At 39.3% G+C, this 72,089-nt stretch overlaps 2 protein-coding genes across 4 annotated transcripts; one reads left to right on the forward strand and one right to left on the reverse strand.

Moving 5' to 3' along the window:
• Window positions 1-8,009: 8,009 nt before the first annotated feature.
• On the reverse strand, window positions 8,010-52,669 carry col5a3a (collagen, type V, alpha 3a). Of its 3 annotated transcripts, XM_005939872.3 has the most exons (67): window positions 52,389-52,668; window positions 42,402-42,566; window positions 41,934-42,147; window positions 41,568-41,730; window positions 37,172-37,294; window positions 35,345-35,758; window positions 34,771-34,890; window positions 34,559-34,675; window positions 34,407-34,460; window positions 34,279-34,320; window positions 34,017-34,079; window positions 32,544-32,618; window positions 32,293-32,376; window positions 32,094-32,150; window positions 31,656-31,709; window positions 31,455-31,508; window positions 31,277-31,330; window positions 30,649-30,702; window positions 30,349-30,402; window positions 29,776-29,820; window positions 28,492-28,545; window positions 28,255-28,299; window positions 28,009-28,062; window positions 27,476-27,520; window positions 27,055-27,108; window positions 26,218-26,262; window positions 25,805-25,858; window positions 25,282-25,326; window positions 25,090-25,143; window positions 24,873-24,980; window positions 24,379-24,432; window positions 23,984-24,037; window positions 23,808-23,852; window positions 23,540-23,593; window positions 23,196-23,240; window positions 23,041-23,094; window positions 22,879-22,932; window positions 22,694-22,747; window positions 22,470-22,577; window positions 22,122-22,211; window positions 21,773-21,826; window positions 21,469-21,576; window positions 21,049-21,156; window positions 20,910-20,963; window positions 20,698-20,751; window positions 20,488-20,595; window positions 20,331-20,384; window positions 16,961-17,014; window positions 15,329-15,382; window positions 15,148-15,201; window positions 14,931-15,038; window positions 14,770-14,823; window positions 14,605-14,658; window positions 14,398-14,451; window positions 14,227-14,280; window positions 14,024-14,131; window positions 13,855-13,908; window positions 13,679-13,732; window positions 13,483-13,590; window positions 13,344-13,397; window positions 12,872-12,907; window positions 12,352-12,405; window positions 11,959-12,259; window positions 11,628-11,740; window positions 11,433-11,501; window positions 10,381-10,614; window positions 8,010-10,148 (listed from the first exon to the last, which is right to left on the reverse strand). In XM_005939872.3, exons 1-67 carry the CDS (start codon window positions 52,471-52,473, stop codon window positions 10,002-10,004), a joined length of 5,619 nt encoding a protein of 1,872 aa, XP_005939934.1. In that variant the 5' UTR covers window positions 52,474-52,668; the 3' UTR covers window positions 8,010-10,001. The 3 variants fall into 3 exon arrangements, with proteins under 3 accessions (XP_005939934.1, XP_005939935.1, XP_042074594.1); XM_005939873.3 differs by lacking the exon at window positions 35,345-35,758; XM_042218660.1 differs by lacking the exons at window positions 8,010-10,148; window positions 10,381-10,614 and adding an exon at window positions 10,621-11,334 and having other exon boundaries at window positions 11,410-11,501; window positions 52,389-52,669.
• A 9,682-nt stretch (window positions 52,670-62,351) lies between these two features.
• rdh8a (retinol dehydrogenase 8a) lies at window positions 62,352-69,766 on the forward strand. The gene is made up of 6 exons (XM_005939871.2): window positions 62,352-62,758; window positions 64,984-65,145; window positions 66,432-66,611; window positions 67,397-67,490; window positions 67,590-67,773; window positions 67,880-69,766. Exons 1-6 carry the CDS (start codon window positions 62,653-62,655, stop codon window positions 68,105-68,107), a joined length of 954 nt encoding a protein of 317 aa, XP_005939933.1. The 5' UTR covers window positions 62,352-62,652; the 3' UTR covers window positions 68,108-69,766.
• The last annotated feature ends 2,323 nt before the right edge of the window (window positions 69,767-72,089 follow it).

The following is a 72,089-nucleotide window of genomic DNA, read 5'->3' on the forward strand; positions in this document are numbered from 1 at the left end:
GTAGAAAAATACAAAAATGTCCCTGAAGAAAACTTGCTCCAGAGTGTACATAACCTGAAAACACAGCTACAACATACAGATAAAGTAATACTTTAGTGACTTTAGGGACACATCTCTAACTTTTGGTAATTAACCAAGCCACAGTTCACATTAAAACCCCATTGAACATCTGTGGACAGTTTATAGATGGTTCTATTCTTGTCTGAAAAGCTCGGCATGATCCGTTAAAGATGAATGTGATTAATACGCATTTGTAAAACCAGCTGAGTCTCTGGGAAGCTTTAAGTGCTGCAAAATGAATTTCCACTAAATTAAAGATCTGAATACTTAAAGCTGAGATTCTAGCTTTTGAAATTTAATTTTAGGGTAGAACAGTTGCGCAGTTGTTAGCACTGTAGCTTCACCACAAGACAGTCCTGGACTTGAATCTACTGGTCAACTGGGGTCATGCTTTGTGGAGTTTGCGTGTTCTCCCTGCATGGATTCTCCCTACATTTGCTGGCTATCACCCATGATCTAACCATGTGTATGCTAGGTTAATGGGTTATTGTAAATTGGCTATAGGTGTGAACAGTTATCTGTCTCTTTGTTAGTGCTGTGATAGACTGGAGACCTTTCCAGAGGGTAACTCAACTTTACACACCATGACAGCTAGGCTGCAGCCCACCCCGTTACCCTCAAGTGGATCAGCATAAAAATGTCATTATTTTGTGGTTCTAGGTTATTGAGTGTAGACTAATTGTAATATTCAAAACTTTTCAAATATTATATTATTATAGTATATCTAGTTATATTGCAACAGTGTATGAAATGTGGATGAATCTAAACAATTATGAAACATAATGCCCAATCCAGATGTTTTTCATTGCCAGATAATCTCTGTTATTTCTGTGCAGTTCTGCCAAAATGTCTGTAGCCTACATTAGTTTGCCTGTTACATTATGATTGTCTTAGCTCTTGTGATTTTGTCCTTTATCCGCCTGTCTGTTCTTTGAAAAAACCTGTTTTTGAACATGGTTCTAAGTAGACTGTAACTGCCAAGTCCTTTGAAAGCATTTGAGTCCAGCGTGTGTCCTGTTGCCAGTTACTGTGAGCATAGCTATCCAAATGAAAGAGAGAGCAACATGTACACCATTGAAGTTCTCTCTCTCGGCACATCTGAGATTTAATGCTAGTGGCATTTGATGCCTGAAAAATATGTATTGACTTCTTTTATTTTCTTTTATAATCATTCACTTAATGAGCACTGTGTTTGAAGTTTTCACTAAACTGTTTTTTGTGATGTGTTTGTCTGAAGTTTCAGCAGGAATTAGCACCCCTTACATATTACTGACATCTTTTCATTTGATCATACAATCTAATCAATAATGCTTTAACTGAATCTCACAACTATTATGCATAGTCTGTTTTGTTTTTGTTCTTTTTAGAGCTCTAATACTGATTAGATAATACATTTCCAGTACTCCATGGCCCATATTTTTCTAAATGACAGATTATTTGTAGTTGTAATTTCTTTTCACCTTTCTACCAGGACAGGTAGCATTTCATGCTTGTTGAGTTTAATTGTCTTAGCTGACAGTGCCAATAAAATAAGTTCAAAACAGGGATCAGTGCACTGAAATCAACACATTTCACACCATATTTGTTTTTCACACATCAAGCATCAGCTCAGTCAAGCTTCAAACATACGCCATGTATTACACAAAGTTATGCAATGGCTGAGTAAACAACTGACTTCCACACAAACAATAATTCCATGATTTCCACTATAAACCCCTCAGAGCTCACAGAGTGTGAAAGCAAGCCATGCATATCTAAGATCAAAGACTACACTATTATACATGCACAAATTAGTTTATAAGAATGGTTGAGATACAAAAGCTTGAATTAGGGCCAGGAATGAAATGGTGACAGGGGCTTAAGTGACTGGGTGAATAGAGACGGGTGAATAATGGGCTTGGAAGTACTCTGGAAGTGAGACTGTGTGGGTGGGGTGGTGCTCATTGAGTAATGATGTCATCATTCAGCTATAGCTCCTGTACAATAAGAGGAGGAACTAGCATTTTGGGTGAATGGATGGTTTCTGGGAACTAATATAATTACAAAAGCTGCAGCACACGGACACCTCCACACATATATAGATAGGGGTGGAATTAGGGCAGTGGATGTTAATATTTCTATTATATTTCTAATAATTTTATCATGCTTAATAAATATCTTCAGCATTCACTTCGGTGTCACTGAGGTCTCAGGGCCTTTTGCTATCTTTGATTGTATTAATGAATGTTAAGCGAACATCCAGAGACAGGAACTCTGATTTAAGACTGTGTCTTATTTAGCTGTTTTGCTATTTACTTTTTGATAGATAGAAAGTTAGTAGTAAGGCTTTTGACAGATTTTTGCCTTCTGGCTTTGTCCGAACAGAGAAACAATATCAGCAGCTGCCCTCTGCGTTTCTTTTTCCCACCAAGTAAGCTAAAGAAACTGTGAGGAAAGAAGAAAAAGAGACTTTCTTTTAAAAGTGTTCATTTTTTATGTCTTGACAGCTTTCAGAAATGGGATATGTTGTTTTAAAAGAAGAAAATGAAAAAGCTTACTTAACTTTTGACATGCCATGTCATAGATCACATAATGCTTTCAGTATCCTCCTGGGTTTGCCTTCTGATTTCAAGGAGCTCCAGTTTCAGATTATTACATGTTTAAGACTGAATTATTTGGAAGAACAGCATGTCACCATTAGAAATGTAATGAAAAATGAATGTATGTCCAATATCTAGGTCACCTTTCTTTGGAATTTTTACTTTAAGTTGTTAAAATGAAAGAGACAGACTCTGGAGGTAGCACACAATTCCTCATAACAACAGCATAAAAAGTACTGAATGTCACTTGTTCTGCCTTAGCTGTAATCTTTTGTGCCTTTTGCACTCTGGACCTCATTCAGAATTTACATCTAGAAGGTTTTTCCATATTCAGCAAGGGTCTTGCCCCAGTGGGAGTGGTAGGTGCATACAGGTAATAGCACACGGTGCTCATGCTGTCAGAGGGAAAGGCATGATTGGCCTCCACTCGACAGCAGGCACAAGAGATCCAGATGAAGGGGATATGAACTGTGTGGATGTCTGTGTGGTGCTCATGTTGTTCACCAAATCCCCATAGGATTGCACATATGTGTGTGTATTTTCATATTGGTGTGTTTATGTGCAAACGTGTGTGTAAACATAGAGGAAGGGCTGCTTCTCCAGTCTGCTGGCTGACAGACAGTCTCTTGGTTAATGAGCAGCTGTCGGCCATCACTATTCATGAGCCCTGTCACTCACCTCCTCTCTCAGCGCACCAGCACCTGAAACCCTGAAACCCCTAGTCTCTCATTAGTACTGCAGCAGCAAAGAAACACATCAAAAGTCTCTATATCACAAGGATACATTCAGTCTACATCATGACTGTAATACTTGTACTTGCACATAAAAAAGAAGATATACCGTACGCAGAGCATAAATGAAGCCTGGATCTTCATTAGAATTCAAATTGAAGCATTGTGCATTAGAAGAGTAGGTTTATTCAGGAGACAACGAATTCAATCAAAACATCATTGCATTTTCATCAGATGCTGAAACAAGCAGACATTTGAGACTTACTGTAACTAGAAACCTCTGTTTGGTGTGCCCTGGAGGAAATGAATAGAGAGCTGGGGGTTTAACTAAAGACCTCTGTCTGTGCTCCATTCATACGAGAAAAAGTGAAAGAAAGCGAAACACCAGCATGAGTTTTTTATTTGAACATTGGCCTGTTTGCTATGTCTTTGTCAGCTATATCCCAGAGAAACAGGTCAGGACTTATCAGTAACAAAGACAGGAACCTTTATCTATGTGTAATGAAATAAAAAATAACCTAATGTTTGAGGGGTTGAATTTACAGAAGACTTTGTCGAAAAGCTGGAATTCTTCATGGATTTCTTTAGATTGCAAAGTGTAATTTATAACAGACACTGATTCTGTCACCAAAAAAAGAAATGCTATTCATTATCAACTTTTCCTGGATGCTTTTGCACCAAAGAATTCCCACTGTAGCAACCAAAGCCAACAACACACTCCATTCGTATGCACAGTAAAGACAGCATGGGGCTTTTAAGCGTTAGTGTTCGATTATGTAGCGAAAAGAGGGAATCAGAGTAAGTGAGTAAGACAGACGGGTAAAAAAACAGTGCCTGGAAGAAGACTAATTCCCAATTGTAGTCTGAGAATATTGCTTCATGTCTCCAGTTAGTTCTAAATTATTAAAGAGCGACAAAGTCAGGCCCAATTGTACTCATTACTGTTAAACACATGAAAGCATAATTCAAATGCTGTCAGTTGCACTGTCAAGCCAGGAGCAAATGATGCAGTTTATCTTTCTAGAAAGAGTATTGATTACTTGGACTTATCCATTTAGGTAGTATAAATATAAGCTGGTATAAATATATAGATTACATTCCACTGGCAGGTTTATACAACCAACAGGGAAAATGTTATTTCCTACCATTGAATGGCGTTTAGCACCCGCACACTTCAAGCAGAGTATTTTGTCTTTGCAGTTCACTTCTGCTTTGCAAGATTTATGAAAAGTGTCCAGGTGCCCATGAAATGCTGCCACTTCTGATTCTCTCTGATAGAATAACAACCTTGTTAGTGCCACTACTGATGCATTGATCACTCAGTGAGTGAAGTGAAGACAGAGGGAAAGGAGGGGGAAAGATGGAAGGGGTGTGACTGAGTAAGAGGTGGAGGATTTCTTTGCATTCAGGTCCACAGACAGGAGACAGGACTCACTGAGGTGAATGGAAACAATTTGTTTCCCTCGCTTTTCAACTGAAGTCTGAGCCAATGTGTTCTCAGAGCTGAATCATTCGGTCTCTGTCTTTCCTTTTCGCTCTTTTGCTCACAGCCTTGTCTGAGTTATGGCAAAAAATCATTTTGTATTGAGCGATGGGGTAATGCTGCTACCACTCTCTCACTTACTCTTGCTCACTAACAAGTCAGAAGCACACATGCATGTGAAACATAGCTGAATACAAGCCCCCTCTGATTATTCCTCATGTCTTTCTGATCAGGGCTAAGTTTGTTCATTAACACTGTCTGCCTTGAATTTGTGAACATCTGTTCATGTTCAAATTGCTCTGAGTAATTCATACAACTCTTGCCTGTCTAGTGAATGACTACCACTCTCTTTTTCTCCCATCTTTCTGATTTTCTGCATTGCTCTACTTCTCATTCTGTCTTTCACCTAATCTTGTAAGTAAGACACACTGATTACTTTGGCTGTCAGGAAAGACCAGCAAAAAACGTTGTCTTCCTTTTACTTAGGACTAAGTTAACTTAAGTGAGGCTGGCATGGCGGTAGCAGTGCTTGCGGATTCAGCCGTGGTGGTGCTGAGAGTTGCAGCAGACGGAAAATTACGAATAGGATGTGTGTGCTGGAGGTGGCGGGGGTGTTCTCAAGCTGTGTGTTTAAATCTGGGCTCTCTGTCTGCCAGATAATCATCTGACACTCTCAGACACACAGGGCCTTGGGCTTCCGAATCATCACTGAGCTGTTTGTCCACTCGCCCAGGGATTTCTGTTTCCCTCCCTCGCCTTCAAGTCATTTTTTCAAACTGCTTTACTAATGTTAGCTTTGTTGATAAGCGCTTGACGGAAAAGGCATCGGTGGAAATGATTCCCCCAACCCTTCATGAGATAAAGGAGCTGTGGATGGGACCTGGCAGGCGAGGTGCCTGCATGCACGCTAATAAGAGAACCCCTGCTCAGCGGCAAATGCTCATGATTTTTACATGCCCACACAGACACACACTTCCAAGCCTATGCATGAAGGACCATGCTCGTGCTTGAAATGATCCAAGTTATTCCCCACCAAATGTACAGTACAAGATGCTAAACTGAGAGCAGCATGCACACGTGCACACACATCAGTGGGTTGGAAAATAATGTCTGCTGTTATCTACTGTGACACAACATCCGCATTTGGCTGGACACATTGAGACCAAGGATATGTCCCCGTTCTCCCAGAAATGTAGATGTTTCCACTGACTCTCTCTAATTAATCGTAACATCTGTTTAATTTGTTCATTTCTCACTGTGACTTTGTGACACGTTCAGCTTAGTTAGAATCAATGTCACAGGAGAGGAGCTGAGGGAAGGGAAAACTAGAGGGAGAAAGCGGGACGACCAGACAGTCCGACAACAAACAATAGAAAAATATCTAACATTTTCAGCTCCAGAATAATGAGACACCGCGCAAGAGAGTAGCAGCCACAGGGAGAGAGATAAGAGAGAACAGAGACAAAAAGGATAGTTCAGGAGATGCCATCATGTTCTTTTTCCCAGTATGTAGTATGTAAGAATTTTGCAGCTGCGTTACAAATGTAAACCTGGGTCAACTCATTTGTACCAGCTCCAACCATTCATAGGTCTTATCAGATTGTTCATGGAGTAGATGCAATGCAAAGCTAGCCAAGACCAAAGCTTACAAGGTGATATTTTGTGCATCACACGGATAAGGGTTTTGATTAGAGTGCAAACTTAATTAAAAAACAAAACACCACTGTACCATCTTGTGGAAATTGCGCCTTTAGCAGTATAACATTTACATGATGTAATGGTCAGCAATATGAAATAAAAAAAAAAAAGATAAATTCGTTTTTGTTTTAGTTTTTTTTGTTTGCTAATCTTATGCAGAATTATAATTGTAGAAAACAATTGCTTACATACAGTTTTAGCTTTCTTTTCAACATTATATCTTGCATTGTATTTTTTTTAAATTTGATATTGGTAATATGAAACACGTCTGAAAAGAAATAGTAAATCCGTATTTCATGGTACGTTGTTTTCCCATACACAGTTTTAAGCACCACTCTTTGTATTGGGTATGTTCATATCTGCATGCTTAAAATGCCATTTTCCTGACACGAAAGAGCAATTCCATGGTATTCTCACAGGCTTTCACAGAGCTGAGCTCCCAGATCAGTCGGATGAAGAGCTCTTCTCAATGCTCTGTGCATCTGTGTGTGATGGTAAAAAACACACCACAGTGGTTTCCAAATGATTGTCATATTTGACATCGCAATTATGAGGATTTATTTGGCTATATCAGCATGTCAGAAACATTATCATCTATCAGCAGAGATGGTATTTGTGCACAGCACTAACAAAGGCTTAGCACACAGCAGAAACAAAATTTTGGAAACAATGTCACAGGAGTGGTGGGCCCTAAGATGGAATGTGGACAAAAGAAAAGGGCACAGTACTGTGGAAATACCATATTGACAGTCACATTGCTCTTCTGCTTGATCATTATTCTGAGATAGTGGCGACAGATGACCTTTCGTGGTCAAGAGCTTAGTGTGGTTAAAATTCAATTGAGTGGAAGAGAGCAGAAAGGAGAAAAACATGGTAACCTTTATTCTGCCATTGATGCTAACCTTGAACAATGGTCCCAAAGGGGATGAGAAACTTGTACTCTAATGTGAGCAACAGAATGGGCTTTAGAGTGTGTGTATATGTGAGTGCTGTGTATTGGAATGATTCTGTGAGAATTTACTAATCATTTGAGTCTATTTCACATAAATAGTCATTTTCACAGCTCTCCCTTTTCTAACAGAAATGATTACATTTCTACAGCTTATCGTCTATTTCTTTACTGACCCCGTCTCTTATTCCTGCTATCCACTGTTTCATCATTCCCTTTCTGTCTGATCTCCACCTTCCCTCTTGAGAACCAAAAGAGCGCTAATTGAAATAAATGAACTGGAGAACACATCAGAGTAGATTGCATCTTCTCTGTGAGGATTCTGACTGAATGCTTGTTAGGCGAATGTTGCAGAACTAGTTTGTATTGAAGAGCATGTCTTATGTATTAAACTTTGACCAGTCATTGCAGACAGTGACATGTAATCATGGCCGTTGTTCTAACCTGCTTGTCAGGTTGGGAGAGGAAAACAAAACTAAATAAACAAACAAATAAAAAAAAAATCGGAATTATTTTTGTTTGTTTTTATTTGGACACCAACGTTTGACAAATGCATTCGTTTTTCATTCACACAACAGGCTATTGCTCATAAAGTTCTGTACAGTATATAAAATTAGTACAACAAACACTATACATAGGAGGGGCAGTGCATGATGGGACAGGAGGAGAGGCGTTAATGATGGCACTGTATAAATGTTAGGGAAAAAAAACAGAGCAAATTAAACATGCTAGATACAATTAGTCAACTAATTATGTTACAGGAGGTATTTGGAGGATTAAAAAATGTAACTTGCTAAAGGAAAAACTAATAAAACTTGCACAGAAATCTAACTTCTGTAATATTTCACAGCTCCATTTGTTAATTCAAAGAAGACTGTTTAAGCCAACGTACAGAGACAGACTGTAGTAATAACATTATCTAAAGCGAAATCCCAGAGCTGCTCCACAGACAGTGAATAATGGAATTACACTTGTGACACTACAAGTGCACCCATGGTAATTTTACTGAGACGTGACAATCTCTGATGCATAGCTCTACAATAAAAAGGATTTTGAAAAAAAAAATCTCCACGGGAAATGTATGATGGATCTACTTCTGCAACATTATTAACTCCAGTTTTGATGTTATAATTTATACTTTAGGGGCTATTAAGCTGCTATCTAACTGTAATAGCAAAATATAAATTTGGTTTAAAGCTGGTTTTTCCATTTAAAGCCTAAGTGTTCTGAATTGTTCCTAACCTCCTCTTACAGGCCCTGTGAAATTGGCCAGAAGATGTGCAAAAAACAGGAGACTAGTCCCCATCCTCTGAGGATGGTTCATGCTGCTGAAAGAGCAGTAACCCTCTCACTCTCTAGTCCTATAATCCTGCCCAAAGATACAAACAAACAACATAGTGACACAAAAATAACAAAATCGTCTTTAGCACCACTGAAGAGCAAATTGTTCCAAGTGAACAGCAATGCACTTTGTTCAGATAGCAAGATATGAACAATACAGAGAAACAAAAACCTCTGAGCAGGGCAGAAAAATGAAAACAGGTTGTGTCAGCAATTCTAAAAGCCTTTAAGAGAAGCTTGAAATGTCTTGTGGTTTGAAGGACTGCAGTTCAGACTAGAGAGCATTTAAACAGCATATTCTCAATTTGTGCCTTACCTCAATCCAGGTATTGAGGTATGCCACAGCAAGTATACAGTATACCACAGTAGGGACAATATTACGATGACTTACACACTACTCTGGTCTGTAGAAACATGGGCTCAAAAAGCAGTCCAATCAAGGAAACAACCTTATTTGTTCAAGTAAGTGTCGAGTTCAATAACTAGCTACACCAAATGAATACAAATCAAGGCAATTCACTGAGCAAACTGCAGTTGAAGGGTAAAAAGGATAATTTATCATTCCAGCACACAAGAAATTAATTATAGTGCTTCTGTGTAATTAATATGCAAGGCTAGTTCACAACTGCTATGCAATTGGCTTTAGAGTAAAATCCAAGCATGCAAGAGTGGCAACATCTCTGACTTTCTTCAGTCTCTGTCTTTTTTTTCAACATGAGATACGAAGCACCACTCAAGTGACCATTACCAGTAAAATACAGACTATTCCTTTGTGTGATTGGAGAGATCCATCTTGTTTATGAAAGTGGTCATGGTCAAGTGGCATAGTCCTTGAAATCCAAGAGGATCATTTACAGCATAGTGAAACAATGAGGAAAAAAACAAAGACACAAGAACAAATTAAATATATTTAACTGAAATAATTCCCTTTGGTAAACGTGCTTTGTTCTCATTGTTGCATATCTTCTTTCTTACTATTATTCCCGCTGCTGGAAAGCCATAGAAACCATGTCGTTGGCTGTTGAAGAGTCTTAAATAAAACCCACCACATACAGGATCATAACATAATAAATATTGTTTGGGGCAGCAGTTAAAGCCTAGTTTCTCTTGCTGAAAACTTGCTGCGCAGGCCTTTGTATGGGTTTGTCGTTGCCAAAGCGTTAACCATTGAAGCATACTTTTCCAACTTGGAATCCAAACTTCTGGTTGCTGCCGCCAAAGTCTGCCGGAGCAACATCTATAATAGGAAGTAATTCTGCTGAGGGGGAGTCAATCTCTAAGACAGTCTTTTCCTGACCTTTGCGAAGCTGAAAGAGAAGAATGAAAGCAATTAATGGAATTTGCTCGGCTTAAATCGACTACTACCTCTCTCCACTTTCCTCTTAATCCTAATTCAAGTCACTGATTTGGTAGTCACCCATGTACTGAATCAAACACTAGCCGACAACAGCAACACAATTGACAAACACATTAGCTTCATTAAGGTTAATTCCCATTTGTGCAGCTAGTCCCTTTCCCTGGCACTGTCACTGCACTGACCTGGCATCCATCATGCACTGCATTGATGAAAGGGCTTTTGGCTTGTGTCAGCTCCTCATCGTTGCTCCCCCGGAAGCGGAGGGCATGCTGGTAGGAGAGGGAAGTGCTGTCAAACCAGCCCGCTGAGTTCTGGCAGTTATAAGTGAAGGACTGCTTGGCCGTGGCACTTAGTAGTTTCAGGAAGGTCAGCTGAACTACATGAACAGGGTTCCCATCTCTGTCATTGTAGGAGAACTGAATGCCACAGATACACAGGTATTAGTGTTCAAGCTAAGCCAAAAAAATGTTCAAAACATCATTCAAATCTCACAGAGTACACGGAACTCTCCACTTTCACCCCAACAATAAGGCTGCACCTCACTGAGATTAGGAAAAAATAACTTGTTATTAAATAGTTTCAAATTATAATGAAGGCATTTACATGTGCAAGGGTGCAAATGACAGTGAAGGAAAATTAGAAAGCAATGGAATTAAGGGAAGGAAAAAAATAATCTATTCCAATGACCTGGTGTGAATGAGTCAGTGAATTACAACTGGCAGCTCTGTGATTATCTGAGAGGGTTATGAGACCTCTAAATAGGTGCACATGAGAGACCACGAATACTAGTCAATGAGACACAGCTGCCAGTGACTGTGTGAGTCATTCTGACTGCTGAAATCAAAGGCTGGCAATATCATATTAGCTATGTCATTGCATGTGATCTACTAAATTATTACAAAATTACACAGTAAAGAGATTTACAGAGAAGCACAAAAATATGTTTGCAACCAGGTGCACTTGGATGGACACACAAACATACATCTACAGAATCACATGAACATAATCCTAAACATTAGTATCACTCAGGTAAATTACCTAACAGCAGCTCGGATAAGTAGTTTACCTGAAAAGAACTGCCAGGCGTTTGGAACTACTTGAGATTAATGCTAGGAGGTGGGGTTGGTTAGGTTTAACCCCTTAGCAGTCCTATTAGTCCCCTAAACCATCCAATGTCCCGTGGGCGGTACGTCCGACTGCTAACAGTTTAATAATATGTTTATTTTTGTTGTACCTGCTTGCCTCTCCTGAATTGGCTGTACCAGCTTCCTGGTTTCTCTTTGCTCCATGCTGCTAATTTCACCTAGATACAAAGAAGAACACAAGTACTGTTTGTAGTGCAAAATTATAAGGATCGAGGGATATAGTGAGCAATTTGTTGTCTGATTTGTGCATTTCAAAGACTTCTATCAAGAGACTGGAGACTCACCATCTCCGCCTTTTTGTCAGGGAAGAGACAGGTCTGTCCATCAGCAGTGAAATTACAGAACACCTTGATGGAGTCTCTGTTACACCCCTGGTTAGGATCTATCCAGTAGTCACCTGCAAAACCCACAGAATAATGGCATCAATCAATTACACCAAATGCTGATACAATGAAAACAACTAAGGTAACAAAATGGTGAGCAGCCTCTTGACTTAAAAGGGTGAGGGTTAAAGAAGATGCACATCACTTTTCTTTGAAGTAGATTTCTGAGTAAATATTTGTTGGCAGCAAGTGGTGAAAGAAGCATTAATTACTAAGCATATTTCTTGCTAACCATCTTTGTATTTCGGTTGAACCATCATGAGCTCTTTGCATGTCCGAGCAGGGCTCTCAAAGGATCCAAGAGGCCGTCTCATGAGCTCCACTTCGTTTTTCATAGAGGACAGCGTGGCAAACACTTCTTCCATTCCTTCAACTTCCTCCAGAGGCTGGTCTCCTTGGAGGGGCTCCTCCATGTCCAATTCTATATTGTCATCCCTAGGTGGGGCTGCTCTTCTTGTCCGTTCCGAGTGCCTTCTTCTCTTCCGCCTGCCTTCCATGATAGGAAGGGGCTCAATGATTGTTGCAGGCAGTCCCTAAGGGAAGCAGAGTCAAAAAGGGGTCAAATAAAAAGAAAGAGGATAAAACCAGAACTGAGGTCACAAAGTGGATTATTGCAGGTACTCACTGGAGGTCCTGGGGGACCAGCAGGACCCGGATCTCCTCTGGGACCAATGACACCCTGGGAAATAGAAGGGGACAAAACTTTATGTCAATCACGTCAATCAGTAAATTACCTGTAGCCTCTCTACGGCCTCTAGGCTAAATTCTGACATTATCCGGCCAGATATGGATGCCGCGTTAAAGGATTATCCAGCTGTGTGCATCAGCACGCTGTGGTCAAAGCCTTCACTCTCAAGACACACTATACTAGTTTTCATAACATCACACAAACCAGAGCCAAATCCTATTAAATAGGCCCAATGGAAAAATCAGACACAAGGCAAGCATGGCTGTACAGCAGGCTTTTAGTTCCAAAGACATGCCGTAAACACAGCAGAGTATTATGATTATGAAGCATGGTACATTTAAGCCAACAAAGGTACTTTCTCTCTCTTCCCCAGCATATGTTCCCAGCAGCTGCTTACGAAGCAGAGGTGTGAACACAGGAAGAGCAATGTATAAATAAGAGAAATTACTTAGCTCACCGTTTCTCCCTTAGATCCTTTCTGGCCAGCTGCACCCTAAGAGAGGAGATGATGAGTATGTTAGTACTAAAAACATACATAAATTTTTAGCAGCTATTAAAGATTAGAAAATGATCTAATTACTCAAGAAAGCACTGCAAAATACTAATCAGGCAGCTTCTCAACAGCAACAATAATCTGCAAGCCAGCTGCTATGTTGGGTCATAATAAGTTATTATTTATTATTTATACATTTCAAGCTTGTTGAGGTGTGTTTTACATTAATTTGTTGGAAATTATTTTACGAAAAAGTATAAACAAGACAAAATTTACTGACATAGCTGCATACAAATGCTCATGCAAATACTAATGTATTGGCCTAAGCAAAAATCTAAGGATCCACCATGTATGACCACTTAGAACGATTATTTATACATGCATGCAGTAGATGAAAAAGAGGACACAGTCTTAAGGGCTGCTGTGTAACACTTACTGCGAGTCCAGGTGGTCCTGGTGGGCCAGTGGGTCCAGGAGGACCATTCATACCCTGGATATAAGCAAAGATTTATCATATCTTGTTTGTAGACTGACGTTCTGCATGTATTGGTGTTCCTTGCTGCAACCATATATACCTCATCTCCTTTGGATCCTTGTGCACCCTGGTTTCCTGGCAGGCCTCTGTCTCCTTTCTCACCTGGTTCTCCCGGGGGGCCAATTAGACCAATCAGCCCACCATGACCCTGCAAATAGAGACATGGTTCATCATCACTGTGTCATTATATTTAGACTGGTGCAAAACGGCCTCTCTGTTGAAAGCTAAACACTCACTTTATCGCCCTTGCTACCAGGATCTCCTCTTAATCCTGGGAGTCCTGGTGGCCCCTGTTTACACAGTCAAATGTATTATTTACATCAGTAATGTAGAGTGTACAAAATATAATTTTTTCTGTTTTCATTATTTTATGAAAACCGATTCAAATATTAGCCACATATAAGAATCCTACTATTGGTCCTGGTGGGCCAGTCTGCCCTAGCGGTCCATTTAATCCTGGTTCACCCTGCAAAAAAACACACACACAAAATATCAATGTGTATGGTATTCAAAGTCAATTTCAGTTTCCTAATATTATGCCACCTTTGAATAAAAATACAATTTTGCATCCATATACATACCGCTGGACCTGGAATGCCTCGAAACCCTTCTGGACCAGACCTTCCTGGCTGTCCTTGGGGTCCCACTGGGCCTGTCTTCCCCACTGATCCCGGGGGTCCACTTGTCCCCTACAGAGCCAGGAGACAGATGCAAGAGCAAGGCATCAATAGCAAAATAGATCAAAAAAGGATTCTTCAGAGAGATCACTGTTTTTTGAGCTTACCTTAGCTCCCTTCATGCCTTGCTTTCCTTCTTTTCCTGCAGCACCGACATGGCCCTGAAAAAAACAGCAGAGAATGGCATAAGCATGAGTATTATCTGCAAATAAAGACTTCATATACCTATACATGCAAAAAAATATATATACAATATATATACTGTAAACTACGATTACCCTCCTTCCAGGTGGTCCTGGAGGACCAGGCTCTCCTGAAGCCCCTGGCGGTCCCTGCAGAAATAAGAGGGAAAAAAAAGAAAAAGAAATTCCCATCAGTTGGAAAGAAACTGGCAACCTTTACTTAATGTCACTGTGTCAACAAATGAACAAGATTTCAATTAATCTTATAAAAAAATGAATGTTAAAAGAAACATTGCTGTTTACTGCTTTGCCGGGATCTCCACTATCTCCTTTAGGTCCTGATGCAGCATCGACTCCCTGAACAAATCAATGTAATGTAAGAATAGAGACTAAAAAAAATCAACAACAACAACAACAACAACAACAACAAAACAGAATACGACAGTAAATAGAAACATTAGCTCTGACCTTGACACCAAGCTCACCAGGGGGCCCTGCATCTCCAGGGAATCCAATAGGACCCTACAGGCAAAAGCAGTGAGTTAAAAAAGCATCATATGTGGCACTAAAGGACTAGCCGGCCTAATAGCAAGAAAGCAATAAAATGTCACTGATCTGCAGAGACTAACAAGGTTGCCTTTGGGTCCGTCTTCTCCTGGTGTTCCTCTGGGCCCAGGGGGGCCAGCTGCACCGGGAGGACCAGAATCTCCCTTTTCTCCGACATCGCCTTTGGGACCCTGAGACACCAGCAAATGAAATGACAATCCTTGAAAGGTTAAGGAGCCTAAGGAAAGATAAAATGAACTTAAAAAGACCAGAAGATGGCATAAAGGTAATGTGACTCACAGCAATGCCAGGCTCTCCAGCTGGTCCAGGGTCTCCAGCTTCTCCATCATCACCCTGATGGTGAGGGAAAAATTGATAACACTCTATACACACAAGTTCAAGTTTACACACACACAAACCACTACTATTCTACTGTATGTGCATATGCACACACGTGTCTTTACTAATGGGAAACGCTGACCTTCTCTCCAACAAGTCCAGGCTGTCCGACTCCACCAGGCATTCCAGGTGGGCCCTGTGGCAGGAGGAGAGAGAACAGCTTGAACTGCAGCATCATAAAACAAGAGTGAGTTTCAAATATTCATCTGATTTTTGAAAATCAATTTTTGCAGCATTCTGCAGTATTTTGTGTTTGTTTGTCAGCAGTTTTCCCACAGAAGGCAGAAACTGGAACAGAGTTTTCACAACACAAGAAAATACTGTCAGATTTGCTGTGTGGATATTGTCTAAATCACAGAGGGTGGATATTCTATTTCCTCTCTTTCTATCACTTGGTTTGTTTGTTTGTGCAAGTATGTTATTATGCACACACATATGTCAGTGTACTTTGCCCTGTGTCTAGAGACAAACCCAGAAAAAAAACATGTTTTTGGTACAGTGCACAAGCCTGGGAGTTGAATACAGCCATGCACTACTACTGAACTCCTGCTGTCAACTGCTTTCCTCACATGCTGTCTCATCCCCATTTCACTCTTTCCCACTATTCCATGTACCGGTCCATTTATGGATCCAACCACCTCTGCACCGCTGTATTTCCAAGCTTCCTGTGATGAAGCAAAAGTGTGGCTCATATGCTTTCTGCAACTTACTGCTAAATAATTGACTGGCATGAGAGGCTGTAGAGGGACGGCCATTACTAGAGGTAAATATAACTGCCTCTCAAGGATAATAGTCTAATACTTCTTAATGATTCATAGAGCAGTAAATATAACTCTCTCCCAGGGATTATATCCTAATTCTATTTAATAATTCAAGTTTCAAAGGCAGCGTGGAAGGAAGTGCTGAAAAGAGACTGTATAGATGAAGGGCTGGAAAATACAAAGCATTGTGCTTTGTATTTCACCGCACGAGCTATTAGATTGGTATTTTTGATAGTACTGTGTAGCTGTTATTTTAATGCTTGCACAAGGTGTGTGTTACTTCAGTATTTGCAGACTTTCTACTTTTAAAATGTATTAAATGACAAAAATGCTAATGAAATCTTAATGACTAATTTTCCTAAAGACCAGATCAAGAACAAAGAATAAATATTTTCAAAGCTCTGAAAATGATCTGAAAAGTTAAAGGATCATGGCAGAGTAATTATGAAAAGTTATGCACATCTATTCATCACGAGAGGCAAATTAGAATATCTGGTAATACTGATTATGCTGATTAGCATTACTAAATCAAGCAAACTGTGCTGGTGCATTTATTGTTTTAACTAATTTAACACTTGTTTCTTCACTTTGTCCATTTTCCAGTCCATGTTTTGCATGCATATGAACAGCTTTATAAACATTAAGACTAAGTCCTGAACGAAATATCTATCAGAGAATTTTGTAGCCAAAAAAGATTTCAACTTTCAGGAGAAAATGCCTCTGACATTAAAATCAGTTTAGATGAAATAAAAATGAATTTAGATCATGCTCCACAATGAGTGCTTTGAGATTTTTCAAGACTATGGGCAAGTGATGGAACTTTTTGTACATGTATAGTTGTCTCTTTCTTTATGTTTATTGAAACTACCTTTGTAATAAATGTAGTATAATAGTGCAGTATTTATATCTAGGTATGTAATTAAAAAAGATATTTTAAAAAATGAAAAAACTACCTCTCCCCCAATTGGCCCTTGAGGACCGCGTGGACCCGGCTGTCCTGGAGGCCCCTGTGAAGACAGAAATGACATGTTTAACTAAAAATTATAATGATAATAATAACAACAGAAATGCAGCTGAATGTAACTGAATGTAAGTAGTGCATTAGCTAGTGCTTTTAAATTAAAGTCCATGTTGAATTGTTTATGAAATGGAACTAAGTATCTATGAATACTATCGTAGTGACACGGTGAAGACATCCACACAGGTCATACAGTTATCCTCAGTATGACACAGGCTCCGATTCGTTCTCAAATTCCCCAAACATCCTCTCTCATATTCTCTCTTATTAATAAGAAACATCTATCCTGTGATGTGCAAGACCATATTCTTCAAACCAGGGACAGCATGTGATTTGACTCTTCTGTGTTGCTCAAGAGAGCGCCAAGCAATTAATCCTAAATGTGCTCGGCTTCAGTTTCAGTTGAGTAGATGCTGAGCCGCGCTCTGAATCACTCTGAAGTCTTGGAGGGAACCTTGTGTTGCAAAGACACTGAAACAGAAAGACAGACAATCTGCCCAGAGAGAGACTATGTGGGACTAGAGGAAACACATATCCTTCTGGTGGAGAAATACTTCGGCATTAGGGGGAAGAATTCTGTGATCCGCGGCACTCACACATGAATGAAACTTCCCCACTGAGTCCTCAGCATCTCTCTTCTCTCCCTCTCTCTTGTTTTGGTTCCATTTTAATGCATTCCCTCCCTAATCTGGCTGTGGAGAAGAGGGGCTATAGAGAATCTTGTTGAGCGTGTGTTCATGGCTGACAGCGTTGTGAGATGACTGTCACAAAGGAGGATGCTCATTAGACGGCCAAGGCTGAGGCTAATCTGATTAGCAGCTGTCACACCGTCTTCCTGCTCACAATAAGAGCCCCGCCTCTTCCTTCCACTCCATTGCTCCACTGCCTCCTTTCTGTCACTGCTTCTTTTTCTGTTTTTATTTATCTTATTTCTTTCTTTCACATACAGAATGACCTATTCATTTCCTGGGATAATCTTTCTTACACATGAAGCCAAGGTCTATTGGGTACTACTACTTTTCAATCTTGGCCTTAAATCACAGATTAAAAATGATGTAGCGATATTACAGGTTAATGCATTTAAATAGCTTTCTTTCTACTAATAATAATTATTTATAAAATATAACCAAATGCCCAAATTTACATGCCAGATTTTAATGACTGACCTGTCAGCATAACATTGACTGCTATGGAGCTAATGAGGGACTATAAGAAGTCTTAAGGATTGCTCATTTGTTAAGCGTGTCATTATGTCACTGCTGTGATATGTCTCTACTAAAATCTTTTGCTCGCTATGATATTGTGCATGCTGGCTCTCTGACACGGCTTACTGGGATCATTACCTGGAGCGGAACCGTAGTTAACATTATTAGTTTCACTTGTGCTCTTGCTGTTATGACAAGTCACACTGCCTGCGTATCAAAATGTCTGTTATTGGGAAAACACAAATATAGCTAGGTTTTCAATAATTCCTCCAAGGTGGAATTTGTCAGCTATTACGGTTTTCAAGCATGTTTTAAGGGGAACACTACTGGAGGCATTTTCTTAAGCACTTGTCCACATGAGGTCCCAGAGCAGCTGGAGCTCAGCTATCACTGGCCAGGAGGTGTTGGGCATCCTAGGAAGGTTGCCAGTCCATTGCAGGGACACATACAGTGATTCCCACTCACATCCATAAATAAAACCAATTTAGAATCACCACTTAATCTAATGTGCATTTCTTTCGACAGTGAAAGGAGACCAGTGTATCCACAGATAACCTACACAAGCTTTGACAGAACACCCTTATTTCAGGATGTAGTTGACTCCTCTTTAATTTGTGTGCATTTGGCTCACAATAAACTGGAAAAGCCAAGACTGGATTTTCTTTGGATATCAGTCTTACCTCTTGTAAAAACATCAGCACTAATCACAGACCTCAGAAAAACCAGCCCCACGCAACAACACATCCCCCAATTTCAGGGTGGTAAATGTTAATGATTATCGGCAGAGGAAAGGGTGACTCACAAGTTTAAACTGCCGCAGCAGATTCAGCACAGCTGGTGCTAATGAACTAAATAGGTAGTACTAATTAAAGCTCAGGTGGGGCGTCTGTGTACCAACTATTGACTGCAGATACCTTAAAACTGTGCAATACAAACACCAGAATCTTAAAAATAAAACAATTTTGCCTCCTTTGTTGTCTCATTAGAAGTCTTTTTTTTTCCATAATAAGCAATTTAAAGAAAAAATGTATATCCTAAAATAACATTTAGCTATTACATCTTTTCATTGGAGCCATCTCTCTAAAATAAAGGCATATTTTATTATACACTTACTGAATTTCATCACTTATTCTTTCTTTAATTCTTTTTATGTTTATTGTCCTGGAGAAAACTATCATACTCATAGATATTCTATTATTTTTGTGCAGCTGTGTATATCTATCCAGAAACAGAAATTGTAACAAAACATAATGAACTAAATAGTGGTGCATTTTTTAATGAATTATTCTAATCTTGCCAGCTTTGTCTTTCCATCTCCTTTTAGTCCCACAGAAAGGGGATGGTATTTGTTGTTCCGCAGGAAAATGCAAAAGTAATAAGTCAAAAGGAATGCTGGGACCAAGAAAAAGCAGTTTCATTTGTATGAGCTGGGCAATAACTTCTATAATCTCACACATAATAATGCTAATAAGACCATTTTCCTCCATTTATCCAACTCGGGGCTAGAGTGGGGGCTGAAGCCTATCCCAGCTGTCATAGGACGAGATGAGGGTTACACGCTGGACATGCTAGACAGCCTGAAATTTGCACTCACACCTACAGCCAATTTAAAATCACCAAATAATATAACTCAGATAATTGCATGTCTTTGCACTGGGATTCAAACCTTCTTGCTGTGAGGTGACAGTGATAACCACTGCACCACTGTAATGCCCAATTTCCTCATCATGGATGAGGAAAAATATATATCATGTAAATGTGTAAAGTGTAAATTTACACACTATTTGCAAAGGCTACGGATCCTATGGTCTAATATCTTTCTTGTAAATAATTGTTTCCTATTACTAAATACATACATGTTTGAATTTCAAAGAGATTAAACTGTTCTTGATAAAGTAAAAAAATTAAAGAAACATATTTAAAGGTTTTTAGATGAAGTGAGAAATAGTGTTTTATATTGAAAAAGATTATGGGTAGTCAAAAAGATAATGATGTAAGATCTCAGAGAAGTGATGAGTCAGAAGCAACCTGAAAGCAGCAGTGGACCTAATGGACATGAGATGAATGATGTATGTGCTGAGATTGCTGTGCAGTATTCACCATTGAGCCAACATGCCCACTCTCTCCTTTCTCCCCTGGTGGTCCTGGCATTCCCTACAAAGAAGTATAGTGATAGGCATGAGAAGGGAAAGGAAATACTCTATTATAATTATGGAGACATAGTCACTCTTGAAATTCAGTGCTTTTTTTTTTTTACCTGTAGTCCAGAAGGACCAGATCCTCCCTTAAAGCCTCTAGGTCCTTCATCTCCTTTTGCCCCATTCATGCCCTGCTGCCCACGAGGACCTGGTTCACCATCTGCACCCTAAAACAAACACAGACGCAGACAAGTCCGCATTGCACAATTGCACAGTTCAAGCCAACCTTTATGGGTTTTTTTTTATTGTTTTTAAATTGTGGCACATACCGGCAGTCCTGGCTGACCCACAGGTCCTTGAATTCCAACAGGTCCTGGGGGTCCCTATAAAGGAGCGGACTGATAGTTCAATACATATTTACTGATGGAAGAACACGATTAAAGGCTCAGGCTTTCTAAATTATGACAAATCATTCATAACCCTTTATCCCCCACCTCCTGGTGATTCACAGTCATGCTTATACTTAAAAACGCATACTCACAGCTTCCCCTTTGTCTCCTTTGCTACCCTTCTGGCCTGGTACTCCTGTTTCTCCCTATCAAGGTAAGTGCAAACACATGAAAAACTAAGTCCAAAAATCAGCAAGAACAAAGGTTGCAAATGTTAACTGTTCACTACACCTTGTCTCCATCCTCCCCTGGAGGCCCAGGAGGTCCTGCAGCCCCTGGCAGCCCTCTTGGTCCCAGTTCTCCATCACGCCCAGCTGGCCCTGGAGGTCCTTTCTCTCCCTAGCAAACAGATAGCAAAACAGCATATATCTATATTATATATTATAACTGTTATTCTCATTAAGCAACACAACACATTGATTAATGTGTCACACCAGGAAAAAAAACCCACTTTCAGGAAAGCAGACATGATCACACTTATATATCCTCTCACTGTCTTCTTTACCTTTCTCCTGCTCTCTGGCTCATAATATCACATTCCAAAGTGAGAGCACACGTTGCTTATTACCCAGTGGTGGGAGGTGATTGTACCATACGTGTTAGTGGACATTGTTGCGTAAGAAACAAAATTAGCAATGTTCCAAATCTTACTGGCTCGCCTTTCTCTCCCATCGGCCCAGCAGGACCAATGCCGCCAGGGCGTCCTGGCTGGCCAATAGCGCCAGCCGGCCCAGCGGGACCCCTCTCTCCAGTGGAACCCTGGAAATAAGAAGAGATAGCAAGGTGAGAGAACTATATCACATGATTCACTATTTGATTTAACGCAACGGTCACGATCACTGGTCACCATGGAAACAGCCTCCTGCTTCATATGTCCTAGTATTCTATAAAACATAGCGGCAGAAAATGGAGCAGGGAATAGGATGGGAAAGCAATTTCAACAAATTAGACGTACAATAGGTCCAGCGACACCTGGTAGGCCTTCTCCCCCCTTCAAACCTGCAGGACCCTGGAGACACAGAAACAAACAGCTTTCACAATCCTGGGACAACAAATCTTTTTACACCTTTAATTTGCAAAATTCTTAACTTGGGATCTAAAGGCAATCACATGAATTAGAGTACCTATAGTAAATGTAAGTACTCTAATTAAACTGTTAGCAGTCGGACGTACCGCCCACGGGACATTGGATGGTTTAGGGGACTAATAGGACTGCTAAGGGGTTAAGTGCAAAAACCTGACTCATCAATTGCTGTTAGCAGTCAGCACAGTATAGATATTAGGTATATGAAAATTTTTGTTACTGTTTGGCCAGGCGTCCCTCTGCTCCCTCTGAAGCCTTTAAGCCCAACAGGGCCACTCTTCCCAGGGGCACCTGATGGACCTGGGTCTCCCTAGAAAGAGCAAATAATTGGCCTTCATATACCAACCAGACAGTCACACCAAGGAAGAACATTTATCACTTATAGGCCATCATACACTCGAAACTGTCTGGTTTCATGTGTTGTTTATTAGAAAATTAGAGGACAGGATGAGATCCAAGAGATATTCTGGCAGTGCTGAGAGAGTCTTTGGGCTTTATCTAATATAACAGTGATAAGGCAATACTGGTAGGTGATTATGAGCCAAACATCATGATGAAAAGTACTCACCTTGGCACCCTCTTTTCCGGCAGTTCCTGGTAAACCATGCTCACCTGGTGGCCCTGGTGCACCTGGATGACCTCTATCTCCTGTTGGTCCTGTCTCACCAGATTTGCCCTAAAAGCAACCATAGCATACAGCACATAGCAGATGGTAGGTAGTTATTGTAGATGTCATTTGTGAAAAACAACCAGTTTATTAAAAATTGAATTAAAAATTGTTGATTTTCTTACCTGTGGTCCAACCACACCCGGGGGGCCTGGGGGCCCATTCTTTCCTTGGAAGCCCTACAGAAAAAGAAGTGATAGTTGTGACCCTCTGTCACAATTGAGGGGAGCTGATCCTTTTATATGATGATTGATTATCAAAAGGCATTGTGTTTTTATCAATTGTTTACAGTAGATCAAAAGTGACTCACTGGTTCTCCCCTCTGACCTGGATGGCCTGGTATTCCATCCTTTCCAGGTGGACCCTGCAAAAGAAGAATTTTCTGATATGACTATAATAAACAAATCATCAAAGGTCAATATAAATATTGGGTAAAGTAAACCAAAGGACAAACACATTGTAGCCCACTCACATTAGGTCCTTTAGGTCCTGGCTCACCGTGTCTTCCCTGTGGTCCTCGAGGACCCTAACAGATAAGGCAGGTTATCAAAACGTAGCTATGATTTCACACACAAAAAAAAAAAGGTGTTAAATGTATCATATTTATTATGAAGTTAAAAACATTACCTGTTCTCCAGGGGACCCTGGAGGACCATCTTGTCCAGCAGCACCCTAACAAATTAAAAAGGCAAAAGGCAAATGAATGTATAGCTAGAAATCAGACACTCAAACATTTTTAGTTTTCGGACTGCCAACAAATTTTTAGCTTTCCCAAATTGCTCTTTGAGGGTGAGAGTATAAATTGAAGTATCCCCTTCTAGACAGTAGCGTGCCAGATGGCCTGCCATCAAGAATTGCAAAGCAACAACCAGTTTGCACTTTGTCAAAGCATTAATCCATACTTTATGAGTTAGCCAGGTGTGTGTAAATGTGTGCATGGACATAATCTTTGTTTATGACACTACATGTACCTTTTCTCCAGGCTTTCCAGTTGGTCCCTTTCCTCCTCTTCCCCCGTGGGCTCCCTATTGGAAAACAAACAGCAGGCTTATTAGCACATTGATGAATTATCAGGAGGTGGAACACAAATATGTTGTAATATGAAAACATTGTAGTGATGTAACCGTGTGAGTCACAAGTTATCACATTGATATACCATATATAATTAGACTGAGTATACTTAGGTTTCTATATTAAAATAAAATGGTGTGTAGGCAGGGCACCTAAAGCTGTACTCACAGTAGGACCTCTTTGCCCACCGGTGCCTTGCTGACCAGCTGGGCCCTGCATTGTAAAGGGTAACAAGTATTCATCAGTCAGTTACTTCAATACATATCCCCTACATAATAAATGTAAATGCAAATCGTGTGAATGTCAGAATGTAATGTGTATTAAAATGTTCATATAGCTCTCACCCTTCGTCCTTTCTCTCCTGGGACCCCGGCCACACCAGGGAAGCCAAGTGATCCCTGGAGACACAAGTAGAGGTTAATCAGCCTCAGCCCTCCATTTATCAGACATCACCCCTAATGTCTCATTAACTTATAATTAACTACTGTATCAAATTAAAGCAAATCTAATCCATGAGCTCAACACAGCCTTAAACACACCATTCATCAACATGTAATGAATTGATGTCACTAATGAACTATAAATAAAATAGCCTTTTTTAATATGCTATTCATCATCCTTTATTTTTAATCAGACAGGAAACAGTCCAGCCAGTGACACACATCTTTCTTCTTAAAGCTCTGATAAAGGACCAGGGGATACATTAACTGATCATAATAGCCCATCAACACTAAATCACCTTAGGACCTTGTCTTCCTGGGTATCCTGGCAAACCGGGCACTCCAAGGTTACCCTGGAGAGAGAAAAGACAAAAAATAGAGAAGGAAGAAATAAGCCAAGTATTAAATAGAAAAACCCATAACCAGTCAAGATATTTATAATGTACTGCACATTATTATTGTGCCAAACCAGCACGCAATGTCTGTATTACTGCATAAAGTGATGACATAAAGATTAATAGCTAATACATGCACACCGGTGCAGTGGCAATTTCGCCTCAGGACTGGGGTATAATGCGTCGTAATAAATGTAAGGCCATTAAAATCCATATGTTCAGTATTTTTGTGAAATTTTAAACTGTGATTTTATAGGAAAGGTTTGTCGTTAAATAACTGAAAACTAAGCAAAACTAATACATAACTTCGCTGCTCAGTTAGATACAAGTTTTCTTCTTTGGCAGTCTATCTTGAAGAAAAATGTTTGTTTGTTGTTGTTTTTTTTTAATAGCTCCACCTTCTCGCCAGATATCCCTGAAGCACCAGTATCTCCTATGGGTCCAGCTTGACCCTTTGATCCCTCTGGTCCATCTTCTCCACGAGGACCTGTAACTCCATTATCACCCTGAAGTCATTAATGACAGCAGAAAGCAAGTAAGAAAAATGTATCTTAGTCAAAAGACAATAACTAAGAGAAAACAACATAGAGGCTTGTTATTAGATGTCACTCTCACCATGTCTCCCTTGACACCCATGTCACCCTTGAACCCAGGGAAGCCATCTTCTCCCTGTCATTCATTGTGAAGTGGTAATAACTGGACTTTAAACACCATCATAACGATAAAATTTGTCAAGTGTCCTTATAGTTGCAATCCATTGTTTGGGCATCAGCAGAAAAAGAGAAGTTCACAATCTATGTCACTCACTTTCTCTCCTTTGCTCCCCTTTAGACCTCGAACTCCATCTGCTCCCTTTGAAAAACAAAAACATCCAGTTTAAGAAAACTAAGAAACCAACATTCAAGAAAAAAAAACTCTGGACTTTATATATTATGCAACTCACCTGTATTATCACAAATGAATCAACTTAAAATAAAACAACTGTAAATCTCTATTGATTTTCTCTTTGCATAAAATTGATCCATTTTCCAGCAGTTATTGGCATTACATTCATTTCATGGTAAAAAATCCAACAAGGGCTTCCCCTGGATTATTTAAGAAACCCAAACCCAAGCAGAAAGCCTTTCTACGACAACTTCATATTTTATTCCACTCTTTCAAAAGCATAGTCAGTCAAAATGGACTACTTTACTACTGTATGTAACATTTGTTCTATCCATCAAATGCTTCTCATTTGTCTATTGGCAGCCCCCTTGAGAACTGAGGTGCTCTCCTTCCATGTGTCACCTGTCAGTCATAGACTCATGTAGCTTGTCCATCATTGTCTCACCTTTACTCCCCGAATCCCTGGGTAACCAACTGGTCCCTGAGCCCCTGGTAAACCCTACATGAAAATATAACATTATTATATAACATTATTATAGTACTCTTTTTAAAATAAGAAGTAGCCAGCAAAGTGGCAATTCTCTTATTAGATATGGATAAACAATGCACTCAGTGACTTTTTCTCTTGTCAGACAAAAAGGAAACAAGACAAGCAGATGAATCTGAGTGCATGCTGCTTACATTAATGGACTTAGGCTTTTTTATAATAAAGATGGCATTGTAGGGACACAATGGTCATAATGATAAGCCTTAATGTTAATACACAGATGTAGATTTGGAAAAAAAAATATGACATTGGCATTTTGATATCTTGATCCATTACTGCAATAGACAAGCTTCAGACATGCAGATACCCACTTGGATGCCTTTTTCTCCTGGGGGGCCCTCTCTTCCTGGGTGACCCTAAGCAGGAACAAAAGTACCCGTTTGACTTATCAGTAAAATACATGATTATTATATCACCTCAACATAGGAATTTCTGTTTGAAAAGTGAAAAACAGGAAGCTGCATCAGGGCTGAGAGTGAAGCACCATTATATCTCACCAAGTTTGGCAAAAAAGTAATACAAGAACCATTATGTATGAAAATGTGTTTGACTTCCATCTAAAATTAATCCTTGTAAATGAGAAAAACTTCATTGTAAAATGACTTTTATTCAAAATGCCTTGCCTTGGATCCTTGGATCCATTTCAGAAAATGCCTCCTATGTCCCCCTACCGGCAAACCACAGAAAGTGTAGGTTAGCCAATTTAATCCTTGCCTACTTTTCTGCATTGTGTGTGTGTGTGTCTACATACAAACAGCTGTATGCATACACAGTTTGCTTAATTTGCAAGGCAAGTTTATTTATATTGCACAATTCAACAACAAGGTGATTCAAAGTGCTTTACAGATAAATTAAAAAATAAAAACATATAAAAAGGATGATTTAAAATGGAAAAAAAGGAAGTTTTAGAATTTAAACTTAAAAATGAAACAGATGCAGTAGGTAAACAACTCTCTCTGTTTCATAAGCTAGTATCTTTGTCTAGATACTATTAAAAATTAATAAATAGGCTTATTTATTAAAATCTGTACATAAATGCTATGTTTAAACTGATTGCAGTACATCAGCTGATGGTGACTGGTGCATCAGTAGAAAACTCTGATACTGAATATAAGTTGTGCACAGACACAGGTTTGCGTGTTACTTACGGGAGGTCCATCAATGCCTGGCAGTCCCTGCATGCCTTGTTTCCCCTGGGGACCCTGTATGGGACATAAAGAGGTATTAATACTAGAGTCAAGCTTCAGATGCATAACACCTCAACTCATCACTGAGTGAACAAAATTTCCACTTTGCTGCTACATATTGTATTTGTGACCAAGTCTTTATTATTTCTTTTATCAGTCTGGCTTTATGATGTGCAGCACCCAAGACTGTCCCAGGTGTCTGTTATGCCTGTGTGTGTTTCTTGTGTATTGATTTCTTGTCTAGCTCCACATTGCCTGAATGGGAGCCAGAAGTGGCTTGGTCATACTCCCCTGTTCAGCCTGTCTCCTTTGAGTGTGTGATGACAGGGTTCATAAGGGCACAGCTTTAATTTTAAAATTAAGTGAGAGACATGCTACCTACCTTCTCTCCTGGCAATCCAATGGGACCCTGAGGACCAGGCAAGCCCTACACCAAAACAAAGCATCAATCAAGTTAAGTGTTGCGTTTAGGAGACGGCTGGGAGCCTAGATTTGCATGACTCTGTGTGTTTTAATATGGTGCATTTATGTAAGAGCCGTGAATAATAATAGGATCTATCTGAAAATATGACAAACACTTCTTTACATGACTGTAATGTCATTGACAGCATTTTAAAATGACACTTTGTTGCTGTCGGGTACAAAATGTTGTTTCTACTGAAACAGTCCTTTCGTTAACTAACAAAACAGCCTCTTATATTGAATCCTTTATTGAGTCATGCAAATGTATAATTAATTTTTATATGCCCAAAAGGCCAAAGATACTTTTTAAACCTAGAGAAGAGCAAGTAAACCTTGAGATGGAGTAACAATGCAAAGAAACAAGTCTTCATGCACAGAAAATGCATTCTCGATGCCAACTGTGTAATACTGAGGCGATTAACTCTCAAAGTAACTTTTCTGATGATGAAATACCTGCACTCCAGGATTCCCCTGTTGACCTGGGGGCCCCATCTCTCCAATTGGACCCTAAGAACAAGAAACCCTGGTGATCATACAGTCTGTCCTCACATGATCTTGGTCCAATGGTTGTATGCTGACATCACATGACTGGTTAATATTTCCATTAGCAGTTAAACCTAAGTTGCTATGATTTTTCTAGTGTAAATAAAGCCAGTAATCATTGGTACATAATAGTAGTTTTGAGAAGATGTGACTGACCGGGTTGCCCTTTGACCCTGGTACTCCATCAGTTCCTTGAATTCCCTGACAAAAAATGCATGTCAATAAATGTTAGAAAACAGCAAACTTAATGTCAAAGTTTGATCAAAATATGGAGATAGTTCGACAGTTTTCTTGTCCATCTTGCATATCGATGATTCATGCAATAGAGAGGCCTTTATAGAGTTGAAGCAGCTGAATAGCTTTGATCCTGTAATTCAGTCGATGTTGACTTACCGGTTGCCCAGGTGGGCCAGGTGGCCCCCTTGGCCCAACAAGACCTCGAGGACCCTGGAGACAAAACACAGCAAATAGTCAGCAGCTAGCCTGCATTCATGATGAGACTGAATGAGAGTGGAATACTAAATCATGAATAAAAACTAAGGAGAGGGAGAAAAACAAGGAGAGACATAATACACTTTGGTGTGTGTGTGCATGCATCTGCTTTGTATGTGCTAGCCACGGAGACTGTGCTAGCCTGTTAGCATGAGTGTGTTTGTGTGCTCTGTTTTTGTCAGCCTTCCTCTTTGTAGGCTGGCCAAGCCACCTGTTCCAAAGCCACATCTGTGATCTCCTGGGAAGTGATTGATATGGAAATATAATCATTCGGGCCAGGATTTTATCTCTTCTCTCTCCTACTCTCTCTTTCCACTTTCCTCACTCCATCTCTCTTATCTCATTCACCACCAAACAAATTTCTGTCTTGTGTTTGTCTCTTACTGTCACTTTTTCTATCTTCCTCGCTCTCATCAACAGTTAAATCCTCTCCTCTCCTACGACTTTGTAGTTGAGCACAGTTTTCCCAACATGTCTTACTGCGCTCCGTTTCTTCCTGCACTCAGTGATCCATTTGGAGGGACAGAACCCTGCTGAGCCCTAACCTCATCTACGGGGAGAAAGACAGTGTGACTCATAACCAATTAACCAATGTTCACTGCAGATGCACAAAAACGACAGCCTCTTCAGTGGTGCTGTTAAAATCTTTCAGGGATCCTATAGTAATCTCTAGGTATAATCTCTATGACAGAACTAGAATGCTATACATTTGTATTTGAGATGCCTTTTTTCAGTGACCTTTTCATTTATAATGCAAAGGTGAACCCTGTGACAGTGTTACTTTAATAAGGTGTGACTGTCCTAGTGTTTTTAACTAGGCACTGTGTATTGCAAAATATTGTTCAGTGTTTCTGTACATGAGAAATACAAGCAGCACAGTTTATACTTGTGTAAGTTCTGCTGTATGCTTTGGGCAGAAACTTCAGTCAGCTGCTAAATAAAGTAATCACCGGCAATCCCCTCTGGGTTTGCTGGAGAAATCGGTTTCTGTTTTCCTAGTTTTTTATTTTATTTCTGTATTAAAGAGCATTTAAAGCACAGATTAGATTAATGCATCCTTTGAATCAAGAATTTATCCTGTCGAGGAACACTACAAAATAAATATTTTCATTAGAGACATGCTGTGATGTGTAACTACATATATAAACAATATCACATTTAATTTTTCTGTATGTGGATACTCACAGGTTCGCCTGGTTGCCCTCGTGGCCCAACAGGTCCATTAGATCCCTAAAATAAAAGGAAGGACACACATTCGACACAGATTTTGTGTGCCTTTCTTACTCAACCTTAGGCAGGGATACATTTATATCCCCAGAGACATAATCTGTGGAAATAGCTCATTAAAGAAATTCACTGCCTGACAGATAAGGCTCAACTATCTTTGAGCAAAGACTAATAGACCGCCCTCTCAAACCTTACCCGCCAGCTTGCATAAATTGATACTATCCTGACAGAGCTTCTATCTTTCATATTTTCAATTCTATTGCAGGGTTGTATTAGCTAGCTTTTTAATGTATTTTGCAAATGTAGTTACCAAATGAACTCAGGCTAGCCAAGCGGAAATAAAAAAAAGCAGGAAGTTATAATATAGACCTTTCATCTACTGTGAAGTCTGCTTCGACATGTCGTGGTTAACTGAATAAATGGTTTTATTTAATGCTCTGTGAAGACCTTCCCTTTAACTTTCCATAACAGAAAAATTAGAAAAACTATTTTCAGCGTGAAATTAAATTTTGAGAGGCATTGCACACTTACCCTCTCTCCTGGTTCCCCGACAAGCCCCTGAGGACCAGGCTTTCCTCTGTCCCCCTACAAGAAAAAAGCATTAGCAACAAGCCTCAAGATGTTTAGGTATGTTCTGTTTATAGCGAATGCTTTTTTTTAGTGCACCCTGTCATCACAGAAGTCACAACAACCATTACGGTCACATAATGGAAATAAACATCTGCTATACGATGTGTAAGGTATTCATGCATGCTATGTTATCATGTTGGTGTCTGAATGACTAAGTGCTTGAAGTACAGTGACTGTATCAAGTAGCCAAACGTAACTCACTCTGTGCCCCTTGTTTCCTGGGAGACCTGGGAGGCCGTCAAAACCCCTGTCGCCCTGCAAAGTAATAGAGAACCAAGTGCATTAAACCCTGAAACACACACATATGGTAATGTGTAAACATTAGCAGAATTGTAGTGAAAGTCTCCCCTGGCAGAGCCTCCCATCTGCTCAGACTGTGCATCGGGAAGAGAAAGTGTGAAGATTAGCTGTAGGTCTGCTAAAATGCTGCTTTGACTGATAAAGACTCTGCTGTTCGGTCAGACACATCAGGGAAGACTGAGTTATTTACTAAGCGCTTCCTGCAGCTCTTATATATTGAGTTGCCTTGTTGTCAGTAACGTATAATAAGCTGGGGGACACTCGACACCTAAAGGCTTACTCTTGCAAGTGGAGATAGTTTGTTATTGTTTAAGACCTCGCCACCTAAACATGTGTGTTACTGTGTTCATGGAAACAGGACAATGAATTCAAGTAAAGTTAACAGGAACAACAATAATATCGTCCTACAACTTACAATGCAGCATTCACACAAACACACAATCTAAACGAGATTGTAGAAGAGCCAAATGTGTGTGTACTGGGTGTAGCTCATTTGAAGGGCAGTTCAGTATAATTACAAAAAACTCACCTTTGTGCCAGTTTCACCTGGAGCGCCACGACCACCGTCCGCTCCAGCACGGCCCTATGAGATACAACATCCAGATCTGATTCACCGTAGGCCACTCTACGCTACAATATACTTTTTACACAAGCTGTAGACATAAATGTTTTCAGCACTTAAATGTCCAATATTTAAGATATCTCACCCTCTTGCCTGGCCTCCCATTAATTCCAGGGGAGCCTGGCAACCCGCGTGGTCCCTTCATGACAAATGAAGAGAGCAAGACAAATAGGAAAAGGTGTTAAAAGGAAGGCAAGAGGACAAATGGAAATCAATACCATGACAAAAAAGATAAAGAGGCTATAATCCAAGGTAGGCGTGAGGTAAAAATTATATCTAGTCTTACAGCAGAGCCACTTTCTCCACGTTCTCCTTTGAGCCCAGAGGAACCTGGATCACCCTGGGAAATAAAAGGTCATGCATGACATGACAAAGAGGGGAAACTCAACTTTTTCAAATGTATATACATGTATACAAACATACTCCTCAAATATAGACCCAAACCAAAAAATTAAGAATGAACTGAAAATAAATCATCTAAAAATTGTTTCATTTTTCCATCTCTTGGGGGTTTTTTGGTTGTTTTTTGGGGGGGGGTTTTTTGGAAATACAGACAAATTTCTCAATTTAAATATACCGAGCAAGCGTAATGATGAGGTTAGGGTGGGAGAGAGTGACATGAGATTGAGCTTGGTCAGATAGAGTTTAAAGCTGGGGGTAGAGGACGTAGGAGCCCTTGAGATATGATGCAGATTTGATAAAGGTCAGAGAGAGAGATTCATACCAATGGGCCCGGTCGCCCTATAAGACCAAGCGGGCCTGGAGGCCCCCTGAGTGACATCTGAAAGAAAAACAACATTATGCTTTATGCAAGCTAAAGAATGTACCTACTGACTTGCTACATGCTAAAAAATATTCTGATGGAGAACTAAATCTCAGTATGCAGTAATGTTGTATTGTGAATTTGCTTCTTTGAACTATACCTTGGCCTGTTGCAATATAGCTTGTGCTTGGGCCTGCTGGGGGGACACCACTGGCCCCTTCTGGGAATCACCTCCAAACTGAAACTGGAGGCAATGACAAGAAGAAGTCACTACTCACTGCAGATTTCCCAAGCATAAAGCTAGTTCAGTCACACAGCCCCCCCTTGTGGTCTTACTACTGCACCACATGTGGAAAAAGTGTACTCTTTGTGCGTTTGTGTGGGCATGTTTCAGTGTGTTTAAGGTCTTACTGGTAGCATTAACAGTGTTCCTGGAGGGCCTGGAATCCCATCAGCCCCGGAAAGACCAGGCCGTCCTGGGGGACCCTGAAAAGTGAAGACAGGAAAGGGAAGAAAAATAGCTTGGCAGTGAGTGAATGAGTAAGATTGAGAGAGTAGAGATTGAGAGAATTTTAAGAGGATGGGTTTTGTTTTTAAGATTAGGGGTTAAAATGTCACAAGATCCAGTTGTGACTTAGCTTGTGAAATGAATGCAAGTCAAGAAGATGTCCTGTAAAATCATGAAAGTTCTATGGTGTGTGCAGCATATCACTGGGAGAAAGTAAGAGAAACACTTGGAAGCTAGATGAAGAGGAAAACAATCCAATCTTTGAAAAAATAAATGTTGCTTTGTTTCTACAGCTTGTCTCACAAACGCACACATGCACATCCACACACAAGACTTTATATTCTGTATACACATTGTGTGAGTTGTTTTATATTTTCTGACTACTGAATGAATATTTTAATAAATCAATGATATTTTTCCAAATGTTGCCTTTAGTCTTGAATTTTTAAACCATTTCCAACAGTGACACATAATTAGAAATATTTACAATTGTGTGATCTCAAGGGTAAATAATTTTGCTTATAACAACACGCTCAGAATAGCCAATAAAATAAGTGTTAATGATTTGCTGAAGTATATGTCGACAAAGTGGACTTGAGTAAGTGTTATATAGTGCATTAAAGATAATGTCCGTGAAAGTCTATGTCAAAGCATGGCAAAACGCTGGAGCATAAACATCAGTAGAGTATCACTATAATGCTTTTCACATCTTCATTTGTAATACTTAGAATAAAAGTTAAGCTATCCAAAAGCATTATATGTGATAAGTAAAGATCTGATAAGTAATCTGTGAAGAAGAAGGGTTGTTGCATTTACATTAGGCTATTAAAATAATCCAGTAAATATTCTATCTCTATAAAAGTGTCAAATTGTCCTGTGATATGAATAAATGTAATACTAAATAACTGTTCAGATGCAGTTCCTCAAAAGATCAAGCCAAGGTGAACACTAAGGTGGAGGAATGTTGTTAGTGCTGCTTGTCAGTTTGCCTTTGTTTCATTAAGATTCAGGTGCGACTCTATCTCTAAAACTGCAAGATAATTTTCCTTTGTGGTTGCAGTAGCATTTATTCATCCACTCAATTTGTTTTTTTTTCTGCTACTAGGAAATGACAGAGCATCTGCTGGTGTCTCTGTATGTAATTTGGCATATTTTCTGTGATGAATCATAGACAACAACATTTGTGAGCCAAAATGAATCCCTGAACTCCTGCAGGTTCATTTCAGCAAGCCAGGACATCTTGATACTGCGGATGTGTTTCACATTAAGGTCACAGTTAAATTCAGAGTTGAGTCTCACAGGTGATGGAAAAGACTGAGGTCAAACTAATTCACTCTACATTTAATGAGTGAACCCAAGTCCTAAACCTCACTCACCAAGTCACCGGGATCTCCCCTGGGTCCTGGAGGTCCTACTGGACCAGCTGGTCCAGGAGACCCCTGTGGAAGATACATTTAGTCCATATTTGCTTACATAAACGCAATAATCGTTTAATCGATAATCGGCTATACATATCAATTCTACATACTAACTACTGTTCAAAAACTTAAGGTGCAAGTGTTAGGCATAACAATGTCTAACACTGAAAATCTCAGCATTTTGCACCTCATCTGAAAAGTTCAGGTGGAATTTGTTTACCTCTGGCCCTGGTAGCCCTGGGGGTCCTTTCACTATTGTACCCTAGAAAAACATGGAGAGTATCAAGTTATTTTCCATACTCATAGCCAAACTACTAGCCTATTCATTAAAAGTCTGTAACAGTTCACCGGTTCATGAATAGCTGGCTCTCCCTTCTGGCCTTTCTCTGCTCTGAGGTTACCCTGAGGAGGGGTAAAAGATGAAAAGATGCGGACTGTCAGAAATCACTTAACACAGGCATGACCACTCACTTGATGTATGAGGTCACTGTGAGATTTACCTCTCCATCCCATGTCTGAGCCCTTTCCTGCTTTGCAAAGTCAAAGCCATCCTCGTACATTTCATACTCCTCATACTCTAACTCTGTATCATTCTTGAAATCCTCATATTCAAGAATCTGTTAAGGAATAACAAACTATTAGCGACTGGTGTAGTGAAAGCCAAATAACCTCACAGTGCAGAAGACATTTCTTGCGTTTGCGTTTAACCTACCTCATATTCAGTAACATTTGGGCCGACTGTTACTGTGGAAACTGAGAGATTATGATAAAGGTCTTCTAGAAGGTCATCTTCATACTCTTCCACTACTGGTTCCCTTACAGGTGTGTCCTCCTGCAGGCGAGCACACAGACTTAAGTGAGTCAGAGCAGAGATTAACCAGGCGGCACTGGGCATGTCTCTGTGCCATGCACTGCCTAATAAAAACACTGCATTGTACCACATAGATGTTAGCAAAACAGGTGGATTACATGGGAGTACACTGGTTAACCAAGATAAAAGCTTACAGGTGTGCAGTTAATTACAGTGTTTACAGTGTTATTAATTGACAGACTACATCAGATTCATGTGACAGCATGAGAGAGGCTGCTGCAGCAACAGAAGCAGTGTGAGTGTGACAAATTAGTTTATGTGCAAATTATAAACAGACAAATACATAGTGGTGGTAAGTGATTGCGGAGGTGAGAGGAGGAAGAGGTGCTCTCTAAATATTAGGGGAGTGATTGGTTAGAGCTGCAAATAGTGGGAGGGATTGGAACGGACAGCATCTACAGGCAAATTTGTCTACCTCCTCGGTAACCTTTGACACAGGCAATGTCCTAGGTATGAAAGTAGAGGCTTCAGTTGTGAAGTCAGGTTCATGTGTTGGTATCTCCGTGAAGGTCTTGTAGAAAACATCAGTTGGAATGGTAGTTTCTAGGGTACTCTTAATTTCTGGCAACTTAGTTGCCTGAAAAGTTTCCTGGGTTTGATATGGAGGCAGTGTTGTGGAAACTCTAAGGAAGCCTTCCTCCAGAGCTTCCTCTTCGTGTTTTTTCTTTCTGGATCCCCTCTCTCCCTTGTCCTTCCTTCTACGTTTGCCTTTAGAGTCTTTATCCCTCTTCTTTTTGTCCTTTTTTCCTTTCTTCTCCTTTTTGGGGACCTCCTTTTGTTCAGCTGGCTGGTCACTTTGCATCAAGGCAACAGACCCATATTGGGAGGTCTTTTATGAAAAAGTAGAATGCAAGATGAGGACATAGATGGAGGATGGAGAAAAAAACAAACACTGCTGTAAATGAAAATCATAGAAATAGCCTGCTTCAGGAAAGCCAAGAAATGTAATCAGGTCCCATGACACCCTTACAGATGCCCACTGTAAGTTCCAATGAGCTGATAAAAGCCTGACGCAAAATATGAAATGAGAAGGAATACACAAATATAGATTCTAAAAAAACACATTTACTTGATATTTACTTGTGTGCTTAGAGGTCACAGTGCCTTTAATGCTACAAATTTGTTAATTATATGCAAAAAGTGTTCTCTACTAAGTGAACAAATGTGAAGGACTGCACCCTCCACAGCAGCCGTAGTCTCTCATGTTGCCCCTTGGGAAAATTAAGTGCCCACCCCTGCTCCAGACTGACGTCCGTTACATGTCAGTGTTAGGAATGGCCCCTGCCTGAAAATGATGTTGTAGGCAAAGTCTGTAAAAGACATCAGCGACATGAATTAGAGCCACTTTTAAACAAGCTCAGCGTGTAAGGGAGAATGATGGGAAGTAGGTCAGTGAAGTGACAGATGCTGACATATTCTGGACTCAAGAGTTCATTGCTCAGCTGTAGCTCTTTAAAAGCCAGCTGGATGACTATCGAAATGGACACACAGTCCCATTAATGAACCGTTCTTACATGATCATCAGTGGCTTGGCTCAACAAGTTGTGCACTCATAATTTTTTCACCTATGTTCATGTGGCATATGCACAAAAAATAGACAAACACAGAAAACATTGCGTGTGGTTCATGAAACCGACACACACAGCTGCTTCCTTCCTTTCATCTTATCTCTATCTTTCATACAGCACCAAAGACATATACAGTAATTTATGTCTATGACAGATACATCCCTTAAGGAAAGGAAGAGCTATTATATCATATTTGAGTTATGGGCTTCTGGCACTGTCTATTTTGCCAAAAGAGCATCTGACCATAGAACTGCTCCACTGCTGGCTGTATTTAAAAGAAGATACACTTACTTGCCCTATTCTGTGGTAATCGTCCAAGTCTCTTTTTAAAAGCCCTCAGAACCTTTGAAACATGTAGCTGTGTGCTTTTGCTTCTTTAACTGATTGGCTGTGAATTAAGTGTTTGGCAGCCAGAGAGACCTGCCATTAGGGCAAGAAGGAGAATTTCACGATACTGCTTAAGCGTTAATACACAATGTTGGGCTACTATGAAAAAAAGACAATGACACAATATGTACAGCATTTTAAAATTTCCAGGCCTTCATGTTCAGACAAAAACATAAGCCAGGATTCTACGGTTATTTAAGGTCACCAAAAGCTTGGCTTCACTGTAATGTTTGAAGTGTCAAACATTTTTCCAGTAGGCATCACCTCCTCTCAATGGCAGTACTGACCTCCTGCAGGTTCAGAGCTTGGCTGTGATAGGGCAAAGCTGAGTCACAGTCTGGTATGTAGTTTACACAGTAGTTGGCAGCAGCCTCGCTGTCCTCCACAATCAGCAGTTGTTGAATATCTCCCTGAAATTAAAAAAAAAAATCAAAAATAAAGAAATCATGCAGCTGCTACTGCATGCTGAAAAGACATTTGGGATGGAGCAGAAAATAGAAATTAAACACTCCAACTTGACAGATGCTATGAGAACATCTGGCTACATTGCTAAATGTAAAGCAGAGGGTTGTAAAGGAGTGCCACAAACTGTCAGCAACAGTAAAATTGTTACTGACTATTGGACCTCTTTTTGGCCATAACCCCATGAGGGGCCCAAGTGTGTGCACGAAACAGTCAAGCAGCTCTCTACCGCCGCCCCCCGTCAGGACCTTTCACTTCCCATCCTGCCCTGTGGGCAATGCCAGAGTGTATATATAGACACACAGAGAGACAGCATGGCTGTACCCTGCAGCACTGAACCCAGAGCCTTTTTTGGCTTTAGCGGCCTTAAACGCAAGACAACTGTAAACTTCTATCAACATCATATTTCACATCAGTCCTTCTTGTACTAAAATTTACAAGGTTAATTAGTTTATAATGCCAATGAATACTCATCATACAGATATTATCAAGAAAAATATCAAAAATAATGTTTAAATAAAATTATATAAAAGTATATTTAAGAAAATATTATATTTTAACTATTTTTTTGGCTGAGATCACAACATTTTAAAGGATGAATAAATACAAAAATAACAAACACAAGCTTCATAGTAAAAGAATAGGAGCTGCGGGGCTAATTTCTGTGAGACATGGATCAGAGAGTAATTGACAAAAAAACACAGTGCTGCCAGCCCCACAGGACAGTGGCTGATGAGGTTTTGATTGAATTAGTGATACAAATCTATGTAACTGACACGCTATAGCAAACATACTGCCTGGTGAAATGTGTCCAGGGACAGTTGGGCAACCATTTATAATAAATTAAGTTAGATTAAGCATTTGATTTTGTGGTAATTGTAGCCCCATTGTAATCTCTTTAATTAAGATTTAGCTGCCAGAGGTGAAATAAATCTAAACACATCACTTCTCCTTTACCCACCGCCTCATATTTCTTCCAGCACAACTCAAATCAGCAGCGCATGTCTATGCAAAGCCTTGATCATCGTGAACAAAACTGTAATCCTAGGAACTGTTCAAACAGTCATTTATGCTTTAATGTATTAAACATGAAAGGATTTGTTATCCATTTATCCCTTTTTTCTTCCTGTTTTGGCCAAAAGCCCATGTCAAGCAAAGAAAATTATTGCACTCTAAGGTGTGATAGAGAGAGAGAGTGAGAGCTGCAGGGAGATGGAGAGAGAGCGGGAGAAGGCAAAAAGGAGCTAATCCAATCTAATCCAATCTCAATTCAAGATCAAAGGAAATGCTTCCACAGACAAGTTTTCCTGTTTTTCTTGCCTAGCAGGAGCCCTCTCTTCTTGAAAAACACAGCAAGTGAGTGTTGCACCAAATTGTGTGTACGCTGCCATTATTCATTTAGATTGGGGCAAGGACATCTAAAGAGGCTATGTGAGGGCGTGTTGAAAAAGGAGTACACCTCAGCTGAACCTGCAAATTTCCAGTGATGCCCAATCTTCTTTCATGTTGTCACACATGTCACTGTGGGAACAGGCTCATTAATGTTTAAAAGTCCACTCCACTTCCCCCTGCTGTCTCATATAGGGTGTGTTGTGCCAGATAGCCAATAATCTTCACCAAATCATAAGTAACTAGGCCTTCTCTGTGGAGTTGTCCAGCCTTCGCCTAATCAGATTTCTTGTGTGAGTCATAATCTTGTGTGAGTGAAGGAGCTAGAATATAATAAGCGATCTCACTGCAATAAAACTGCATTTTGACACTAACAGATGCTCACGTCTAACCAAAAACATCTGACTATCATCAGCTATGAGTCATTAGCGAGACAAAATTAACTTTGACTTAAAGAGACTTTGATTAATACTTCTCTAGTTTTTTTAATGGTAAATCTATGTATGCATTTCAATAAAGCTAAACTTTAAAGATATGCTTGACAAAACTTTGTTTCAACATGCCTTACAAGCAGAGCCAAAAATATTTCTTATTTCCTGTACTAAGTGAGACAGAAAGAATTTCCTAACAAATAAATACTGGGCTGGATTTTATCTGCGCAGTCAGCATGTTGGAGACATACAAACAGGGCACATAGCAGCCAAAAAGGAGTCCAGTCAGACCTAAAATTTGCTTTCCTATAAAGAGCAGGGTATGAATGCAAAACTTCTGCAGTCATTTGTAAGCAATCTGGAAGCAATAGAGACATTAGTGGCTGACCAAAGTCCCCATGCTCCCACGCTGAGCTCCCACGGTGGGAAAACTGGGCTGGAACACTGACCTCCTCCCCAGAACCAGGGTCTGGGAACAGAGGGCCAAAGGTCAGCCTACTTAATTTTTTTTCCCCTGTGGCACCAGCCTCACCCAAGGTGTACAACTTTGATAATCAGATAACATATGTGAGAAATGTGTCTTTTATCGACACTTGTATCAACAAAAATATAAAGTTGAACAAACTATTTTGGGTTACTTAACGCTCTACAGCAAACAAGATTTAAAGACTCTGATAGACTAAGCTGATTGCACACTTCCTTACACGTGACCACAAAAATTGCATGTATTAAAGTAAAGGATGGATCTGATTAAGGATGGTCTGAAGAGTATTAGTCATCACCACACATTTGGTATCATCATCATAACTTTTCACAAACGAAGACGAATAAGAGCATGGGAGTGTTTTTGGAGCAAAGCCAGAGATTAAACAGTCTCCATTGCTTCTGAACAGGGAAATTTATAGAGCCCACAAGGAGACACATTTCTTAACTGAAGTGGGGATATAAAATAATTTAACAACTGGAATGCCTGAGAGTAAAGGGTAGGAAGGGAAGAGTGACTTACAACATGAGATGGTCAACTAGATTATTGCACAGGAAAGATTAAAAAATGTATGGACAGGGTTAAGGAATTAGTTATTGATTATATATGAGGAAATCTGTTTCTATTGGTCAAAAAAAAAAAAAGACAGAGTGAAGTTATAATAACCCTTCCTCTGGATGTTCATAATTTCAGATGCAGTCTTCCTTTATGCAGACTGTGTCGCTGATGGAGAAGGAAAACTATTTTATTAACCCAACTATATAACTTATACCTCTACTAAAATTAACATCTTATACCTTCTCTTTTTTAAATTTTTTCTTGCTCAATCGCTGAATAGAGACAAAGCCCTGGAGATATAGCAGGGGAAGGGGCTTGAGCCCGTCTCTATTTTATGCTGTGGATGACAGACTTAGAGTGGAGCTTCATTGGGAATGACAATGGGGCAGGGGTTGTGTATTGTTATGGAAAGCACACAGAATTATTTATGACAAAACAGAGGAAAAAAAAAAAACACAAGTTTTTTTGTTATGGGTTTCTTTTTTGGCTTCTCCTTTTTTCCATGCATATTGATACATGTGAACAAATCTTTGTAAGTGAACAAGGATTAAATCACCAGCTGTTTCAGGTAGTTATATGCTGGCAACCCCGCTCAAGAAATGCATAATTATTGGATTTGAGGTGGGCTTGATTAAACTGGTCATATCTCCTTGCTACTTCCTCTGAAACACATTTCTTTTTATATATTTTTTTTTGTTCAATAGCACTTGATTAACATTAGCGCCCTGTCATCCCATTCTCTCTGCATTTTCCCCTTTTTATTCTGTAAAATGTTGTTTTTTTTTACAGTTTATACTGTAAAGTTTGTATTTTGTTGTCCTGTTTCACAGGCTGATGAATGCTATATTATGGCAGACAGACAGATAGATAGATAGACTCATCTTAGGCATTAAAGAGCTAAATTGGTATTAGTATAAAACATTAAGACGTTCGAGAGGCTCATAAACACGAACAACTCATACAAATGAAAACAAGGTCATTTTGTCAGATCATTCAATGTGCCCTGCATTGCATTGCATATCAGTGAAACTAGATATTTGTATACCTCAATAAATTAATGCACAAAGAATGCACACTTGATAGGAATTGACTGCATGGTTTGCCTCAACTAACTCTGGGATGCAATGTTTTGCCCAAGAATATTTTAGCATGTGGAGACTAGAGGAACAATTCATAGCCAACGTAAAAATAATCTATTCAAACTTTTATTTTTTGTCTGCTTAAACAGATGTGCAGAAATCTTGAGTGAATACTAAAAAACCCAAAACAAACAAATAAAAAAAAAAAACAGAAAATTGTACTGCCTGAAAAACTATAGAAACATTTAGATTTGAGCTTTATTTTTTCATAATGCCCTACCTCAAATATTTCTTCATCCAGCAGCCGTGTCCCAAACACAGTGACACCCTCTGTGCTGACTACAGCATTGTCCCCTCGCAACAGTTCAACGGTCTCTACTTTCTTGCAATCCAAGTAAAGGGTCACAGTTTTATCCTGCACACTATAGGCTATCCGGTGCCATCTGAAAGAAACAAAGATAAAGGGAAACTTAGCAAGCTGCTAACCTTTGTCTGTTGAAGGATTAAGAAAGTTATTGCAAATGCAGTTAATATCATTTATGTATTTATGCTGGTGCACTGGTTTGATCTACCAAACACACAAATCACCTTCACTCTAAATTTTTATAGGTCTTATGTAGAAGATATCAGCCCTCAAACTACCCACTTTCCATCAGCAAAGTTGACCTTCTTGAAAATGGGGTACAGTTCTGGTGCTGGCTGCCCATCCTGATCCTCATATAGGAAGACAGGTGACCGGCCTACTTCGAGCCCCAGCTGTTGTACTCCCTGGTCATCATACAGCGAAAGCAGGAAAAACTGGGAGCCTTCTTTAGCTCGCATGGTAGTCATCAGGGAGAAATTCTCAGGAAATGTGGTATCTGAAGGGAGAGAGGAGACAACAGGAGAGAGTTGATAAGTCATACAAGAGAGAGCACAGCAGGGACCCGTCACCCTCACTATAGTGACAACTGAGTAGAAATAATAATGGTAAAAACTATTGCCAATGAAAGACGTCAGCCCAGGAGGAGCAGTACGTGGAGTTTGTTCATACTTCTCATGGAGTTTCTTTCTTTATATTACATTGAAAAACTACTCTGTATAAGACTTGTAGGAAAAAAAAATAGCCCATTACCAGGGAAGAGCTGTTTGGTGGGAGCACTGAGCTGGATCTTTTTGATCCTGTAGGCCAGGTCTGTCTCCTCTGTGTCTCTCCTGCTGGTGCAGAGACCAGCCTCCAAGGACACCCCCTCCATGTTCTCTGACAGCTTCAGCATTTGCAGAACATCAATGGAATTAGCTGGAAGTGAAAGAAAAGAAAATAAATTAGCCATCTGTCTATAGTTCTACATCAGATAAAACAATTTAGTGGGGTTTTTTGTTTCTCATAAACTGAAGCTAATTTTCTCTCTTTCAACAAGGTGATGTTAACTTGCCTGACTTCCATATTTTATCTTTATTTCTGTATTCTTGTATAAAGAACTATAATAAACATGCTGAGTGGAGGTTGTGTTTTTGCTTGTCACTTTAAAACTTAAATTCTGCCAGTGTGACAGTACTTTTGTGTCTGGCTGAGTTAAGTGCTGGTTGCTACCAAGCTGAAAGGCAGGGTTTAATGAGGCTGGAAGCTTGTTTGAAAGTGTGGAGCCTTCCTGCTTCCTAGGAGTCGGAAGAGAAAAGCTCCTCTGAGATGTGGCGGCAGGTGGCCAGACTACTGTGGGTGTTATTATAGGACTGGGTAGTACAAAGCCTAACCATAATCCTGCTCTAGCACACCTGGCAGCTGACACCTGCACACCACTCACCCTGCAGCAGCTAGCAGCAATATGCCCCCCATCTTGTTTATCACACTGAACAATTCACTGGTTTAAATTAGTTCATCAGTGATTCATTACTTAAACATATTTAAGTAAGATATCTAATTTTAATATTAATTTTTTTCCTGAAAAATGTAACATCTATGGTAACGGGGTGACACTTCTTTTATTCCCATGAAATTCCCTTTGCACTTATCTGAACAATAGACAAAGAAATCAAATTAATACCATGACGGTACCTGATCACAGTAAAATGACTCATTCCAAAGCTGTTGAAATCTAAATGGACTAAACTTCATTACTACATCAAGCAAGAAAAATCTTGAAAGTAAGAATTTGTTTTCATGTAAACGCATATATCATTAAATTATACTTATTTGCAATAAGCAGAGCAACTTTTGGCCTGACGGATATGAAATGTACTCCAGTATAAAGTCTCTCTCATTATAATGAGCCTGTGCTGTATTTGCAGTATGCTGTTCGTGTAATTTTAGATGTTCCGCTGATAAAATGCTGCTATGAGCATTAGCCAGGATCAGAGCTTTGTGTGCAGCCAGTCCCCCACCAGCTGCTAGAGAGAGCCACTCAGCACTTAGCATTCCAGGCATCTGAAATGAGGATCCTAAACCCAAATTGCCTCCTGAAGCTCTTGTCCCTCGAACAGAACTCTCCTTTTATCTCCTTGTTAATTAAACATATGGAATGAGTTTACTGTTGTCCAGACAGTGCTTACCGAAAAAAAACACTGTGTTACATTTTATGCCATTATTTATTTGCATAGCATACATCCTTTATTCAAATAAGCTCTGGGAGCTCACCCTCTCAGAAAGCCAGCATGGCAACAGGGTTGTAAAGCTAGTAGCCAGGCTTGAACAATGTAAAACAAAAAAGACAGATCTAAAAGTGTTTAAGATCTCAAAGATTAAATTTTGCATTTATGCGCAGTTTTAAACAAGCTTTGTAAATTAAGTAGTTACAGAAGGTCCTATCTTCTTTCAACAGAAACTTTGCACTGTTTTACTCCCACACACTGCCCACACTTATAACCTGATTGAGTACTGGCATTCCTTCCTGTTGCAAATTTCTGGTTGTGGTTTTCAGTTTCTCATATTCTCATATCTTTAGGGAGGCTGTGTTAGTTCTTGTTATTTTCACTGTGCAACGTTTTAAGAGTTTTCCTCAATACCTCAAAATTATCAACAATAGTATCACAGAGATATGTTAGAGGTACCTGAGTTAACACTATAATTGTATTAATTTCATATTATCTTGTATGTCTCTTTGCTGCGTACAACCATCAGGTTGAAAAATAATGACAAATGGCTAATGGCAGTGTATGTAAGTGTATGTATGTAAACCTTACATGTAGCATTACACACGTAATAATGCTTTAATCAATTTATTTATTTATTTATTCCCTGCAAAAATACATTTATACTGAAACTTATTAAATGACTTCATTACAACACACAGCTTCTCTTCTACCAATCCCTGCACACTAACATCTATAGCCATAGTTACTATTGAAAATACACAAAAAAATGCATTTAGTTGTACCTTTAATTTATAAATTTGATATTTACTAAGCTCAGCTTTCCTTCTAAAGATTTTGCTTACTTTGAAAGAAATATTAGAAAAACATGTTTTTTAATTTGAACTCGTGAGTATAATTAGGCAGAGAAGAGTGACATAATAAATTAGGCACATATTACGTATATTACAGGATCAGGTGCTGAGAGAGGCAATAAACAGATGGATAGGAAAAGCATAGCAAGACTCTTTGAATTATTATTGAGATGTGATCAATAAAAAATTATATGCGCTGTCCTGCTGGTTAAATTTGCTACCAAAATGAACTTGTTATAATCAGTTCACCTTTGTGACACTTAATATAAGCAAGTCACCAAAATAAACTAGGAATTTTCTTAACTGCATGTGCAGTTCAGGGTTGCAGGAGCCAATCACAGCTGTCAGGAGAAGAGATAGGGCACGCTGAACCTTAAACATGCAACCAGTCGACCATATGATGCCAGAAAACAATTCATCCTCACATTCATTCTAATGGCCAATCCAGAACCACCAAGTAGCCTAACGTGTCTTTGAACTGTGATAGAAAGCCAAAGTGAATCCATGTACAGAACAGCCGACTAGTAAAGTCAAAACCAAAACATTTTGCCACGCGACATCAATGACAACCTATAACCACCACACCATGGTGCAAATTGATGGTCAGATGGATGGATGACCAAAAACTCTCTGTTGACTGCCTATGGAGAAGCAAAAGACGTAGCACTCTGGAGTCCCCTTTTTTCATCCAGCTAAATTCTCACTAAATAGTTAAGCGTTTACATTTCTGTCTTTATTTCTAACAAAAGTTTACTTTGGACTTCTCCTCATGTCTGGGATCTAATCCTTAATGTTTGTATTTCATTGAATTGGTAGATTCTCTGTCTAATCCCAAGAGAGTTCTTCATTGCTCTGGTGTGGCCTTGTTTGATTCCTGACTGCAAATCAATTTCCTTTGCAAACGTAAGTCCAAATCCAGTATACACACAATGTTCCTCTGTCTGAGGATGCGAGGTCATGAGGCAATGATGTTTGGAACAGTCTGAATAATGTTTTAAACTAAAGTCTTGTGGTTTTAATTATAGAGGATTTGTAACATTCTGTCAGCAGAATTTAGACCAGCACCTGACAAAATGACCAATGTAAGCTAATATAATTTGCTTTTGAGCACAATTGTTAACTTACCATCCACAGATTCATTTAATAATGCAACTACTGAGTCATAGAAGATTTTTGTTCCTCTAATCACTATGAGCTTTAAAGCTGTTGACCAATTCCAAACATTTTTTTAAGTATGGACTGACAGGAGACTCTTGACCTCTGTCTTTCACAAGATAACAAAGAAAAGTGGAAAAACACAACAATGTCACGGGGAAAACTCTGAGACAAGCAGCAGGAACTCCTTCGAAAAGGATCCATCCATCAATTTAATGGGCTACACTGAAAGAAAGAGAAAAGAAATGGCCATGGATCTGTTTGGTAAGCTGACTCAGAGGGCATAGGAAGTCACTGTCCTGACTTCCTATGTCCTTAAATCAATCAAACTTTCACTGCTGTTACAGCTTGATAGATTTAAGGATGACTATCCCTATTTCACCTCACACCTTATCTGGCATAAAAGGAAGAACTAAGAGTGGTGGAAGATTGCCAAATGAAGTCTGGATCAGTGAAAGAATGTTATCTATTCCCTGCTTTGGAGTCTCTTATGTCACCTTGAGTTGTGTCAGTTCTTGCATCCTCCTTACCTATCCTGCAGCACTGACTGTCTGAACAGGTTCTGCTCGCATCTCATTATGCTTTGCAGTATTCGTGCCCTTACCTCACCCTTCAAATTATGTTAATTCTACAGAAACTTGGGAAGAGTAGCTGAGCATAAAAGAGAACATCTGGTACGGGCTACTGATAAACAAAACGGTCCCCACCATTTGGCTGAATGTGCTGTGAAACAGCATCAGAAATTCTCAAAGGACTGATGACTCAGAATGTTTTCCAATCACGCCAAAAGGTCAGACTGTTTGGAAAAGGGCTGAAATGTCCAGCAATTGCACAGACACCAGGCATTTTTTGAGAATACTCACAGCTAACATGCACTGAACACCATATGATGATACACAATCATCCATATAAATGCATACAGTTCAATGCCGTAAGACACTTGTCAGTCTGTTTTTTTGTTTGTACTTTTATCTTTGAGAACACCATGTCTGCCCCACAAGAATGACAGGCACAGTTTTCCTCATAGTAAAAAGCTCTGCAGTCCAACTCAGAGTTCCCATGTAAATATAGCCAAACAATCCACATCTCTCTGTGCCTTCTCTGGCTGTGTGACACTTGACATAATCTCTCCATCGCCTGCGGTCATACAACTTAGCACCACTTCAGTCGTAGATAGACATAATGTGTTCTCTGTGTTTGAAAAGCAAATGTCTCCAAAGACATTCTCCGTGACTCATACCACCTACGCTCACAACCATCCCTGAAAATACCCCTCACACACACACTACTCTGTCAAAAAGTACTGAATCCTGAAACTGGGGACTTTTAAAAAGAAATGCAGCCAGGAAGAAATCTCAGCAATAAGAACTTCCCATAGTATCTTGGGCCACACCCTGAGATGAGTGGAGGAAGAGAATCTCATATTTGAAGACTGAAATACTTTTCAGATGTAGCCTATAACAAATGAGACAGAAAACATGTGCACATGAAGCTGAAATACACAGCCAGTGAATTATTCTTTTTAGATGGGTATATGAAATCCATCTAAAATCGATTTATTAAAATCCAACTCACCACAAAATCTGCTGTTGTGACAGAATTTCTTCAGAAAATGGGAAATGTTGTAAAATATTGAATGGTATTGAAAATGATGACAGACACAGTGGTCGAATAAATCCAGACACATTTTCCCCCGTGGCTGCAAGAAAAATGGCCTTTAATCTAATTAAGACTTGGTGTGACCTTTTGTCTGGGTCACGACTGTGTGTGGACAGGAACTCTCTGAGCTGCAGAGAGCTAATGCATGCGGAAGAGACACGCAAGCACAGAAAAGGAATAATAAACTGTCTGCACACCTAGTCACAGCAGAAACAACAAAAACTGTTTATAGCTCAGTTCGAGCTTTAACATTCCCAGAGGAAGAGAAAAGCACTTTGGAACACTGCCTTTGTAACAATTTCTCTCTCACTAAATTAATTACTGTGTCAAACACTTTACTCGTTTGCTTATAAATAAAAGTAACTGAAGCACAAGAATACATTTGTGCAAACTACTGCAAAAGCATTTTTTTTCGTTCTTTGGACATTGCTTATATACTGAGGCCACAATAACCTAGTATTGACTAAATATCTCTCGTGCCATTAAATCATCAGTCATAGTCAAAGGATCTTTAGAGATCTGTGTGCATGTGTGGATCAGGCTTGTTCTGGCACATTCAGCTGAATCTCTCTGAGCTTAGGATCCGGGGAATCTGGAGGCTGGATCAGTGCCTTGGGCTTTTTGTTGTGTTCCTCAAGCTGTCCCTGTGCCATTTTTGAGTTGTGGAGGGTGCGCTGTTTAATGCTGGGGAAGCTGCTGTTTTGAGAGAATGCCTTTGCCTTTGGGGTTGTGTTTGGTCTGGAGCAATGTGTAGGTGAGAGTATCCCACACGAATGCCAGGACCAAGGACTCAAGGTTTTGCAGAAGACTACTGCATTTGAACAAGATGATCTGTGTCATTTATACAACATGGCAATGGTTTAAATGTTGTGGGTGATAGGATTATGTCTGTCTGTCTGGCTGCTTGTCTGTGGGCAAGATAAAGTCATCACACTGGTGACCAAAATAAAGGTTGACTATGAAGAGAAATGTGTAACAGCCCACAAAGAGACTTTTTAGTAAAGGGCACCAGAAACAAACACCCAAAGTCCTCCTTATCAGATGTATGAATAAATATTGTTACCCTGCCGTCGCAACTTAAGTGCTTTTTTTCCACAGCATGTGACTGTCTAAGAAAGTGTGTTTCACAGTGTCATCATGGTACATTTGCTCTAAGATACACCATGGGGGTGGGGAACGTCATTGTCATTTTGGTTTTTTGGCAGAAGCTTCAATGCCTGTCTGTATGTCTTTGACCGGATTTTGTCAATATGATGGGTGTGGTCGGAGTCAAGTCAAAGTATTATTTTGAAAGCCTGCAGTGCATAAAAATGCAGAGATATTTATTACACTGAATTTGTTGTGTTTATAGATCTGCTTTTGGTTATCACTGACAGTTTAGGAGCGTGTCAAGTCAGCAGTTGCACAGATGGTGGCTGGGAATTTTTGTTAATCATTTTCTCAGGGGTAACGAGTTAGGAAGTCCTATTAATGGGGTCAATCAAAGCAAGGATGTGAGTAAACAGGACAACCTAATTGAATATTAAGTGTTCTGTATTATGTAAACCAGGTATCTATCATATGCTCTCTTCATAATAAGAACTTGATCTATCTCAAGTCTACGCTCAAAATAATCCAAACAGGTGAACGGAAACAAATATTACAACAACATTGCTGATTGTCAATGTAGGTCACTGGGCATATGTGGTTGTTTGGGCTAATGCCCACATCAGTAATACTTTTTGTGTTGACACTAAATGGTGGAATCCAGTTACACATTTTGCTCCAGTTCACATCAGTACCACATTCTTCAGTCTCCACAGTTTGTTTTGCTCATGTTTGCTCACAGCACGACAGGCTAACAGGCCAAAAGTTGTTTGGCCCATAGAGAAAACACCTGCCCGTGAAGGCCCATAACTGGACAGGCAATACACACAAACATACATAGAAACACACACATTTATACTACTAGGCTTGTCAGGACTTTCTGTCACTAATGTAAATCCATTATCTACTGCAAGGCTCACAATGGTCCTTGTTGATTCAAATCATCAAGCCCTGGGCAATAGTGAGGAAAAAACATGCACATCTATGCATGACCAAGCCCATTTTAGTTTCAAACGCAAGCTGTCATCTAGACTTTGATACATAACATTAAGGCAGCTTTATGGAGAGCAACAGGGTTTCTAAAATCAAAGCAGAACACAGTATTATAAAATAAAATATTCACAAACTATGTGTACTACAGGTACAGACATGACTATTTCATTTTTGCTCCAGAGAAACAGTATAAGTGGAACTCAGAGACCAAGATTACTGTAATGTTAGTGGTCGTACATGGTTTTAAATGACTTTGATAGGAACTCTTAACAATTATTCAGAGATGATGCACGTGATGGATGACTTTGAAATAACTTTTCTGAAGTTCAGAAATGTGGATATTAAAGCAAATGACATGTAAGGATACATGGACAGAAAGGAAACTCATCTGATGTTTGTTTATTGCAAGTCCACAGGAAGCCGTTCCAGCTAGTCTCCCAAAAAGCTGCTTGGAGCATCCAGTGATCAGGAACTCAGAGTCATAGAAGCCTGAGGGGAAGGGAGTTTCTGGAAGCCAGATGTCCATTGAATACTATAGATTGAGGTTTGGCGCCACAAAGCGTATAGGCATCATATCTAAAGATTAAACACTTGGGGGAATTCCAAACAGTCTGCTTCATCACAATGTCAGAGAAGCAGTTTTGATGTGATACTTGCAGCATCAGCAAGTAAGGACAGATATCAGCATACCTAACACTTCTCATGTTTAATGATTCAATTAGAATAGCTTGAACTCATTTCGCAGGAACTAACACTAGAGCTGTAATGCCTCTTTTCTCATTCTCTATGCTGATAAATGCAGCAGCCTTTTTTCATGTGTTTTTATTTGCCGGTAATTTGTTGCTGGATCAAAGGCGAACAAGCTTTGCTGCCATCCTTTGGGAGTCTGGTGAAGGATCGGCAAGAAGACTGAATCAAACGGGACACAGTGAGGGGGCTGTATGCACAATTTGCCCCCTATCACAGGCAAAAGCAAGAGGAGCAAGATGATGTAAATGATGTGATAAGGCACATAAAATAAAAACAAATATCCCATACACCCAGACTTTGAGCGGACTAAAAAAAGAAAACAAAGAAAACAAAACTGAGCAGAAACACATCGAGGCAGCACAACAGAGGATTCTAAAAGAAATGAACCGTGCACATGTCCAAGAACATCGCACTTCCTGTTAGCAAACATGACTACAAAGTACTCTCTCATCTCCCGAACACACACAGAAAGCATATGGGAAAACATTCTTGAACTGCAGTACACACAACAAACACACACACACGCACGCACGCACACACACACACACACACACACACACACACACACACACACGCATGCATGCTTAAATTCACAGGCACAAGACACACACATTATCAGCCACATGTGCATATCTAAGACTGTCATATCTGTACCACCATATGTCCTATTCACTCATCTAATCATGTGAGGCTCTCACTTCACAGATCCTCAATAGAAAGCAATGGACACCATGGACAACCGCTGTGCCACCTGAATGCCACTTGTGTCTATTGGCTCACTTCCTCCTCTCTTGATGTTGTTTGAGCCAATGAATTCCAAAAATCTTGCCAGTCATAAAAGTAGGTGAAGCCAAAAAACCAAGACTGACAACAAAATATGTGTAACTACTTTGGAAAGACCACAAAATCCCTTCATCACCGAATCTGTAAACTGCAACTCTTGTAAAGAAGTAGTCTGCATCAGTTAATGATACTTGTGCCAGAGACCTGCGTGGGTGACAATTAGAAGTGAGCTACTTGCCATGTCGGCAACAAGCAACTCTTAAAATGGCTGCATCAATGGCTGGTTTTTATTTATTTATTTTTGAAAGTGCAACAAATGTGAAGGCCTGGACACTGTGACAGACAGATACAGCTGTTTGATAGTCACCAGATGTCTTCTTTTTTGCAGGTGGATAACTGGAAAATGTGTCCAATGATTACATTCCACCATAGTGGAAGTGGGTCATATCAGTTACTGTGCAAATGTGATCTGAGATTCAAGTCTGCAATAAAATACATCACTATAAAAGTGTGCCAGAATCAGAAAGGCAGTAGTAATATGTGCATTAATTTAAGATCTGTGTGCATTAAACAGATCCATGGAAGGAATTTTAATCTGCCCACTTGCAGTGTTTCAGCCATTCGCAAGCCAACGTCAAACCCTCTTTCACAGTAAACCGACGCCGGTCACAAGCAAACTCAAACATGACACCACACATCTCCTTAAATCGCTGATTTACACCTGACGCATGAAGGACATAGCCCAATTCAAATCTTGGAAATATATTTGATTAAAATGCAACAACAACAGGAAAAGCTGAGGAAGCTGCTAAATACCCTCCCAGTGCAATGAGGCGGATAATTAATCTGTCATATGCAAGAAGGGGTTATATTACAATCATCTGCACACCTCTCAAGCATTCCGACAACTTCTAAAAGTCATTTGAGTCAGCTTGCAATTTTAATCCCAGCCCGAAGCGACTCTGTAGAACACGTAGCAGCATCAACAAACCATTTGTAAAGATTTAAATGAGTCTAACACACCAGGAACCAAACTGAATCTAAGATGAAGGTGTGAAGATCTGCGCTAATAACTTTGTGCTGGCTAAAGGCCAAGTTATCAATAAAAGAGTCTTTAAAAATAGTCAGGGAAACTTAGATGAAGGGGACAAAGCGTCAATCAGACAACAGAAGGCTATAAGGGGGCATAAAAAACATTTTTGCATTTTCAAGGATCTGTATTGTACATTTGAGTGTCCAGCTAAATACTTTACCCGCTTGTGTCGTTGTTACATGAAGCAGAACAAACAGAAACAGTGTTAGTCTCCAGCGCGACCAGGTCCTTATTAAATGGTCCATCTTTCAATGCGGGGACCTGTTTCCAGACCCAAAACTTTAGACTGCAGGCGTTGTTGCTGCTGGAACTAGGCAGCCATGTGCGAAGAAAAGGAGACAAGCCAGTGTGCAGCTCCACTTGCTTGACTGTTGAGAAGTTTTGTTGTGGTGTCTTCTCTGAGGTTCGCTCTGCTCCTCTAATTCAATTTCTCCCTCTCGCCATCACTCCCTCCCTCCCTGTTCTCCTCCTCCGCCTTGTCCCTCCCACAGGACGGTGTACTGCGTCGCATGGCTGCGCGGTGCGCCTCCAGGGACTCCATCATAAATCACGTTTATTACTCGCGTAATTTGTCAGTTCCCACTTCTGAGAGGTTGTCATTACCCACAGACAGCGTGTAAAGTACAACAAATTTACCTGGTAACTTGTCATATAGTTTTTTTTTGCAGAACTAAATTAGAACAGGATGACACCTGAGTCAATTAGATACAAGATTTTTAAAAACGGATCACTGGAATTTTTCGTATTTTTATTTTACGTAACAATGACCCTACTAATGCTCATATTGATGGTAATATTTTTTTAATATATGTAAATGTCAGTATTTCATTATTGTTATTTTGCTTGAACACTGTTTGTTTATTGGCTGAATGAACTCAGAGAATGAGCCCACCACAGCTCAGAGTCATCATTTTAGAAATTAATAAAAGGGGCTGGGCGGGTCCTAACTTTAATTTTAGTGGCTATCCCATAGTAAATGTCTCTAATTTAGTCAAACCCACGAGAAAATAGCAGGGCTCTATCTGCACAAAACACAAACATCCACATTGTCTCACTTTTTTGCAATTTTTAAATGCCAGTTAATCTGACTTAAAATATCAAGAAGTAATTTCTGTTTAACGCTGCTAAGAGGAATGAGAAGAAATGTCTTAGGTATAGGTGACATCTTTCCCAGTCATCTGAGCTCAAACGTGTAGCGATCATCACTTCTGGGAGCTGAATACATTCTGCCAAAAATCTAATTAATTCCAAGACAACTGTATTCAGTTGAGACATGCTTTAAGATAAGACTTGTGAAGGCCTTGTCTAATTGGAATATTACCAAAGATAATGATTCTAGAATCCAAGCTACAGAAGGCTTTTGTAAAAATAACTGGGAGATGAAATCCCAGAGAATATTAAAGACAAAATGAGCCAAGTCATAATATCTCAAGGGAAAAGAGCCTCTAACCACAGAATGTAGAAGGCCTCAACTCAGTCATTTTCCAACAGAGCGTTTCCATATCATTTCAGTCCAAGCCAAATGCTAAGCCCCAAATTATTCAACATCATTGACCTATGATCTGAATCCAGAATATGTTCTTTTTTTTCTTAATGGTTAAATAAATAAATTCAAACTGTTAAGTTCAGTATCATTAAAGTTTGTTATCATTTAATAATCTTCCTTCAAGTTCTTTAAAATAAGAAAACCTTTAGGAATATGAAATATAAATGTATTTCCTGAATTACCTCAAAGTGAAATAGTCCAAATTGTGGGAATAAGTGTGGGCCTAATTAGAAAGAGTACAGAAAACTAGTGGTAGCAAGAGATTAGAGGAGCGTTGACAGAAACAGATGACTGGACACACTGATGTTGATTTGTTAGGTAAACAACAATCTCCCTGACCTCCCACAGTACAAGTTTAGCTTTAGCCTGATTTAGGGCCACATTCCTGGTAGCTTTTAGCAGATAGTTACTAAGAGTCTAATAGGTAGTCTGAACTTTGAGTGAGAAATACTTTTAGAGCGTGTGCTATGTATCTTTGTCCTGTGTAACTTAAAATCACATAACGATGGACAAAAGAAGTTACAGTTCCTCCTTTATTCAAAACAAACAAACAAAAAAACATGACATTAATTATCCCGACTTTACTACATGAATTGAAAATTGGGACTCAAGCATAATTTATAATTATTTGTATAATGTGATAACTAAAATTAGGTTGATCCTTTTGACTCATTGCAGCATTTTCTCATTTTCTCATCTTCAATGAAGCAGAATCCATAAAACAGCCTGATTTACCTTTTCCAGAAATTTACAATAAACACACAGATGTTTATAAAAACTCCCAAATCAGTTATTCTCTTTATTCTGAACTACTGGAGCCACTTTTTCTACAAATTACAACTCACGAGGAAACACAGAGACTTTTTTTTTTTGGTGTGCATTTATTAGTTTAAAAGTAGGAAATTGGAGATGAAGTTTGGCAAGAAATGAAGAAGAAAAACAAACAAACAAATGAAGAATCTGTTTCTGTTTTAGTTTTCATCACTGACATTCCTGTTTCTACATTTTTATTTCCTGGAAATGATCAAATTATAAACACAGTAGTGGAGTGTAAAGTTAAAGGCATGTGACAGACTGGAAGCAACTCTTTCTCCCTCTGCAGGTCACTCTTTGCTGATAAATAACTGTCTAGTGTTTTTTATTACATTATCACAGAGAGAGTGGAAGTTAAGAAATCTGTTGTTATCATGTATTAGACTCTACTGCAAAACCCAATTAATCCACAAGATGAGCACATGAACACTTAGTATTACATACTAGAAATACAAAGACGAGATTTCAGTAAGATCTGTCTACTCCCAGTGTTGGAGAACTTGCTATAACAAGACAAGAGGCCAATAATCAGGAACAGAAATATGATTTTTTTCAGAAGGAAACAACAACTGACTCTCTCAAAATGCCAAAATATGATTTATGATCAAAGATACTTTTAAAGTGTTTTTTTCTAGTATGCAGTCATTATGAAAAAGTTGAATTACAGAGCATCTCGGATCTCACAACATTATTTCCTTATGGGCTTTCAGTGTCATTCATTTACGAATGATATAAAAACAATGTTATTCACTTTAGCCACTGTGGTAACTAATCCACTGTGACTTAATTACCATTACTTATGAAAGAATTATGACTAAGCCTTGGACAAAAAGTGTTGCATTTTTCTCTGCAGACTGCTAACATCTGTCTGTAATACAAATTACACAGAGAAGCAATGCGGATTCGGTGCTCTTAGTTAAAACAATGAAAGATGTGGTTGGATGTTGGCGAGTTCACAAGAAAAACAAACAACTGACATCCCTATCCGATCAACTGACGTTTCCTCTATTTGTGGAGAAAAATGTAGGTTAATCTGTCAAAGGCTGTAAAACCCCTGATCTGTCAACGCATCCCAAGAGATACGTGAGCGTGCCACCCACTGTCTGCTGATGATAGGACTTCAATATATCAGACAGCATGTGCTCTTACATAAGAGTGTTCACATAACCGCAATTACATACCAAATCATCACATAGTGGGTTCTTTTGCAACAACGAATGGATGCAGGATTGCTTCATTAAACATATATAACTCTACTCTACACAGCTCTTTACCAAATCCTGCTATAGTGACAGTTTCCACATTGTTCCTCTGACTCTAAGGAAGTATGTGGAAATTTTCACTTTTGCATTTGGCTGGCAACCAAAGGAAAACCGCCAGTCTGGTGATAATTATAAACATTAGAGATGGGAGGGGGGGACTAAACTAATTAACATTTAAGGACCATGTCTGTTAAATGAGCTGCTCAAACAAATAGGCTAAATGAGCTGAACCAATGGCCACACTCATGCTTACCCTCCTGTGTATCCTTGTCTATGCCGTGCCACCATGATTGTGCTTTCTTCTCGAGACAGAAAAGTAATTAAGAGGAAAATTGGTAAGGTAAAAAGAAAATTTCAACACCAAATGAAATTCTTCCACACATATCTGGAAAGCTGCAGTCATCCACAGTCCATGAGGACATTTAAAATCAGCAAATTATTTGGTCTAAAGAGTTACAGCATGGTTCCACAGTGGAAGAGTGAACAGCCCTCGCAGGGATCCATCTGTGTACTTTCTTGGCAAGAATCAGATGCAGCTGGCACCATGCTGTTGTTTGTCTTTGCTTTCTTTTTTGACCGTCCTTTTACTAACCTGTAGGTGCATGACAATGTTTTCCTTTAATTTATGCAAAGAAATTAAGGGCCATAGTAAATGTTTCTTTTTTTATGTAGCCACACAAAAAAGGGTTGTGAACCAATTTTTTTGATCTTTGAATATTGAATGCTGATGTCCAAATTATGCAGAATCATGAGCTGTTATAAAAAAGGGCATTTTTTGTACTTAGAGTTGTGACTTTGTTTTTAGAATTGCTGTCAAGGTTGTTCATTATATGTTCATTGAGTGATCTGTTACAGCAGCAACTTGAACTCTTCTTCTGGTGCAGCCTGTGAGCTTTTCTTTTAGCACTTCAGTTAACACTTTTTTTTGCCCCAGAAGCCCACAAACACTATCACTGCTTTCTTTGCACCCATTCTTCCCCTCTTCGAGTCTCCCTCCCGTGCATCGACCCTTAGCTTCTCTTTCCCTTCTTCTCTTTCTTCGCCTCTGTTCTCATGAAGTTTGCATTCCACACCTCCTCTGCAGACTGGACACAAAAGAGCAGAAAGCGCCACTCCTGACCTGTAGCAAACATTCCAGTCCTCTAGACCTTTTCAAACAGCTAGAGTCCATTATCCATTCAGGAGCATCAGCCAGAGCTGTCTTGTTTTTAATGTTACTGCACTGAGATACAACTAACAGAGGGTTAAAACGATTAAAGTACGCCTGGTACTGTTTGATGTGAAGTCGTAAAATATTACTGAGAGAAAGAAATGTACATTTTAAGCATAAAATTAAAAAAATGAGAGGAAAATGTTTAAATGCTTTGCTATTAATTTGTTATAACAAGTTTTAAATTTCACTGTACATTTAGAACAGTGTCTCTAATCACTAAATGTATGTTCAATTATGAAGGAGGAAAACTTTACTGTCAGCTGGAAAAACAGTGGAAGCTCAAGGAGCATCTGTTCATGTATCCTTAAAGTCTGTATACAGGAAATTGACTATTAAGCTATAAAAGTTAGGGTTAGAGGGAATAGGAGTGCCATTTTCATGACTTGGACTTTGGCAATGAGGTTAGAGATGATTTGGGTCTTTAGGGCACAGCTGTGCTCAGAGGTGTCTGAGTGAGGTGAAAAGTTCTCAGCAAGTATAATGAAAACCATTCTGCTTGAAATGAGGATATGATGCTGCAGGCATACAAGTATAGATGTGCAGAAGAGAAGGTGGAGAGGAGAACATTTGAGGTTAAATGAGGAGGAGGGTTTACAACAAGGCATTTAAAGCAGAGAAAGCCTATGGCATGGAAACGCACGCATGGGCTTGCATTATACCTTCCCCTTTTTCTCTCCTAATTCCTTCTTTGTCTTAGCACCTCAGTCCTCTGACATTCCACACAAATAGCTCAGAGGCTGACGGACATGACTGTCCAGTACACCTCCTTTTCTGCATCTACACCTGCCCATTTTGTCCAGAGGCACAAGAAAAAGCATGCGAGGAATGTCCAGGCATTACTCCAGCAATTTATATTTACATTAATTTTTCTTGTACAGTTCTTCTTGTATCCAGTGGCAGATGATCATCTGGGCTCTCTCAGAGGAGCACAACTGACTCCATAAGAAAAATAACAAATAAAAAATATAGACAAATGATTTTAACAGATGCGGGACACTTTTCCCCCCTAACAACCACCTTTAACGGCAGTTTAATTGGTCAGGAACCATGTTTGTTTTCTTGCATCCATCCATCAATAATGGGCAAGAATTTGGGTTTTACTCCCAATACCCCTACCTATTATCAAACTGTGGTAACTTGATGAAACCCATGCATCATATAGTTAATGTTGAGATAGGTGTTGTTTGTGTTGGATTTATATAAAGGAAAGCAATTTATATAAATTAAGGAAATTTGTGGCAGAAAAATTCAATCGTTGACCTAAAACTAGCACAACTGATGGTAGAGTTTTTAGATGTGCAGCAGATGTATCAAGAAGGCAATGTTTTTTTGTAAAAAATAAAAGAACAAAAAAGATATTATGAATGTAGAACGTAATAGTCAATAGTGTATTAAATGTTGCCACAACTTCGTGTATCACTATGCAGGGATCCAATGCAAAATGTAACCTATTTATAGATATTTTCAAGCAAGAAATAGTGGAGTATGTTATCAGAATCAGAATCAGAATACTTTCTTAATCCCGAAGGAAATTAGGGGATTTTGTATGTTTTTTGACTTTATCATCTGTTTAATTAAAAAGAAATCCTAATTATTTTGCATATATTGGTGTTTATTTTTCTTTAGGTCTTATCACTTCACTATTATAATTCACTATTTGTAACTAATTTCACCTTGATTTAATTATGTATGAAAAAAAGACAATAAGGGGTACCACCAGTAGTTATAATGCTATTTTTTAGTTCTTGTTATGTATTTACAATTTCGATCTTAATATATTTTGGTTGTAAGAAGATCTACACTTCACTGTTTTCTTTTAAATTTGGCTGGACACTGACCCAAAAATCCACTTAATTTTCTTTTGCAGCTGTCTACCTGGCTCTTTTATGGAAGCCATCCCATCAAGTGCTATGTCATAGAATAGCTCAGCCTGTATTAGACTATATGTGTGTGCTCAGTTCAGTGAACTAACTTAAAGCTTTAAAGAAAAGTATAAATGTTTTTGTACTTTGCATTTTGATCTGTGTGTTATATTTATGAGAGTGAATCAAGGAAAATGTTCATAAATAAATGTTCCTTTTAACTTATATGTATTTATTTTCCTGTAGTTTCTGCAGGTAGTTTTTATATACACATTTATATATATCATAAACAGACAAGGAACCATATATATGCTTCATTGAATTTGATTTGTAACATAAAAATAATGCATTTTGGAAAGTCCATGTATTTTAATGAGTAGCCTATGTGGTGACTTATTTTTGTGAAGACGACTCTTGCTTTAAGACTAGTTTCTCCTAAGGTCTGAGTGATGTTTTATTCAATTTTATATATTATATATATGCTCAGGCCTCAATGGGCCATAAATAATATAAAAGGTCATTAATTTGTTGCTAATAATTGCACAGTTTTTTTTCTTATTTTGCAGAACCATGAATAATATATAGGCATTTTTTTTCATATATTACTACTTTTGGTTGCTTATGGTTTTACTGATCTGTTCTGACACTTAAATATCAGTAAGCCAAATGATTGAGTATAAACAAGTATATAAGCTTAATTTACACTGAAACACCTGCTGTTGTAAAAGTCTGGTTTATCTGACAATGCAAATTCTGTTACTTTAATGATCTAATTTTAATTTCTGTTTTCACTGTGACAATTAGGTTTTAAATAAGCTGTCATTAGCTTTGTGAGACAGCAAGAAAAAAACTGGGTCTCAATCAGTGTAGGCTGAAAGTCTACTCTGTGTTGTCAGCAAAATATGGTCTTTATCACAAGCAGTGATGACTAGAAGTCTATGACAATCACTTTTGTACTGTGTGTTCTAATTTTGAATAAAACAGTCACAGAAAGCATTCAGACCCCTTCCACAATCATTTTAAATGAATATAATTGGCATTTTCCCAATGTACTCTTATGAACTCATGATAATAGTGCAATTTTGTTTATAGAAAGGATTAGAAATTTATTAAAGAAAAAAAAAAGAAAATCTCTCATATGTAGATGTTTTTATACTTTTTGCTGTGGCACTCTGGTCTGTAGTCGGGTGCATCCTGTTTGCTTTAAATATCCTCATGATGTATATACAGCTTTACTGGAGCCCACCCGTTCAAACTAAATAATTTAGAAAGAAATGAATAGATCAGGGTAAAGCAAATAAAACCAGGAATTCAGAAGCATTTCTTAAGTATTGTTTGTAGCGCAGTAGCCTCAGTAATGGATGAGGTTTGAAGCTACTAGTTGTCCTGCTGTATTGAGTAAAAGAGCAAACTGGGAGGTGACCAAGAATGCAAAAATCACTCTCAAAGAGCTTCAGGACCTGGAAGAACATGCCAGCACCTCAACAAGGTTAGCTGAATTTAACCAGTCTGGCCTTTACGGTTGAACAGTCCCTGAACAGAAGGCCTCAAGGTATATTTCCAAAACAGCATTTTAAAGCATTTGACAGATGACACAGATGACATTTCTTTTGTCCAGTGAGTGAAATGTTGATCTGAGCAGACCTCAAAACATTACATTTGCTTAAAACCAGGCACTGCACATCATTGTCTAATATCATCTGTTGTTGAAGTGTGGTGGTGAAAACATCAAGCTGTGGTGTGCTTTGCAGCAGTGGGAACAGGGTGATTAGAGAGCTAAAAGAAAACATGGCACTTTACAGCTGCTTTTGAATCAGTTAGATTAACTTTGACAGGATTTGCCAAAAAAGTGTAAAATTGTGTAAAAATAGGTAAATTGTTCTATTTCAGCAGTGCGAATCGTGTAAGGACTAAACCAAAAAAAAAAAATGCTACTGAGTGCCAATAGATGCCAAAAGCCCTTAATTATCATGTTGAATTAAGGTTCTTATTTGATTTATTTAAATACAGTAGCAATCCCTAATGTCATGTTTTCATGTATTTAATAATTGTTGTCAATGGAAAAATGCTAATTCTATTTCTTAGCTGAACCAGCAATACAGGGGAAACAAGCAGCTACAGGCAGCTACAAGTTTACACCATCCAGATCCACATAGTAGTTAAATAAATGCAAAGACTTTTGTAAAAGGGAAATGTAACCATAAGAATTGTAAGTGGAAGTATGTGAAATACTGATTACTTTCAATAGCTTATTCACTTATTAGTCACTTTAAAATAGGCTCCAGCCCCCGTGAACCTGATATGGATAAGCAGAAGAGAATGGATGGATGGATAATTACCTTAGATTACTCTTTAGAGCAAGGGCTAGAAGCATCCACCATATATGTCATACCATATAAAGCAGCACAGAATGACACCAAATGACCATTTCTCAGCATCTCTTCTTCTGACTATCACAGCTGACAAATCTTTCTTGACATTAACAAATGCAGCTGACATCAAATAATGACCCTTAACTAATCAACCAAACAAAATGGCATTAACCTCTGAACAAACGTATTACAAACACTAATTCACTAATTTTATGTGTGCACTCTTCCCCAATCATACACCATCTTCCTGAACAACCAGTCAAAACTTTGATCAAAAAGCATACATGTTTACTCTTCTACCATTGTGTGAGAATCATTCCTTTTTCAGTGTAACAGTTTGCACGTGCTTGCATCACATTTAGCAACAGGCCCAAACATGACAGACGCTGAGTACTGCACTACAGTATTTCATCAGAAAAAAGAAGCAAGTTTCATTTGAGGTCTTATCAGAGCACCTTTGACCCCTCACAACATGAGCCAAGAACAGAGTCCACTGGTCAACATAACAGCCATTCGGTAACAGCACTGCTGAAAAACAAACTCTGAATATTCATCCTATGTTTTTAATAGCCTTATTACCTGAATGGACAACAATATCGCAGTTAACATTGTTTATGTTAATTTTTGCCTGCACGATGAGTTCAGAAAGCCTCAGTGCTATTTCAGTGCGCTGCGCCTGCCTTACCACTAGGTGTCAGTGGAACGCAGAGCATTAAGTAAATACCTTTCAAACTAAATTTCAGCAAAGGTTGGAATGTTTTATAAATAACCTAAAGCTGGAGAGTATATGTGTGTGTATTTCTCCGTGTCTGTGTGTGAAGCTATATGTGGACCTGTTATTTTAAAAGCCCGTTTAAATAGTGTGCTTTAGCTTATTTTTAGTTTATGCTAAGTAGATTCTAATTAAATTAACGTATTACAGTGTTGAATCATAGGATAGGCAACTTATTGAAAAAGCCCTGATCAAGGTTTTATCTGGAGCATTGTGACGATTAACTCCATGATTACTCTTACAGTTGCTGGGGTCACCAACTCAGAAATCAAATAAGCACTGCCCCCTCCACGCACGCGCGTGCAAGTCCACACATTTTTAAGGAAATTAACTAGGCTACTTTTTCTAGGGCAGTTGGCACCTATCAAGTAACTGCAAGGGGTGTTTGCGGTATCACGTCTTTTTTTGAGGGGGGGGTGTTTACTGATTTTTATGAAACATGTGACTGAATTAGGCGCTCACATGGCTGCTGTGGCTGCATGATCGGCTTTAGTTTTTTAAAGTTCGGTTATCGGTAGCTCCCTCGGCTGGGACCATCTGGAGCAGAAGACCCCTGAAAAACACTGCGCGTATACGGACAAATCATGGCGAACAGTGGGCAGAAAGTTGTGCTGATCACCGGCTGCTCCTCCGGCATCGGGTTACGAATTGCCGTCATCCTGGCCAAAGATGAAAAGAGTCGTTACCATGGTAAATGCGCTTTCTTCTACATTGTTTGTTTGATCGGACCTGTTTGTAACAAGCCTGCAATATTGTGGTTCGCTTGAAATACAATTTCGTGCTTATTTTTCCCTGCAACACGCTGCAAGCTTCCTTTACGCATAAAGTTTGATCAAGTTTCATGCGCAACGCTCCGTCTAAACGCTCATACGTGATCTAGCGTGGGTTAAATTAAAATGCTAACCCCTGTAATATCGGATCCATATCCCTTTGTAAGCACTGGGATTCAGTCGCCCCTTTGACTCGACTATTATCATCTGAAAGCGCAGTTTCCAGGGTAGGGCTCTGCAAGGATGCCGCTTGCCAGGCAGGATTCATAAAAGAGGTCTTGTCAGTTCTCTTTCAAGTGACTTCTCCAGCACAAAGCCCCCTTTTATTGCAGTGAATTGTAGACCGCCTGCTCCGGTTTAGTGCCGTGTCTAATGTGCCCATAGTCCCCTCACTGGAGCGAGTGTTGAAAGGGGGACAAAGTTTGAGACCTGTACAAGCGAGGGTTCACTCTAAAGCAAGGGCCTTGTTTGAAGTCTTCATTGGTAGGCAGTGGAGTTAAGGTTTCACACTTTGACACTGTTGGTCCTCTCCTGCTTCCCAGCTATTATTAATGTCACTGGAGGAAGTAGAACTGAATCAAAAAATCCTCCTGTGTCAATTTGTGGAGCCTCAGACAGAATTATGTTAGAGGGGTTTGTACCAAGAGCCTTGTGACCAGATTTTGTTTTTAGCTATGACTCTAAACTGTATAATTTGCCATAAAGCTACAGTCAGCCCTTTCTTACTTTGACAGGTTATGGACAGTTAGAATTGTCATTATTAACATGGTATGAACAACTGGACAGGGTTCAGTAAACCTTGTTTTTTTTTTGTTTTTTTTTTTTTCCTCTGTCTCTTGTTAGGGCCACTGGGATATGATGGGATTTATTACTGCGAAATAGATGAGGAAAACAAAACCTCCCTCCCTCCCAACACTGGTTTGGTTTGAACAGTGTGACCTGCTTTCAATAAGGCCACATCTTGGCGATTGCATTGATCTGCTCTATTCCTTAGGAAATCCAGCAGCGATTAAATATTGCGTTGTGGATAAAGTAGGAATTAGTTGCAGTGACATGGATGAAATTCAGAGAAGGCCTTAAAATACCCCTGTGTTTGCAGTGTGGTTCATTCAAGAATAGTTAAGCTGCCCAGTTGTAATTCCTTCAGGAGCATTTAGAACAATAGACCTCTTGTTCATGTCTCAATCAAAACGCAAAGCTTTCTGTTGCTTCCTTGAAACCCTTCCTGGACACCCTGGTCTCAAGGAGACCCAATTACTCTTCATAAGATGTTGTTTATGCGTAGAGCATATATGACAGACACACAGACAGACAGATAGATAGACATTGTTATACATCATGTTGCATCAGTAACACTGCACAGCAGTCCAAGCCTCCACAGCAAAGTGGTCCAAATCTGATTACTTATCCAACCTCATCTCTGTTCACATGAGAATAAGGTGAGGATTTGCTTTTGTCTGCCAATGACAACAGGTAGACTTAGGTGAAAATTTGAATAAGAGGTTGTTTATTCCTGCCTATTGCCATTGTGCAACACCAGTGCCTCTGTTTTCTCAGTTACATAACGCCAGTCTGCCAAGTGTAAGCAGAGCACACAAAAAGGAAGAAGCTGTGGAAGCCAAGTCAGCGGCGCTTATATTCATTGTTGTTGGTCATGGTAGATTCCTCCGCTTTATGTAGGTTAATGTTCCCCAGCGGGTAAAGTTCAGAGGAAATCAATTCTGTCCCCTGTAAACTAACAGGCGTGGTCTTTTCCAGGAACTCTGACCCACACGTCTGAGTGTCACTATCTGAGCATGTGTGGGTGCTTGTTTGTTTTTACACTGGTGTGTTTGTCCAAGAAAAAAAGTTAATTTAGTAACGTCACTTGAGTCCTCTGTCACTTCCTCAGCATTAAAAATATAATGATTGCATTAATACTTTCATATTAAATGCAACAGTGATAGTCAGAAAAATGTGTAAATGCATTAATATCTTAAAATAATAAACTGTTCCAGTACTGATAATTTTAAGTGCTCCTCACATTCCTAAACATTTCTTTGCCGCTTCAAGTTGTGTTAGATGACACTTTTCCGCTATCATATCTATTTTTGCAAAGTCTGAAGCCACATTATCTCCATACAGTTCTCTGTGTCTCCCTATCAGTCATTGCCACGATGCGGGACCTGAAGAAGAAGGACAAGTTGGTGGAGGCAGCTGGAGACGCATATGGAAAGACCTTGACGTTGCTTCCATTAGATGTGTGTAGCGATGAGTCCGTCAGGCAGTGCGTCAATAACGTTAAGGACCGCCATATTGATATTCTGAGTGAGTGGGACACAAAGTGTATATCTCTTTAAAAAGCAGGTCATGATGATCGATTCTCTGTCCTTGGATAAGTGTATGTTTGTTTTTTTATTATGTGTTTTACAAGAGTTTATACACAGAATTATTTTTTTAACATATGATGGAACACTATCGTTCTGCTTCATTTTATAGTTTTGCGTATTCAATAGAAAGTCTATGCTATTTATAATATCATAGACATAGATTTTATTTAATCACACACTGGGGAAATTCAACTGTTTACAGCAGCTCAAGAATTAGAGATGTATGCAAAAACACTATAATATGTACAGATGGTTACAATATGAACATAAAGTGCAGTGGGAATGATAATAATATACATGTATTTATAAAAAGTAAAGCCCTGTGCTATTGCTAAAGTTATAACAACAGTTCAGGAGAAAGGCTTTGATTATTTGTGAAACAAATATTTTAAACAGTAGTTGCACTGCGCAGTTGACACTTAGAGTATGTGGAGGGAGGAGTCTGAGTCTTAAAATTCCAGTGGTCAGAAAGATTATGGACCAAAACTGAATGGGCTACCACATTAATAACCCGAGAGAAAGATAGCTGAAGCTAAGCTTACAGCACTGTGCAGCTGCAATACTTTATTTTTCTGAATAGTAATCCTCACAACTAAAATCTCACAATGTGTGATCCAGAATTTATCAAGTAATTTTATAGTGCAGTAAAGTCCATTTTACCAGATCTTCTGAATACGTAACGCTTTTCACTTATGGTCCTTAAACCTTTAGCCTGGATAAAGTATTTATTTATAAACCTGTCTCCATCTTAGTCTAAATCCAGCATTAAATCCCCTTTCGCCTAATTACTCAAGACCCAAAGGCTCTTCAGCCTGGTGTTACGTCAGACCTTCATGCTGTTGTCACATACTGACATCTGGTGGCAGTATCAAGTAAAATCAGCTTTGTCAAAGGAGCTTGTAAAGAAAAGCGTCTGGACTTCTTTAAGTTGCTTGAAGACGTTTCACCTCTCATCCGAGAAGCTTCTTCAGTTCTAAGATCAATCTAGGACTCTCTGCCATTTGACCTTAGAACTGAAGAAGCTTCTCGGAAGTCCAGACGCTTTTCTTTACAAGCTCCTTTGACTACGATGACCTGGATGACTGAGAACCTTCACAGACATAAAACCAGCTTTAACTAACAAATGGTCTAATGAAGTAATAAAGTCAAATATCGCTCTATTTCTGTTTGTTTTTGTTTTTTGATCATTGCATTTACATAATCTGTGTGTCTGTTTCCTGCCAGTCAACAATGCAGGTGTGGGCTTGCTTGGACCTGTGGAAAGCATCAGCATTGAGGAGATGAAAAAAGTATTTGAGACCAACTTCTTTGGAGTGGTTCGTATGATCAAAGAAGTGATGCCAGACATGAAGAAGAGGCGTTCAGGGCACATTATCGTCATGAGCAGCGTCATGGGTCTTCAGGGTATGAGTATAATTAGTTATGCATAAGAAAATTTGTAGTGCTATTCTAACTGAACGTCAAAAACATTTTGAGAATGACAAATTACAATAAACTGTGTAATAGACCGTTTATTGTAATCTATTAAGCTACATGTAGGTTCTTAATCTGGCAACTTTGGTTGGTATAAGGCTTACTGGATTCCTGCATATCAAAAGAGAACATATTGAATATACATTTTGACGATTAAACAGTCAACAGTCTCCATAATCACTCATAATGACTTGCAAAACACTCTGCACGTGTTCCAAAATTTTAGCTTGGTATAAGCTGACATTGTTTTATCCAAAAGGAAAGTTAACAGCATTTTTATCTTTATGGTTTGAAGTTATATCTGTAGATTTAGTAGATGAAACTGTTAGGTAATTTAAATGATTTTTTAAAATTCATTATTATATTAATATTATTATTCGTTGGTCTCTGTTTCACATTTCCAGTAAAGCTCTGACAACTTACAGTAATTTGAGTCAAACTGCAAGTTCTTGCAAAGAATTTTTAGTGTTTGTTTTAACTTGTTTGAAGTAGCATAATGGTGGCCTCCAGCAAAGCAGGTTGGACGCTTTCTGATAAACTGCTGAATTAGCTTGCATAATGTCTGACACTTGTGTTGTCCTGCCTGCTACTTTTTTTTAACCCTAGTCCTTTATCTGTAAATCAAGTGAGTGATTTCTATTCTTGATTGAGTACTTTGAAATCTCATTCTACGGTGCATTGAGCTTCTTTATCTCCTCTTGTTGTTCTTTAATCAGGTGTGGTATTCAACGATGTTTACACTGCTTCTAAGTTTGCAATGGAGGGCTTCTGTGAGAGTTTGGCTGTGCAACTGATGAAGTTCAATATCAGGTAGATTACCCTCTTTCCTCTATTCTTCCTTCACATGTGTCTTTATTTTCAACTGAAAATACCATCCCCACTGATCACACTGTATCTAACTTACCCCAGGTTGTCCATGATTGAGCCTGGCCCAGTGCACACTGAATTTGAAACGAAAATGATGGAGGATGTGGCTAAGATGGAGTATCCGGGTGCGGATGCTGACACAGTTCGTTATTTTAAAGACGTATACCTGCCATCATCAATAGATATATTTGAGGCCATGGGCCAAACACCAGATGACATAGCTAAGGTAAAAGAATTGGTTTCTAACCCCTACACTGAACCCAGTTCAGGAATTTGTGTTGATGTTCTGCGTGCAGCCGTTAAAATGTTCTGTTGCTTCTTGTCTTTTCCAGTGCACTAAAAAGGTTATTGAGTCAAACAACCCTCGCTTCAGGAATCTGACCAACAGCCTCTACACACCCATTGTGGCCCTGAAATATGCCGATGAGACTGGAGGCCTGTCTGTAAACACATTCTACAATCTACTCTTCAATTTCGGCCCTCTCATGCACATCACCATGAGCATCCTCAAGTGTTTGACGTGCAGCTGCCTGCGTAGACGCACTATCTCACCTAACTGAAGATGGAGTGTGTAATTCTGTCACTTAACTTTAACCTCCCAGTTTGTTGAACGGAGGTTTCCTGAACAGGCTAGACTAGAGCAAGTAACCTGGAGAGAAGAGCCACCTTTTAGTTTAAAGACAGAGCCACAATAAGCTTCTCAAGACAACATGCACAGCTGCACAAGTTTGTCACAGAGATGTTATATATAGGGTGACCTTATGTACTGACACAGAAACATGCATACACCACAACACACACATACAAACAACACACACATTGGATTATTGTATATATAATATGACGAGGAACTCATGCCAGAGTCTGGGTAGTATGACAAGAACTGAACAGCTGCTTTGTAAGTTGTTGGATATATATGTTGTTAAATGAAAACGTAAAGATGGAACTTAAGATTGAAACACATGGACAGATGTCAAAGCACAAGAAATAAATTAAGATGATGAGAGAAACCATAAAATTATAATAAATATCACAATCACAATACCATAAGTTGCAACCTAGGTATTGCTTCATTACTCATCAGAGTAATGACATATAAGACAGAGTCAGAATATATGATAAATATATATATAAATATTTCATCTTTTGTTCTTCAGTGCCCTTAATTTTATGTTCATCTTAATATAATGTTCGCATGGTCATAACTGCTGTTGAATCATATTTCTAATCTTTGATAAACCGAATGTTTGTTTGTTTTGGTTTGGGTTTGTTTTTTCAAGTTTTACGAAGGGCTGGATCAGATACTTTTACCAAGCAAATTAATGGAAAAAATAAAGTGAATTCTGATTTACTCTGAATGTTTTTTTAAGAACACAAATAACAAAAAACGTGACCACTTTGACTTTGAAAGCTCTCTGTCTGACAGACTCAGTCAACACCACAGGGGGGCGGCATTTCACTGTTTTACCCTGATTCCGAACCTGTGGATTACACGGGACATGCACTGATTTTTTTACAGTATTATTCACATAAAAGCACAGTTTTCAACAAAATATTCCATTTGCCTGAAGTAGTTCTGGGGTCCTGACATTGTGCTTTCTGGCTCACCAGTATGGTTTACTGAGACATCTGGTGCAGTGAAATTTACTTCACCTGTGTTTTCCTACTGCTGAGAAGCAGCTGAAGTTGTCCAGGAACTGGTATCTACTTGAGACAGACAAGTAGGACAATATTTAATTAAATTAGTTTGAGAAACTGGCCATTACACTTATTTTTCACTAGCTATATTTGTAACAATTTATCTATTAGTAATAAATGTATCAAGGTTAAACCCTATGGATATTTTGAAAATACTGGTTGAAAAAAATATAATAAGAGAATGTGTTCAAAAATCATTTTTTAATTTCATACACAGGTCAAAACAAAAACTCCTGCATAAGGCCAATTTTTGAGCACACACTTAAATTTTTGTCAGTGAGACAAATTGTCTGTGCTCATGCACAAAAATTAGCATGTGTTTGCATGCATGTGAATGTGTTTGTGAATGTGTTATAAGACCATGTCTATGGGCCAAGATAGTGATCTGTTGATGGATATAAAGAGGTCATGGCCTGCTCCCCATCAAAACCCCTCCCTTGAACCCCCAACCCTCTCACACACACACCCGGCTTTGTGCCGTGTGAGAGAATGTGACCTGGTTCCCATCCCTGAGGAGGGGTGAAAACTATTGACAACCTCAGACACATTTTGCGCAGCCCCGAGCCTCCCTCTCCAGCTGGCCCTCTTAGCCTATCAGGCCTGGACCCCCTGGTCCTGGTCCACAGTGGGTGAGGCCTGCAGTATGGCCAAAGCAGTCTAGCCATTCTTCCTACGCACTCTGTCCTATCATATTTTGCTATGACCTTCCATGCACAAAGCTGTTTACGCACACCTAGTCTGAATGCACAGACAGTGCAACTGGTTGCAGACCTGTAGTTTCTGCACAGTGTACAATGAGTGCAGTGCCTCGGCTCTGTGTATGTGTCTTCATCAGAGGCGACAGCTCAGCACAATGGAACAAAGACACTGTCAATCACAATCAAATGGGTGTGTGTACAGGGGTTGGAGGGGAAGGGGAATAGGGAATCTGAGGAGGTTGGGGGAGGAGTCTGTATGTTCTGAATGTTCAGGGGGATGCCAAGACCCAATGTGGGACACCGAAGGCTAATGGCAGGGGGTGCGGTGTGTCGCACTTGGGAAAATGAGAATTAGGGTGCCTAGACCTGAATGGAAGACCTATTTACTAACTGAATGAACACAAGAGTTAAAGCAAAGTCTCATTAAACAAGAGGTCTTATTAAACCATTGTTTTGTACCTTTGTTTCACAATTGAGAATGTCATTGCAATATAATGAGGGTAATGCGATGTGGTTAGGTCTTCCCTTAATTGTAACCCTGTCACAATTTCTGAGCCTGTAAACATACTCTGGCTCTGCCCTTATGCAGCATTGATGTGTACTTAGCAGTCAACCACTTGCATTTTCGGACAGAAAATATATGAGTACAAACAGCTGAATGAAAGAAGGAGAACCTCAGTAGTTATCTTTGGCATGTTAGTGGGATACATTCTTTTCAATCTGTCTGCATGGGCATTTTACCACATCCAGCTTTCACTGTCATCATCACCACCAAATAACCACACCTAAGCCTGAAACCGACAGTAATAAGAAAACAGAGAGTCAAAGATCAAAAAGAAAAGATAGATGCAAAGGGCAGAAATTTGTGAGAACCAAGCTGTGAAAATGAGGGCAGACAGGAAGAGAAGGGAAGTGCAAAAAGGCAAAGAGAAAGGGAAAGAGACAGAGCCGTGGGATGCTACTCAAAGTGATGCTGACGTCTAGACAGGGTGCTTCAGTTTCATCCCAGGTCAGCTAGGATTATCCAACTTCTATTTTTACTCCAATTTCTATTTAAAAACATTTTGACTATCTGTGAATAATATTACAGAAAAAATAATAAAAATGGCTGCATTAATTTCCATAGGAACAGAAAGGTATAATTGAGAGATTAACTGTGTATGCCATAACTATACTTTGTACTCTTCTGCATCTTTCTGTGCTCTGTTGTCTTCTCCTTGCACACATCCTTACTCGTCTTCCTTTTTCACAGGAGGCTGCTGTCCTCATAAAAGTTTATCTGAGCAAGCTCCTCCTCCTCACAAATTGTTGCAATTTATTTCATTTTAAACAACACAGCCTGTGTGTACAGGAAACAATTGAAAATCATCATATCAACCAAGAATTTGCAATTTGTTCAAAGGAGTCAGAAACTGCTTTACTGGTACGCAGTAGACATTAGACAAAATTTAAGTTAAAGCAACAGTTCTTAAAGGTTTAATGCTTATGGGAGAAATGGGTTTAAGTGGCAGAGAAAACCTGGAACGAGGCTGCATAGGGTGAACGAGGCTGTGAATGGAGATGTAGCCACATGGGGCACATAACTATCCTTAAAGTTGAAGTGAGGTCTGAGGGGAACTATCTGTCTTCATATAATAAAAACAGGAGAAGCCCTAGTTGCCCTGTGGCTGACTTTTGGTAGCTGGGTTCATTAGGGCAGCATAATCCACAGAGAGAAACAAAAAGCACAACCTCTTCTCCATCTCCCTTGTTTTCTGTCACTTCTTGATTTCTGACATTCCCTTTCTCTTTCCTTTCATTATATCTGAGCCACACTGTCTGGCTCCCCTTTCCACTGTCCTCGATAGCTCCACTGTGCAATGACCTCTTACAGACTCAACATGGGTCACTTGGAGAGGGCGTCATTAGCTCACATTCTGAGTAGAGCTTGTTTTCAAGGTCATTCAGGATTATTTAGAATAAAAAAAAAATCTTGGCCCTCGCCATACAAATGGTTTTACAGACACAGAACTCCTATTGTCACAGTCATTATAACATTAGTGTTGTCCACTTTCGCCACAGCTCTTCCAGAACATAAACACTCTGTCAGGAATTTCCAGACCACGACTCAGTTTGCCTACTACCAAGTCGTATTGTTCTGCTTTGT

This window comes from Haplochromis burtoni, unplaced genomic scaffold (genome assembly GCF_018398535.1).
Source record: "Haplochromis burtoni strain Fernald_Lab_line unplaced genomic scaffold, NCSU_Asbu1 Contig_21, whole genome shotgun sequence".
Lineage (NCBI taxonomy): Eukaryota > Metazoa > Chordata > Actinopteri > Cichliformes > Cichlidae > Haplochromis > Haplochromis burtoni.

What these genes read in the sequence shown, in the direction of transcription:
- col5a3a (XM_005939872.3), bottom strand. Translation starts at nt 52,473, where the DNA reads ATGGACCATTTAATAAGGACCTGGTCGCGCTGGAGACTAACACTGTTT. An exon ending in AAGCTCTGAACCTGCAGGAG is followed by an intron (nt 35,759 to 37,171) that starts GTCAGTACTGCC and finishes TTTTCATAAAAG; the next exon opens with ACCTCCCAATATGGGTCTGT. An exon ending in TTGGATTGCCAGGAGAGAAG is followed by an intron (nt 27,109 to 27,475) that starts GTAGGTAGCATG and finishes TGTCCCATACAG; the next exon opens with GGTCCCCAGGGGAAACAAGG.
- rdh8a (XM_005939871.2), top strand. Translation starts at nt 62,653, where the DNA reads ATGGCGAACAGTGGGCAGAAAGTTGTGCTGATCACCGGCTGCTCCTCC. An exon ending in CAGCGTCATGGGTCTTCAGG is followed by an intron (nt 66,612 to 67,396) that starts GTATGAGTATAA and finishes TTCTTTAATCAG; the next exon opens with GTGTGGTATTCAACGATGTT. An exon ending in CACCAGATGACATAGCTAAG is followed by an intron (nt 67,774 to 67,879) that starts GTAAAAGAATTG and finishes TGTCTTTTCCAG; the next exon opens with TGCACTAAAAAGGTTATTGA.